This window comes from Dipteris shenzhenensis, chromosome 18 (assembly GCF_047967505.1).
Source record: "Dipteris shenzhenensis isolate YYH24624 ecotype China chromosome 18, Dip_SZ_1.0, whole genome shotgun sequence".
NCBI classification, from domain to species: Eukaryota; Viridiplantae; Streptophyta; class Polypodiopsida; order Gleicheniales; family Dipteridaceae; genus Dipteris; species Dipteris shenzhenensis.
In genome coordinates, this window is record NC_141613.1 from 28425865 (window position 1) to 28497953 (window position 72089).

Consider the following 72089-nt stretch of genomic DNA (forward strand, 5'->3'; position numbering starts at 1 on the left):
AATATATGCTAAACACAAACTCTTATGTGCAAAAAGAAAGAGCTATTTACCATGTTCTATATTCGAAATGCTATATGCTACATTCAAAATTCCTATATGCTATATTCAAATTGGTATCAACATAAACTAGAGACGTTATAAATTTTGAGTGAAAAATATAAAGTGTTAACAACCTTGATATTTTGTTTGCAGATTATTCGAACTAGTGAATTTCAAGTCATTTTTAATGCTCTCATCCACAACGAGAAAATAAAGTAGGTGCTTCTACTTCAACATATAATTTACTTTACAAATATGAAAAGGTCTGTTATTGAAAGGAGAGAATGTGCTTCCTACATTAGCATAGAAACAAGAAAAGACAATTACAACCGAGTTTCTCTTCATGGCTATTCATCAATAAATTTCTAAAAGAATGGAACCAAATCACTTCTCAATATATTTCGAAGATGCAATATTGTGTATATTGTGGTAGAATAGAATTTAACACAGGTTCTTTTACAAAGTTAAAATCAGTAATATCACTACTAGAATCAAGTATAACACCATATGACTTATCTAATACGTTCATAAGTTTGCATGTAGAAAATGGCCTAGGACATAAATAAAAAATGGCTTATAAAGCATGCATAGATAGTCCATTCAAAAAGTTGTACTCGGTTCCCTATGATCCAGACTATTTACAGAATGTATTAGGTGCGGACATATTTCAAATGCAAATGCTTTCTATAATCGATATGTCCCTAAACGTTTTCAAAGGTATTACATCTTTAGCAATAGGTATACTACAAAGGAGATCGATGTTGGATAATCCACTAATATGTTGGAATCACCAACAAAGATTTTGTAGTAACTCAACAAACTTACTATTATCAACAAAACACGTTCTAGCGTTTAGCTCTAGAACAAACCCCGTATTTAAAAAATACTTGACAATGTATGAATGACCGCATCCAAAGTGTTCTTTCTTCAGAAGTTATTTCTAATATTCTTGAAAGACACTCTGCTGACTCACCATTCGATCTTATGAAAAGTGCACATGAGGACAACTACTTGTCATTACTAGAACAAATCAACATGCTACCTACAACTCATCAATTCAAAAAAAAAACATCACATGAAGTCGGGACAATTATACTTCGTGATTCAACAAGAATTATTGAGCGTCAGCTCATAACATCTATGGAAGGTCTATCACAATGTGACGAATTAACATTAGAGTATGCATTATTCCCATTCCTCTATCCTTTCGAATATGGTGCTCATGACGGCAAGATGTTCTTCAACGTATATTTAAAAATGAGAATATCAACATTGTTCTCTGTGTTCACTCTTTACAAACCATACTTGTTATTGATGTACCAAATACGTCAATCTATTTTAATAGCAAACTCTACTCAAACCACAGTATTACAAAGAGATATTGACCAACAAAGACGACAAGATCCAAGAATATTTGAACAAGAGATAATTAGACGTATTCTTAAGTTTCACATACCAAGTTCTATTCCTAGATCTCCTTCATGACACCGTAGAAACTTAAAAGATCTAATGGCAATGGTTGACACATGGGGCCTTCCCAATATATTCCTTACACTTACTGTAGATGAGGTATCAACCACGAGATGGTGTGAAATCGATCAAATAGAAACCATTGCTAAACAATTCAATAAAAACTTCACATGGAGAGATTGTCCAGTTGAATGCGCAATGCTCTTCCATGTTAGACTGCAACAATTCTTAGCAAGATATATTATGTGCGATAAAGGACTAATAGGTAGAGTCAACCATCACATCATAAGATATGAGGTACAAAATCAAGGATCTATGCATGCACACATGATGCTATGGATAGATGAACAAGACATAGATATTGTATTAAATCAGATAGATGCACATATCCCTTATATGAATGATTTTAATAACTGGCCAGAGAATTCAATTCAAAGAAAGTTTAACTATATTGTAAAGAGAAAATAAATCCACACATGTAGGCCAACATGCAATCTATTTGACTCAAGCACAAACCACAAATGCAAATACAGATTTCCATATCCAATACATTTAGATACTAAACCTACTATAGATCCTCTCACACAAAGATGGATCTACTTCCATCCATCACTAGAACATCGTAATGTCGTTCCATACCATGCAGGAATATTACTCTTATGGCAAGCACATATGAATATTCAAAAAATAACAAACACAAGCCTATCATATTACCTTCTAAAATATGCTATGAAGACCGAACCCATGGGACACATGAACTTGAATCTTGGTGATGCAAAACTTCTAGGACTAGATAATCTAGATCCAATTAAATTAAAAATGATATCTGCATACATTCTTTCAAAGCCAACATCTCCAACAGAGGTCGCATCGTCATGCTTACAAATATCTACCATTCAAAGAAGCGAATCTGTGCATTTCATTGACTCCTCTCCCCCATCTATGCGCCAAAAATACCTTCGTGAACATTGTGTTTTTGTAATGCATCCTATAGATACATATTGCAGTTGTCCAAGTGTCATGGAGAACTTGACCTTCTATGAATTCTAGAAAAAATACAATGTCCAAAAGTCAAAGAAAAAAAACAAAGATAACATAACTATCGTAGATTCTTTCGAAAATTACGTATATCCATCAACACAGATTGTACGTTTCACAGATTACCACCCTGCTCATCATTTTGAAGGATTTTTTTACAACCTTCTACTAAAGAACGTAAATTTTAGAAATGAGAATGAGCTCATTTATGAAAACAATCATAGAAATCTTACTTCTTAGAATGCCATATCCGAGACCTCGTAAAAATAGAAGAAGACATCGAATCTCTTATCGATCAATATTGCAAAGTGCACTTGCTAATAGATCAAAATCGCCACCAACTAACAAACATGATACTCCAAAAAAGCCCATTACGTGTTATTCAAAACTCCTTCATGGCTTCAACCAACCTTCATGAAGATACCAATATACATAACATAGCATGCACAAAATTACTTCAAATGATGAACGAGTTCAAGGATTTCGAAAATGCAACTCTTTCTTCTGAACAACAAGAAATTTACGAAAAGATTAATGGATCACCCACAGGACTTCATGTCATTTGTGTTGGTTCATGAAAGACATTTATGATCAAGTACATTACTTATAATTATGTAAAACAAGGAAAATCGATTGTTTTAGCAGCAACAACAAGAGCAGCTGCAATGAGACTAAGTTGATTAGCAACTACTGTCCATCATTAGTTTGCTCTACCAAAGAGACACGATATGTTTCGTGCCTCCTTACCAGTGTCAGACGAACGATACATAGAATTGCAAAATGTAGAAATCATAATAATTGATGAGATCTTAATGATGACATGCCAAACATTAAACATAGTAATCAGACAACTATGCGAAACTTGCAAGCAAACAATCTTGTAGCCTTTTGAAAATAAAAAGATGCTCTTATTCGGAGATATGTCCCAGTTGCCTCCAGTATGTAAATGCAAGGTGCAAGAAAATGAATTCTGTAAAAAATGCTATATTGAAAACTTGGGTTTCTGGACAACTGCAACCTTTTTATTCCTACACACATCAATACGTCACCTAGAAGATCCAATATACATAGAATTCTTAAGCATAATCAGAATAAGACAACCAACGATAGAAGAGATTCAGTATTACGTAGGTAATTTAATCATAAGTGATAGTGAAGCAAACGATTTCATTGACAAGGACACAACTATACTGTGCACCCATCAAAAAGACGCACAATACTCTAATGAGCTCATACTACATAAGAAATTCAAAGAGCATCAAATTAAAAGTGTCACTATGACATCCAATGCAGATTAAATCTTAGAATTAAAAGAATGGATAATGGATCCAGATTTCCACTCCATACAACAAATAGCAATAGGAGCGAAAGTGATGATCACAAAAAATATAGATCTCATAATCGGAGCTACAAATGGCGCTATTGCAAGTGTCATATCACTAGAAATAGATAATAACACAAACAACATTTTAAAAATTCATGCCAAGATCTTATCAACAAATGAAAAAATCACACTAAGATGATCAAAACATAAAGGGAAGGTATTAAACTCAATATGATATCACAAAACAACTTTTCCAATCACACTAGCATATGCAATTACGGGACACAAGTCACAAGGATGCACACTCAAAGGAAAGGCTCTTGTAGTAATACAAAAATCATTTGCACCAGGACTAACATATGTCATGCTTTCACGAGTCACCACTCGAAACAACTTAAGAATCTTAAATAAAATCAATCCATCTGACTTCATTCCAATGCTTACATGAACTTTAAAAAAATAGTAATCAATAGAAAATCCTTTTATTAAACATTCATCAATATAAGAGAAAAGAAACTTTTGATATACAAACTAATATGCAGGATCTATCAAAATTCACATTAGTTTATATTCTAATTTATAATAGATTACTATTTCACAGATCTTTAATCAATTCAAAAGTAAAGCCTGATTGGCTCAACAAGATTAAGAGAAATCAACAAAAAGAACAAAGGGACAAAATTATTTCTTGTATATAGCTCAAATGCGTCTCGCAAACATGGCTAGAAAGGAACCAAATGAATACATTTATGGATGGAGCACACTGCAAGACCTTAGGAATTTCATGGATAACAACTAACATGAAGTACAACAATGAAAGGCAGAACATGGGGACATAGAAATGAGAGCAAACGGTTAGTAACCCAATTTTATTTATAAAAAATGATTAAATTTTAAAATTTAAAAATACAATAAATAACATATACATAATATCAATTCAAACATAATGTAGGTCTAACTAAGTACATAATTCAAAAAATCACAAAAGAGGACGATATTATTACTCCAATGATGTTGAGAACAGAAGCACAAGCTATAATAGATAAGCACTCAGAAGGAATTTCAGCTTATTGCCTGGAACTTCTACACTTTGGCTACAATGTAAGCTTAGCCAAACTCCTCAAAATAGATCGTAAGACTGGAAATGTCATACTAGCGGAGTTCAACAACATGTTCCAAATAGATGATAAAAAAAAAGCAAAAGAGTTGCCATTTACCATAGAAGGTATAACTTCCATTATTGATTTAAATTTTGCAAAAGAAGCATATGGCGAACATTTTGAGTTTTTCCCGACTCCACCAAAGAACAATATATTTCAGTCCCCTATAGGTACAATCTTGACTTCATATCTTAAAATACATACAAACTTCATCTTCTAACACACAAGAAAAACTCATCGTACTTCATTTTGCTATTTCAAATAGGAAATCGCGAAGAAGACAAAGAAAAATGCACAAAAGGCCCATATTACATATATTCTATTCTACGTATTGCTACAGAAAAAAGATATATTGGACAAACTAGAAATCTTGAAAAACGGATAGCATAGCACCAAACCAATCCTCCATTAAAATTGAAACATGATGTTAACAGGTACAAACCGTTCCACTCGAACTTCAAAACAGAAATCCTAGCCACCACAAACTTTAAAAGCAAAGCGGATACACTCGAAGAGAAATACATAAGAGAACTCAACACAACCGACTCGAAATATGGCTACAATAACCTCAGTGGAAATCCAGCATCTACAAAAAAGTTTTACGTTCTCAAAAATAGAGACACAATCTAGTATATTTAAGTAAAAGCCCATTTTCAATACATGTAAAGGACTTCCTATTTCAAACTATAGTTAAATCATACTCTTGAAGGACTCTTAATTCATAACATATATTACTCAATTTTTTTAGTTTTCAAAGCAATACTACTTTTTTCCAATAGACATAAAATAAGTCATGTATGAACTGTTATTGAAGGACTCTTAATTCATAACATATATTACTCAATTTTTTTAGTTTTCAAAGCAATACTACTTTTTTCCAATAGACATAAAATAAGTCATGTATGAACTGTTATTAAAAAAATGCTTATAATTGCATGTTTTTCTTTCTTGCCATGAGGAATTGTGGGACAAAGCTCACGAGTGACCTTGCTAGGGAAACCCTAATTGGATAATAGTCGTGAGATTTCGTGGAGCAAAGCAAGAAGGTGAGATTTCTGAGAAGCTGTGATTTGTGAGGAGGAGGAGGAGGAGGAGGAGCCATGGCGTCTCGAAGGAGGTGCTGCTTCTGTTTGGGAAGTGCATCCAGCATCTTCATCTTGCATCAGCGCCATCTTTCCTCCCCCATCTCCCTCCTTTCCTCCTCTTGGGACCATCTCTCCCACGACTTCTCCCCTTTCCTCCACCGTCTCTTGCCCCTCTCAGGTACCCTTTTTGCTCCATCTCGCACCACCATTCCCTTCTCGCTTTTCATGCTTTCCTAGCCCTCTCTCAATGTTCCATTCTGCTCCTTTGTAGGTGACCTCCACCTTCTCGCTGCAGCCTTTGTCGAGAACTATGTCTTCGGAGCGTATGTGTTTGCAGTTCCGACGTCCTCCCTCCCTTTTGTGTCGGGTTTTGCACTTGCTCCATTAGCCTTGCTTTGTTTTGAAATGATTTTGTCCAGGTCTCTGCCTCATGTGGTTGTCAGAAAAGGCCCTGCACTCTTGATCGGATGCTTGGACGTGGATGGGTTCGATTTCCAAACACTGGTGGAGGTGGAGCTACCGACTGAAGAATTTAGAGGCTTCGAAATTGAAGGTTGGTCCTGCATCAAAATGCATTCGTCTGGCTTGCACTCTGCATTCCTACAACAGCTCATTGAGCTTCTAATCGTGCTTGCCAGTGCGCGATCCTTGATGAGCTAATCCAAATGTAGCAGTTAAAGACCAGCTTCTTCAATGTCACAACTTCACAATCGAATATACCTAGCTTAGCGCGAGCAGCGAACAGCGAATGAATTTTGCTCAACTTCGCTCATGACCTGTATCCGTTTTGTCATTTGGTCCTCTACTCCTTCACATGCGTGACATTCTTATCCTCAGTCGAGTACACTCCACCAGATTTTGAAATACAAGTAGTCAGCTCACGCAAGTTTATACCCAATGCAAAAGTTTGCCAAAAGATGTTTTAATAAAAGTTTACAATGACGCCTCATGTTTTGCAGAATGTTGGTTGACGGATGGCCCTATACTCGTGGCTCAAAGCGGAGAAAAGTTTGTGATAGTTCACACCTTGCTCTGTCAGAAGTCAGACGCTCTCCAATGCACCGAGCAGACTCAAGAGGCGTTTTGGAATGCATCTGTGCTGGACCTTGCTGGTGTCGCGAACGGGAGGGTGAGAGCGCTGCACTGTGGCGATTTAAAGGGTTTTACGGAACCAGAACTGCTACTAAGCATTCAATCTCCATCTGGCTTTGACTTTGGGACACAAAGGTAGCGTTTACACCTTAAGTTTGACCTATACATGAATTCAGGCTCAATATAGCAGTGTTTCGCTACCCTTTATCCAAAATAATACTTTCCAGATCTCCCAACTCCTATTCTGCTTCGATCAAAGTCTCATCGCCAGCGAACATATCATGAGTTTTGATTTCGCCTTTTGAAAAAAACTTAGCTTTTAGATCTTTTCATGTCTTTTGTGGATTTGCCTGTCTACCATATGACGATCACATGTAATATGTGATTTAAAAAAATCCTCAAGTGCGCCACCTGATGCTTGGATAGTAATGAGATCACAGGCATTGTTTCTTAATTTTCATAGACATCTGCGCGTGAATATTAAAAGGCACCAAAGGTATACTTGAAACTTGAGAGCATAATATGCAGAGGTAGGTGGAGCTCCTGCTCATCAGACTGAACCCCCCCCCCCCCTCCTCTTCCGCGCCCAACGAAACCGAATATATATGTGCAGTTATTGGCACTATGCTGCTCCAAATGTTAGGAAGGAAGCACTGGCCATTCTGTCACTCGTTCATTGCCTTTGGGCTCAAGCATGGTTGTTTCGTTTCGAAAAAACTGCTCCAAGTGTTTCCCACCTTGGAGAAATCCCCTCCCGTCTCCTATATCAGGGGCTAATCAAAATTGAGAGGCCTCTTGACATATTCAACAGACATAGTGAGACAGCCATCGGATAGGTATATAGGAAAATGTCGTTACTCATTTTCAGTCAAGTCTCGTTCTTTCTTCTTTATTTTAACATTTTACTTCCCTAGGTTGCTTTGAGCACTGTGGTTGGGACATCTGCAGAAATTCGACCCTAGGCATATCATGGCTCTCAATTGCTAGAAGCAATTGTTTCCAGGAAAAATCGGGACATGACACTGCTTACCCTCTTTGGATTGTCGTTTGAAGGAGGGGGAAAAGTAGGATCAAAGACTAGTCTGGCCCTTCTTGGATTGTCCTCTTGAAGTAGACCACCTATGGTCTTTATTATTTCTTAATTCCTGGAAGTAATTCTAATAAGGTGTAAGTTCTCTTCTAGGGAATGGAGAATGAATGTGATCCAAAACTCTAACGGTACAATGACCACTTCAATATACCCTAGTCAAAGAGTTCCAATTTGGAAAATAAATAAACTTGTAATATGGGGTAATTCTCTTTTAGGAGAATCAATGTGTAACAAAATCTTTTTATAGATGTATCCAGAATTCATATCCAGCATTTGAAGCACTACTACCAGACGCGAGAACAGACATCAAAAGTATCCAAGAGATCCTCAACCATCAAATGTAATAGTTTGTCTTCAGGCACTGTGTGTAGATTCAGTCTCTAACCCACACAAATCATTTGCAAATACTTCTGAAATTCGTTTGGAATATAGTTCTCTCTGAAAGTACTAAGATTTCACCAAGAACTTAAATTTTGAGTCCAATTGCAGTAAGCAGAGGAAATAGGGGTGATTTGGCTTCAAATCATAATTTACACAAGCCACATGCAAGCTATATACCCATCTTCCACCTGAACTTGCACGAACGCTTGAACAACCTTGATTATCTTGATCTTAATCTGGCATTTTGAACAGTCTAATAGAGTAAAGAACTTTAGGGTTGGAATATAAAGACTTCTCTTTTAAGCTTTCTTGCATGAAAAATGAGCATGCTTATTGAAGCTATCGAATAGCATCGAGATCATATCATGCCCTTGTGAGGATTTTGAGAAACCTTGTCACAAATTCATGCTAATGCTGGCACCTGCTAAAGTCAACCTTGCCTTTGTGTTCTATTGTACTTGCTTTCTTGGAGATTGCGTGAGGCTATTAGCAAATAGCTTTTAAGACGAGTTTGAGTAAGAGGACATACCTCCATGGCTTGCAAAAGATGAGTCGTGACATTGATTCATAATCTTCTCTTGCATGCTTCTTGTCACATAGATTCAATCTGGGCTCCAAAAGACAATAATCGTTGTGTCAGAGGCCTTAAATTTTTGACAAGTAAAGAAGCCATTGTAGAACCTCCTTTGCCGCCACCACCTTTGATTGAGCCCAAATGCTAGAGAAATTAGGATTGTCTTTGTATGTGTTTTTGGTTACCTTGAGCTCTTCATGATGGGATGCTGAAATAACATTTGCTTGGAGTGTATATGATATGACATCTGCAACAACGCTATGCTTTAGGAGTATGTTGAATGTAGAATTGAAAGCTGAGAAGAAGTTGGCCCATCACACGTGCTTTTCCAGAATATCAGCTGACACTTTCATGGTTGGTTTGTGCCACAAAATTAGTCTCCAAAAGTTAATGTACACATTCCGAGGGTGTGGATTACCACAAGTAACTATTTCTCATCGCTCAGCTTATTTTTAAAAGTCTCCGACTCTTGTATGCCGCTGCATAAACATCGTGCTGCAAGTTTGCTCCTATGCATCCTTCAACCTCCTTCTATTCTTTGAAAACCATCTTCTCTTTTCCCATATCAAAGGATTTATTTTCTTTGTAAGGTCATGCAAAGGAGATGCTTTACAAACAAAATGATGAGTAAACCTCCTATTAAATGAGCGTAACCAGAACGATTCATGTCAATTATGGCCTTAAGTTTGGCATGTAGAGACAAATTGATCTTTTTTTACTTGCCTTTTAAAATAATATGACGAATGAATCTTATCATGATTTTAAAACTCAACTTCTGCATTTATGAATGGTTTGTTTTCATTCAGCGGTATGAGGACGAGGCAAGCTGGAAGGGGAAAAGGGGGAGATAGAGTAGTAGAAGGATACAGACATATATATATAGATCTATGGAATGTTAAAAAAGCCAATGAGATTCCTTGAAAAAAAAAAGAAGCCTATGAGTCTCAAAATGAGAGTACACTCATGGGTGGAACTAGGGGTGTTTATCAAATCTCCCCTAAGTCGTATTGGGGTTGTTTAACAGGCCTCCCATGAAACTACTGATGAAAAGAAACTAGGAAGAAGCATGACTGAGAAGAAGCTCCGAGTATTAGGAGTGTTGGTGAGATTTGTACATCGTTGTGATTGGAGTGGTTTAAATCTTACATTCACATGATTGGTGGATAGGGATATTGGATTGGATTTGGATTAGGTGATGAGGACTTGGTTACCTGCTTAATGGGTGGTCACCTCCTTTGTATTTGTGGATCACTGTAGCCTTCCATTTGTGAAGGCGATAGCTATTTTTTAATGGAGAAAAACCACTATACAATAAAATGAAATCGTATAGTCTTTACAAGCAGTTGTAGCTTGAATGAAGAGAATGTGGACTACTTGGTGATTAGCATTCTCCTTTAGTACTAGCCTTTGTGACGGCTGAGTCTGCCCTTCGCCTCCGGAGTGCCGACATAGACTCAGTATGAAGACCTTTGTATAAATGGATGCTCAAGTATGTGTGGGTGTGTGGATTTGTTTGTGTGAGAGCGTATGTTTATACTATGGTCTACACCCATTGTTGGGCGTTGATGACGTCAGTGGGGATGTCATAGTAGCTAGTTCCTACTATGGATGATGGAGTTTATGGTTTTCAACCATGAGTGATTATCATGAGATTGAAACTGCACTATGTGTTGTGTTTTTAGAGGATGAATTTGGTCATGTTCTTGGATTCATCTAGATATATGTACATATACAAATCAGCAGTCCCAGAGGTGCTGATCATAGGGAACATAATACAGAAAATTGGCTGAAAGGAAAACCAGCATGCTTCAAGAGATCCCAACTCATTGCTTGGTGAGTCTCTGAAACAGGGCCTACCAACCAGGGAGGAGGGTTATACAACCAGGGAATCGACGTCCCGCGCTCCCATGTGGCACACAAGGTGTAGATGATATCCTGCCAAATGGTTGTTAGAAAATGAAAATCCCACCAGAGGGTATCCCGCAGCGAAGACTGATAGACGAGCCTAGGAATTACACGTGGAAGCCAGCCATAGGCCATCGGCATGCATCTGCTCCAGCCATGGGCCAATTGGCAGAAATCCCGCGGGCAACAGCCAATGCCCATTAAGTGTCTTGGCTCTCATACATTGTGCATCTCGTATGTGCCATTGTGTACCTTTGGTCATGTGTGCCAATCAGGGATTATTTACCCATTGGTCTAACACATGCCTAGGCCCTAGCTCCCGAACCCTATTGCCTAGTGCCTTTAGTAAGGACCCTTTGACCTTTGACCAACATGTATCGTTGTGGCAAGGTCTTTTATGCTTGTAACTATATGGGTACGTAAAGCATACATAAATTCTGAGAAACCAAAACACATCGCAGGCAGCCTTTCATCCCTTTTACATATGTTTCCACCATATTGACATTGCACATCATTTACAGTCACATTGATCACAAGCCTTTATCTGTTGTAAACATGTATGTTGTTAAGATCATTGTTAGTCGATTTATGTGGACGTTATTCCTAGTGTTTATTTGGGGATCAGTATTTAGTTCTATTTGGGAGCTAAATATGAAACGATTTTGATGCAATCTTGTTGTCTAGTTCTAGACACCTTCTAGAAAACTGTATTTTCAAACAAGCGTGGAATCATTTTGTGTGCTACCTTTTTTCATCCTTTTGAGAGGGATTTGGAGGTGGCTGTATTGATTTTTTGATTGTTCATATTTATCAAAGCATTCTGCAAAGATGTTCATAAGAACTTTCAAATCTTGACAATACTTTCTTTGATGTGAATTTTGCAGATTGAGAGCAGGATGGAATTTTGTAAGTTTGCCTCTTGGATCCATAGCGTGTTCAAACAGTGAAAACACTACGCATCACAGCAGTCCCAATTTGAGCTGGCAGCAGATCCCTCTTAAGAATGGATTCACAGTTTGCAATGAATTGTTCCCGCCTGATATATGTCCTGATTTAATCTCTTTTGTGGAGGCTATCCCATTATATCCTGTGACGGCATTTTTTTTACCGCCAAACTCACCATATGAAATTAGAAATAAAGACACTGTCCTCTGTGATATTGCTGCTGGATTTTACAATGGAAAAGTTGTCAAATATAGGCTTGGGAATATTTTAGCAGAAATTGAACTTGAAGATGCTCCAATTTCATTGTGAGATTTGGATTTTTAGCTCTTCCCTTCACATTTGATTTCATTTACAATTCCAGGCTTTAGACTTACTCATCCTTTGTCTGTTGACATATTAGTCCCAAGTCGGGTTTAAAATTCTTAATTACTGGTGGCATTTTTGGTTATTCAAAACCTGACCAACTTTTTTTCGACACCACAGGCAGTTTGCTATAGTTGCAGAACGTCAGGGGGTTCTATTTGCTATTCTGGATGGGAAGCAGAATAAAGTTGTTGCCCTTTGTGCAGACACTTTGAAAGTCCTTCAAAGTAAGATCTGTATCACACTTTAGCGGTTTGACTTGCATTAATCTGGAACCTATGTTGGTTGTAACTGAGCCATGCACATCTCCTCCTTTTCAGCTTGGACAGGATTTCAAGAGGTGTTAGTGGGAGACTTTCAAATGGTTGGGCATGACCAGTTACTTCTATTGGCAGAGAGCGAGCCACCTCTAACCCCTTCAGATGATAGCTATCTTACATCAATGCAACTCACTGATTTGAAGACTTGCTTCTTTTCAGGCCCTCACCAGTCTTGGCAAACTGATTACACAGGTAAGTGATGAATTTGATCGTATTTTCAGAGGCACACTTGTGCATGATTGCATAACAAAAGTTTTTGGGCTCTAGATTGATACTCCTACATGACAGGATTTGGGGTCCGGTTCTTATTTGATAATATGTCAAGTCCATTCATGCAGCTTTGCACTGTAGACTGAAATTGCTTGTTCGCATAACTTTCACTCCAATTGCTATTCAACAGGCATGGGGTGGTAGGCTTCAGAGAACATAGTGTAATTCATATACCTTTGTTGGTCTATTGGTCAATCTATTAAAGAGAAGATGGGGTTTATTTATTGGTTATAGCATTTAAGCCAGTTGTCAAAGATTATTTGTAAAGGTTCTTTACCATTATTTTCCATGTTCTTCACCTTTCTTGCAAGAGCTGTAAGCTGGAACCGGGGCTCTCTGACTTCCTGCTGTAAGAAATATATATGTTCCTGTGGATCTGAGCCCACCCCTACGCTTGCAGTGCAATATGAAGGGGCTGGGTGTTGCTGCGATATCAGCATAGGAGGGCTTGCTGACGGGAGTTGTGGTAAAGGTCTTCGTCTTTGGGAACTCCATGATGGCCTGTGCAAGATTGAGGGCCTCTTTTCTGAGTCTAACACCCCAAGCTCAGCCAGGGGCTCAGCTCAGCCTGGGGCTGGGGTCTGACCTATTGGCTCTCGACCTGAATAAGCTGCTGAATGGTGCCTACCCCTGCAAAACCTGCTTGACGAAAGGGAGAGCTGGGCGCTGAGCAGGAGAGGTGAGAGCTGTAGACAAACTGTGAGGGTGGAGCTACTAAACGAGCATCCACACCAATGCAGAATGCAAAAAGCTAGTGCTAAGTACTACATAGTCATGTTAGAGTGATTGACTACACATTAGTATCATCATCATCATCGTCGTTGTCGTCGTCATCATGATCATGATCATCATCAGGTCATCCACAGAGAGACAGAGAGAGAGAGAGAGAGAGAGCACAGACACACACATATATATGCATGCATGTACATGTGTATGTTTGTATGTATGTATACATACATATATGTACGATCTCTCTCTCTCTCTCTCTCTCTCTCTCTCTCTCTCTCTCTCTCTCTTCCATGTACCCTGGCGCTACCAAGTTGGTCTTATGGTGTTGTAAGTCTCCTGTTTATGCAAAATGCATGTGGCTTTTTTACTTGTTACGAAAGGTGATATCAACTAATTTCTTATCAGTATACCTCTGAAGCATTTACTTTTTTTTCCTCCAGGAGCTGCAAGTGAAGCACACAAAGTTCAGTGTCTTAAGGCTATATCAAATTGCTTACAGTTGCGTGTGGAAGCTGGACTTGCGCAAATAAAAGGATTAGAGGAACAGGTTTGAAATTGTAGTCCTGGTTTCTCATGTAGAATGCTCTCTCATATCACTGATTGATGGGAACTTTTAAATTTATTTATTTATTTGTTTAGTTTTGGGATCTTCTTGCTCATTGCAGAGGGTGACCAAAGCAGAGCTTGTGCAGTCTTCTTGCAAGTTGTTGCAGGTAAGCTCTATAATGGGTGGTGGATTGTTTGAGATGAATCTCTTTTCTGTAAAATTCCATTCGCCTGACATACTCCCCATTTTTCGTATTGTTTTTCTAATCTGAATTTATTTTTCATGCCACTAAAAATTTTGAGTCTTGAAAGTGGACATGTCACTGTTCAGATATTACCTCTGTAAAGTCTTTCTATTTTAAATCAATCTTTCATAAATGCTTCTTTATGGCTGATTGTTGAAAGAAAAAGTGATCACCTTGATTGTGTGAAATTACTCTTTACATGCATGGATGTGGATGATGAATTGAGTACTCGTTGAGCAAGATTATTTATAACCCTGGCAAGAAGTTAATATGATGGTCCGGTTCATGTCATCTGGTTACTGATATGCACTCATGCTAGGCAGTCAAAAGTATATACATTTACCTTTTTGTCCTGACTAGGGCTAAGGAGTATCCTATTGGTAGATGCTGAGAGTATTGCTTCTATACAGGACATGGTTATCAAACATGAATCATCGCTGGTGCCATCTAAAGTTTGTGATATCAATGATAAGTCTGTTATTCTGGGAAAATTTGTGCAAGCGTCAGTAAGGCAACAAGGAACATGTGCGAGAACGTGGTTCCTGCTGGTGGATATCCAGAACACTGCTGGAGAGTAAGGTGTTTGAGAAATGGTTTTGGGTGCTGTTGTTTAGATTCATGTTTTTTAATTTTATCTTTGCCTGCAGTATTGGCTTCTCAGGTACATTGTTTGCTTTTTACAACCAAACCTAGCATTAGGAACTCATATTCTTTTGTAGGCTTGCATGTTGCAAGGCGATGGAAGTATAATTCCAAACGTTGGCCTTTTTGTTTCAGGGATATAGTCCTACACGATGTGAGTCTGTTGTTAACCACCATAAGGGGATCAATGTGTGGGAGCTCTTCTCAGTTGAAGTCATTGTGTGCTGAGGATGGAAGAAAATATTTAGTTGCAGCTGTGTCTCTGATGAACCTCCCTACTTCTTCAGGTCTTCCCACAATTCATATAATGCTGAGTGCAAACATCACTAAAAGTGAATCTGGACATAGCCTCCCTTTGCTGAATGCTGCAAAAATTTGTGAAGCTGGCAAAGGAAAGTTTTGGATGCATACAGAGTGGATTGGACAAGTTGAGATTGATAGTAGACACATAACTGGATGCCTCGAGCCAGCATCTGTGCCACTTGAGTTTAGGGAAGGTGCGTGCCTTCTTGTTTTCTGAGGACACATTCTCCTTGAAGCCATACATGCACACACACACAATTCACATGCGCACACATACACACGTGCTCTTACATTTCTTTCTCGGCAAACGCCCCCCCCCCCCCAAACAACAACCCACCCACCAGCACCCGACCAAAAAAAAGGAGGCACCAAAATAAGCTCTCAAATAAGATATTTTTGCACTTCAATAGGCCACCGTCCAATGGCTTCACCTCCTTCACTATTTTCTTGCTGGAGGCATGTTTGGCCTAGTGTGTGCTATCTGCACTTTTGTTTTGTTATTTGTTCCACTACATGGCTGGCCCAAATTGAAGGTTTGAGCAAAACTGGCCATATCGTCACAATTTGCATGAACTTCTCCTGACAATCTGCATGAACTTATCTTGAAGTTGGTTCTTACCTTGGAAGTGTGTCATAGAGCATCGATCCTTTGCATTCCTTCTAAGAACGGTGAGCCAATCTTTGATTCCCCTTCTCTTAGATGAAATGAACCTGTGATTCCAGAGGTTCAAAAACAGGATGTGTAAAGTGCGGCACCCATCATATGCATTCTGGCTCTTGATTGCATAGCACTCTGAGGTGAGGCAGATTACAACATAGCTTGGACTATTGACTCTCAAATGTAAGGATGTTTTGATAGCCACAAGGTGACAAGAAGAGATCGGCCTACCATCATCTTGAGGCACCTGCCTATACCATCATTGAAAGCGTGATTGAAAATGCACTAGGCATTCCTGGAGGCAATTTACCGTGGACAAAACATATAGGCATAACACAAATATATACGGTATACCTTAGAGCCATGAAGTTTATATCGCATACTGAGCTGTGTGTAAGTGTGAACTCCTGAAAGTCATTGTTAAATTTGGGAAGCATACTTTTTCGACTATAGCCTGTGCAGATTGTGTACGTGTTGTATATATCTTATTGTACAGTCTGTACAAATAGTTATGGCATGGTTTATATGGACATGATTGTTGAGAACTTTGTCATATCCTTGTTGTTTCACATGGTTTGGATTCTTTTTTTGTGTTGTTGGAAAGGTTGTGTGGACGTAGGATCACATGCTGCTCAAGACATTGTTGGGGGCATCATTGGGAGACTGAGGTGAGAATCAAGATAGAGTGAACCGATCGAGAGTCCGGTGATTTGAGGAGCAAGTAGGAGTTCAATAACAACATGGTACAAAGGTTCAGCTTATATAACTGCCTGTGCCAACTAGCCTATTCCCAAATCGTGGGCTAAGTACGAAGCCTTTTCGAGGGTTTGGAGTCAACCTTTATGTTGTCTAGTGGTGCATAAGATATATATGGGCATTATAAACCCTCTCCATGGTGTTTATGGACTAGGCTTTAATTCGTTGCTTAGGTTTCTTTGGCAACAAAGGAAATATTTTGAGTAGCCTTCTCCTTTAGTGCTAGCCTTTGTTATGGCTGAGTCTGCCCTTCACCTCTGGAGTGTTGATAGAAACTCCGTATGAAAGACCTTTTTGTGTGGGTGTGTGGATTTGTATGTGTGAGCACATATGTTTGTACTATGGTCTACTCCTTGTGTTGGGCGCCGATGAAGTCAGTGGGGTGTCATAGTAGCTAGGCCTTGCTATGCGTGATGGAGTTTATGGTTTCATCCTTATGAATGACTATCATGAGATTGAAACTGCACACTGTGTTGTGCTTTTAGAGGATGAGTTTGGGCATGTTCCTGGATTCACATATATATATATGTCTATATCTATATACAGTTGTGGCCTTCTTAGGTTGCTTTGCCCCATTGAGCAACCACGGCAAGGGTCTCTTCAATGTTTACACATCTTCACTCTATAAGGAGGACCTTTTTTAAGGACTTTTATAGGTTGACTTGGCAACAAAGGAAATATTCTTAGTTGCTTTTGCAACAACAGAGGTTTAAGGACCTTTATAGATTGCTTTGGCAACAAAGGAAATATTTTGATTTGTCGCCTTCTTAGGTTGCTTCGCCCCATTGAGCTGAGGGTTCTCTTGAATGTGTACACATCTTCACTTTATAAGGATGACCTTTTAAGGAGAGGTTATTCTTTGGTATTTTTGGCCTTCGAGGCCAAGGCACCAAGCAGGAATTGTTCTCGGCATTTGTATAAATTTCCCTAGGGTTGCTAGTAAACATAAAACTTTTAAATGCCTGCATAGGAAAACATACTGCCTGGAATTAGTCTAGGCCTTGAGGGTTACCCAAGATACAAATCATCATCAAGAGCTGAATTGTTAATAATCAGTGTGATCGGGAAAAGAAAACAAAGAATCAGTGTGATTGGTGGCTTTGGCAAGGTTTCAACGATTGATCCTAGAAGGATTCCTAAGACTACTCTACACTCTTGCCTTGATCTGCTGGTCTTCTTCTCTATCTGTTAGGAGATACGAATGCATGCTCCCTGTCATAACTCTCATGCAAAACTTTAGCTTATGTCTTCGTGAAGCAAGAATTTATGAAGCTCCATGATTATTGGTGTGGATGTCCTTGACACCAAGGCTCTGACATTGGATTTGGAGATACAACACCATAGATGTGCTAGATACCTCATACTCTTGCTAAATATGCCCCATGCATCTTTTATTATTTGGTCTTCATAATGTGCATGGACATGTTTCTTTAAACTGACAAAGCAATTGTGAACATGACAAGCTAAAATATGCCCCTGCATCTTTTATTATGGTCTTCATAATGTGCATGGACGTATTTCTTTAAATTGACAAAGCAATTGTGGACATGTCATCTCAATCATTTACTCCTAATCATGAACTCTCAATGCTTGCAGATGGCTTCTTCTCTTTGACTTTTATAATCCTCCAGATGTTTTTGAATAGGGGCTATCCAAATTGTACTATTCTCAAAGAGCTCCTGATAACGAGCCCAGTACTTGATATCGGGTCGATAAGGGCATGCCTTAGGACTATTTGAAGCTCTTGATAACGAGCCCACTAGGCTTGATATGGGGTCGACTAGGGCATGCCTTAGGACTAGTTGAATGCTTACTGATGGGGGTCATCATTGGGCAAATAGTTAAGGAAGATGACTTACTTTTTGAGTGATTGTTTTGTGACCCGCTATGTAGATGATACATATTGTGAAGAATGGGAGGTGCCCCACTTCAGTGGGGTTGGTTTTGAAGGGCAATATGTGTAGATGGCAACTGGACTTAAAAGTTAAGCGAGGTCCCGGTGCCCTTTGCCCACATGGTTTGGTGACTTTGTTGACGTGCTGCACACTATAGGAGATGATGTACCGACATGGTGCATAGGATGGCTATATTAAAAGGCCAGCTCTTTCTAGGGAACAAGAAAGTAGATATATTGTGTTGAATGACTTCTCTTTGCAACTGAGAAAATTTTGCTTACGTGCAAACTTTCAGGTGCCTGCCTTACACGTTTCAGAGCTTCAGATCTCATGAAGTTCATACGTAATGTACTTTTGTGAATGGCCTCAAATACATGGGACCTGTAAAAGTAAGTTAGAATTTTTGAAGGACAACTTTTGTAAAGAGGCTATGGTTATCTGAAACAACTGAGAGAGGCAGGCAAGATTTTGGGCTAGGAGGATGTTTTTCATTTAGAAGATCACTAGTTGTGTTCTAGCATGGTGAAAGGATCAAGTCTGAAGATTTAGGATCACGCCTTGATTTGGACATAAAATCAAATTCACAGTTACAGGCTGTCTGAGACAATTTTGAGGATCATTGGACAATTGTAACAAAGTGTAAGACAGATCTCACCATGCCACACTAGTCTAGCTGTTGTTTGTGTGACAGGCCACTTCAGTCATGGACACCATGTGCCTGAGTGCATCGCCTTCTTGTGACTGGATTGAGGCCATGGTCCACCTTCAGTGAACTGAATGAGGCCGAAGAAGATCATCCATACCCAATCCCGGATATTCCTTATCCTCCAGTTGAGTCGAGGAATTTGAGTCATTGATTGCTTCCCCTTCAATTTGAGATTGCATGGCTTGTTTACTTGACTCTGGTCACCCTCTTCCCATAGTCCATATATGGAAAATAATGTTCTTCCTTTTCATAAAAGACAAATGTTTATCTGCCTTCTTTTCTCGCAATAAAAAATAATCATTTTCTCATTTTACAAAGATTGTCACAGTTGAGGATGGAATTCTGTGAAAAATATGCTACAGCCCCTTCTGTATGGTTTCTGGATATATTTGGGACAATTATGGTATTCTTTTTTTTTCTTTAATGATGTTGCACTTCTACTGTTAATAATTCTAGTTGAATGAGAAAACAAGTGTAATGTCAATTAGCTAAATTCGTTTCAAAGATTTGAAGCTGAAAACTACATTTTTCCTTAATGTAGTGGCACCGAGTCACACCTTTTCCATTCAGGCAAGCTCAGAGGAGCAGAGTGCAGAAGTTGCGGATGCAGTCAAGGTTATTTTGAAGATGGAAGAGCGCAAAAATTCAGAAAGCATGCAATCCGGGGTAGGCTCTTTGGGTCCAGGATGCTATCACAATTCTTCCTTTTACGCTCCACAGGCATCTTAATTAAATACACTTATGAGGCTGCATCATTTTGTCTTTTGTGCAGCTCAACAACCAGGGCAGAACTCATGAGCTGGTGGCAAATCATGGTCTTCTATGGGCAGACACAACCATCTGGTCAATAGGGCAAATGCATGTGGTTACCTTGAGAGCAGAGGATTCCAATCACTTGTCAGCCCTGAAAGCCTGCCTTGCAGTGAAGTTGGAAAGTGATATCCTTCTTATACTGCGCTCTCTAGGTTCTCTTCATCAGTTTTGTTTACAGCTCTGACCTGTGGAAACTCCTGCCCTTATCCAATTGTTCCACTTGTGAAGAAATGCGGGATAAAGAACAACAGGGAACTGCGCTGAGAGAGAGAGAGAGTTCTACTCCATAAAGTTGCATCTATGCACATACATACAAACTTGAAAGGCCAAACTGCATAATAATGTGTATTCTGTAAGACGTGGGTAGATCAGAAAAGGGAGAGAAGTCTATCAAGGCGGAAGGTGGGAAGGAAAGAGATATGAAGCGGTAAGTGAGGGGGTGAGGAAGAGAGAGAGAGAGAGAGAGAGAGAGAGAGAGAGAGAGTATATTATAGTCTACGAAAGACCGAAAGGTCTATGAGACTAAAGAAACCAGAGTCAGTTAAGGACTGAGAGTCCAGCAAAACCAAAATGGCAGTTAAGGACTGAGAGTCCATTTTAATGTCTCAGAAGACTTATGTATTACATCAGTTATAGACTGAGTGTCTCCACATCTACGTTGGTGTCTTAGCCAATTTAAAATCTTTAATAAGAGCCATGCCTTCATGATATACTGCCCACTTGCCATTCTTTTGAGCTTCTCGTACTGTTTGAAGTTCATTAGCCTTCATCTTAAGTTGCTGAGGGGTAAGATCTTCTGCTATCCATATCTTGGTGCCTTTCAAGGCTTTGGTCTGGCGCAGGATTGCCAACCTATCCTCTCGAGTCTTGAATGTGATGATGGCATGATCTTGTGGTGTGCATTGGAATGCCTCGACTATTGTAGTTTCCCAAATGATCATGGGCATGGCTTTTGCTATATTGTCAAGGCATTGCTCAAACGATAAATAACTTTTAAACCCTCACTTCGCCAATTCTTTGGCAAAACCCCAATCTGCAGATTAAGTGCAAGTTTCTCCCTAGCTTTCTCTTCCTTAAATGCTAAATCCACATGTTTATTGAGTTTTAATTTGACCTCATGCAAAATCACATTATCAAGCTTGGAAATAACATGCGAAGGGGGATCACTCATACATTGGTGTACAGCTTCTTGAATGCGTTCTCGGTTAGATTGTTTCTCTAATTGGGTCTCGAGTGTGGCTAGGCGCTTGAGAACACTATCCATTTGTGTTTTCAACTCATGGTTCTGTCTTTGGAGGTTGTCGATTTGTTCTTGAGGACTCAAATTGTGCTTGAGTTCACCCATTCTCATTCAGAGCTGCGATGGGAGAGGCAATCAATGAACTAACAGCTTGTGCAAAATTGAAAAGATTTGACCTTTGATTTGGTCATGTTGACTAAAAAGAAAGGTATGTCCATCCAAAGCTCAGGGTCCAATTCCGTCAACAGGAAAGGATTCTATCACTTTCTTCCTGTCCCATCAGCATTCTTCCGAGACTAGTGGCGGATCTTTGCCATGCAGCCTAAGCAGCCACAACTCGTTGTTGGCTTTTACCACATTTTGTTGAATCGACCATTGAGCCTGGTTTGTTTTGTTGCAGTGGTGGATAGCTTTTAGGTCGCACACGGTGGCGACAAGGCTGTGTGAGCTAGTGTCTTATGCTTGAAGCAATGGGCGATAGCATCAAGTTTCAAGCTTGCAACGACGGGGTTGTAACGACTGTTCATTGCGGCTAGGGTTCTGTCGAGCCACGTTTAGTCGACTAGTTTGTTGGTGGCGATAGAGGTAAAATGCACGATTGCGTTGAGCTAGTGCTTGCGCTTGACACGACGGGCTACAGTTTCGAGCTTGTCCTGCGCTTGAAACGATAGGCTTCAAGAGGTTGGAATAATGACAGGCAAACGCCAGTTGTCTAGGGTTGAAGATTGCTAGGAATGGCGGTAGATTCAAGTTGCTAGGGTGGAGATGGGTTGTTTGCTCCATGGCTAGCAGGCTAACGCCCTAGGTTGAGCCATGGAGCTCGTCTCAGCCAGGACAGAGAGGGAGAGAGAGAGGGGAGTTGGAGATAGAGAGAGAGAGAGAGAGAGAGAGAGAGAGAGAGAGAGAGAGAGAGAGAGATGTATTAACATTTGCAGGAGGCCTCGTGGGCCTATGAGACAAAGTACAAAACAAAAAGTAACTCATACAAGCCGCTATGGGCTGAAGCAAAGGGCTCACTAAGGCCCTTGCTGAAAGCTAAAGTGATAAACTAGTGAGCAAAATAGATGAGTAGCAAAATAGCAAAATAGTATCAGGTGCTCAGAGCTAACGCTCCTAGTACACGCACATGCTCTAAGTACCGTGGTGGCTCTCTGATGGGATGCGAGGAGCTCTCGTATATGTGTTTGTCGAGCTATGTCTCGAGGTGACGGAGGGCGTGATCTCGATCTGTGTATCCGATGGGCTACGTCAAGGGTGACGCCTCGTCTGTGGCGTTCTCCTTTGAGGAGGACTGAATTAGACCAGACCTCGATCGTGCGTGCTATGGTTACTCTCCGTGCCGCATGTGGAGTGTGTGCCTCTCATTTGGCAGCATCGTGGCGGTGACTCTCACTGCTAATCCATGATGCTCTTATCTCATCAAGCTCCTCTCCCTCAGCCTCCTTGGTAGCTGACTCGGATGCATTAGAAGTCTGTAACACGTGTTTGTGCTCGATCGATCTCGGTGACCTGTGGCATCGCCCACTGTTGCTCTGTGGTCTGTTGCATCAGTATATCTCTGTGTCGTCGCATCTTAATCAGATAGAGCCCAACACAAACCTGGTTGGGAAAATGGATCAGCCATGTCAGCGGACCAAAGCCGTGTCTGTCTTGAAAGAGGCAGTGGTATCGCCCTCGGATCTTATAGTAGACTGGGCAAACACAGATATGTGCTCCTCTGTCTCAACCTCCCCCATTGGGCATGGTCTATAGATCCTCTGCGCTCTGAGTATGCCTGCAGCTCTCCCTGCCTCAATCCTCAGTCGATGTGATGAGACTTGCAATTGTCCGATGGTGATTCTCAGTGCATGTGAGACTCTCCTATCCTCGAGATACTGAGGTCTGATGACGAGACCATACTATGAGACCCCAAGAAGTGGTCATGGTAGAACTGGATCTTGGTGGGGACCTCCTCTCTCCCCCAAGCCCTAGACGTATGAAGTTGGAGGAGGTCTAAGCGTATGATACGGTTGATCTCATCTCGTGGGATCATCTCGGATGGTGCATCCATGTTATACTTAAAGGGGGAAGTGTGTACCATGCTGTATCAACACCGTTCTCTGTCAGATGCCTGGAAGACACCAATGCTAGCCTTGTTAATCTCCAGTGGGGTAAAAAGCCCAGACGCTGTGGAGGAATGCCACTGTTTGAAAGATGGCATCAACTTGGAGAGGGGTCATGGCGAACTCAGCCTCTATAATTTGATGGGGGCTGAGGGCTTACTCCGAATCATCCTAGATCCAATAGTCACCTATAGCCTCTCAAATCTCTTTCACTCTGTTGCTGAAATGTCACTCCTCGAGAAAGGTGCTACATACATGGCAGTCGATCTCACAAGGGTGTCAAAAATCCAACCCTTCGTTGGAGGGTCCTGGAAGTGTACCTAGAAGCATTGCCTCTCTAGTCGGACGAGAGCACCCGGCCCTGTGAGTCGTGCTATGGTTGCATGGGTCATCGTGAAACCTGGCCCAATGAACACTACCCCTATAAGAAATTAGAGAAAGATAATAATTGTACAATAAAACAAATAGTCGCATGATAATAATATCAATTTTTATTAGAGCATGCTCTAAAGAAATTTATCTTTTAGGGGTGTCTTGGATGGTATTTCATGTTGCTATGCATTGGGATGTTGCATTCATGAAACAATCATTTAAGATGACTTTATGGGTTTCTAATATATTTGACTATGTAAAAGCAATATTAATTGATCAACTATGGGGTATGTCCTTCTTGATGATTAACAATGACTTCATGGGTTTCTAATTTATCTGACTTTATGTAAAAGTAATATTAATTGATCAACTATGGGGGTGGGTTTGTCCTTCTTGATGATTAATAGGTCTCTGTGTGTAAATGTTGGAGGTGTGCCACTCACTTCATTATAATCATTTAAGAAAGAACACGATATCCCAGAATTGTAGAATGTGTCGATCGAACGCTGCTCTCGCTTGAACGTAGTTGCTCGATGTTTTGACTTCCCTTGCAATGTCAAAGAAAGAGGAGGAGGGAAAATGGTTTGTGGCTCTCAATTCATCACTGCGTGTGCCTCCATTCAAACAAATCTAGATGAATCCAAATCCATGGGAGAGGATTGGATGTCTTTATTGAATCATCTCTTGCTTGAATGTCAGATGGTAGCAAAGTAGGGTCAATAAGCAAGCTTGGTAGCAGATGCAGAGATTGGTTGGATGAGCTAGAGGGGATTGAGGAGTGAAAGCAGGTAAGAACATGGCACACATTAAAAAGATGTTGGAGTGCTGTGAAAATATTTCATTGGTCCGTCTTTTTTTCATGCTCACAAAAATAGACGAGTCCTCAAAAGCTCTCCAAAGTTGTTCCCAAACGTTGTTGTTGTTGTCAACACAATGTAAATATACTAAGTCAAAGTACAGTCGACCATTTATCTGATCACAATTAAAGAGTTTTCCATCTAGGTTAATTATGGTCAAAAGAGTTCGTTTAATGGTCAAAGAATTGACTACGGTCAAAGATACTTGACTCTGGTCAAGTAAGTCTGATATCAGTTGGAGACTTGGTTTATTACCAAGAGGGTTAACTGCGGTTAACCAGAGAACCACAGAGCTGACTACGTCAGAGAGTGTTGACTTCAGTCAATGAGAGTTGGCATGCGCCAAGGGGGTTAACTATAGTTAATCAAGAGGGTTGGAGAGATGTGCTAGCTTCGGTTGGAGAGACTTGGCCATAATTAAGGTGCCTCGACCATTGGTCAAAGCTCCCTTAATTATGATCAAGAGCGTTGACTCTGGTCAACCAGAGAATATATATATATATATATATATATATATATATTTGTTATGTGTGCGCATGTGTTCAGTGGGGACGCCCACCGTGACTAGGATTAGTCCACAACTTATTATTTGCATGCTAAGCGCTAACAATTAATGGGTGCCATGGTGGTGCTCTTTAATTAATTGTTACAGGTACTATGAGGGGCTGAAGACCCAAGCAATTTGGAGCGTAGCAAGCATTTCGGAGGCCACCTGCGTGACCAAGTGCTACGAAGACCCCAGAAATTGCCCTGAGAGGCATGTAATAGGATTTAGTCTAGATTATTGACAAGTGGCATTTTGCCATTTTGGAATGAGCTTGAAGCTCTTGTAAAATTGATTCACGTTTGAAAATTTGTAACACAAAGCTCTACGCTAAACACTCCTGTATTCATTTTTCTCTCAAGCAATAAAATCCTTCGGGGGGTCCAGCCTGACTGTTGTCCTGGGCCCTAGTACTGTGTAGAGAGACAGAGAGAGAGAGAGAGAGAGAGAATGGCGCAGAAAATCAGAACGAAAAGTTCCAAAGGGTATTAGATTTGGTAATAGTTGCAGAGACAGTTCTGGCCATAAGTTTCCACCTACTGTCAGACTTTTTTCTGTCAGAAAAGCAACAGAAAAAGCAGAGATTTGCACAAGTAAAGAACATGCATGCTTTTGAGCAGTGAAAAAGGGGAAACAGATGCATTGTGAATGTCATTTACAGTAGCCAGAAAAGGGGCACACAGTTTTGAGTTCATGCCTTGAGTTGATAGCTTGTACTGGCACAAGTGTGAATGCAATATACCTCTTGTTGAGGTATTTTTCTCTTTGAAAAGCAAAGGCTGAGTGCATCAGTTGCATGCACAGTGTGTGTGTGAGAGTTTGCAGATCTCAGACAAGTTGCAGAGATGGCTTCACAGCAGCATGCCCAATCATCCCATGAGGGAATGGCAGAGTCTGATCAGGTACAGCAGGCTGACGCTGTACAGATAAATAAGGAGAATGCCTACAGAGAGCTGATTACTCAGTTGGGAGAGGGAACAAGCGACCCCTTGTTTCGCAGGATGGTACAACCTCTTTTTGAGGAAAAGCCAGAGAAGCCTCCCTCTGGAGTAGATCAAGAAGAAGTGGTGGGGCAAAAGAGATCTCTGAGTTCTACTCCTCTTTCCACTAGATGACACATTGGGAAAGAGTAAGAAGTCTCGCCATAAGGACAGCCAAAAGAGGAAAAGAGCGGGTCACCAAGAAGAAAATGGCTAAGCATCATCACAGTTCATCGAGTTCGTCTTCATCTTCTAGCTCTACCTCTTCATCCTCAACATCATCTCCTTCTTCTGGATCTTCAAAGCCAAAGAAGAAGAAGGAGAAGAAGAAGTCTAGCAGGAAGGCAGAGACTAAAGAATTTAAAGACGGTGGGAAGTCAGTAAGATTTGCCGCTTACAATGGCTAGTATGGCCAAGCTAAAAAGGCAATGCAGTTCATAAGGCAGTTTGATGCTGCCTTCAGCCTGAAAAATTTCAGTGAGTCCTCAAAGCTTCGTATGGTTGGTTTGCACCTAACTGGTACTACCAGTGCATGGTGGATAGCTAAAACAAGCAACTATGTAGCCCCTAGGAAATGGAAGGACTTCAAGAAAGCTTTCTATAAAGAGTTTATTCCCAAACAGTTTCGGGATCATGTCCTTCTTGGTTGGGAGAGCAATCATATGGAAGCACAAGATACAATTGAGTCTTACAACCAGAAATTTTGGGACGCATACTTGCAGGTTTCGCCTTTCAAGAAATTTTTTGATAAGATTCAACTCAGGAAGTACCGGGCTGGACTCACTCTAAAGATACATGCCCAAGTGAACACTAAAGATATTAAAGAAATATCAGATCTTATGCATTCAGCGAATGTGATTAGTCTCGTGTACATGCAGGATCCTACTAGCGTGCCTTCACTATAGGCAGGGAAACCGGGGGATAAAAAGCGAGCGACCCCCAAGTTTGAAACAAGAGAGTTTCCCAAGGCTCAGAAGAGGGGATTTCAGCCTCAGAAGCCGAGGGGAAACCAGGTACAAAAGCCCTATAAGGGAAGACAACAATTTATCCCTGAACAGATTGAAACTTTCAGGAAAGAGGGTAAATGCTTCAGATGCAACAAAGAGGGGCATGTGGCTGCCCAGTGCCCAGAAAAGCCTTCAACTCCGAAGGAAAAGAGGTAGAGAAGCCACGGGGACCGCACAAGCCAATGGCAGGAGGAAATCCTGACATACTGGGTCATGTTTCAAACCCAGAGAAACGAGAATTGCTGCTATTATGGGGCAAAGTAAAAACCCAGCAAGCACTGATTTTATTTGATCTAGGGGCTACTGATAACTTTATATCAGAGGATCTAGCCCTGAGGCTGGGAATAAAGACGGAGGAGTTGGGCAGGGCTTTGGATGCCGATCAGATGTTCTGTGGGAACCATGTGCCAGTCACTCCCTTGATAGGGAAGCTCCGTCTTCATGTACAGAGTTGTGGATGAGGAAGACTTCTTCATTTCTCCACTGAAACTTCATGATGTAGTCTTTGGGTATGCCTTGGTTTCATCGCAAGCAGTGAAGTTGACTCTTCCTGATAGAGTGCTCGAGTTTGTACATAAGGGCAAAGTACATCATGTGGTTGCTAGGAATAGAGGGGAAACTATTCCCATTGTATCAAATAGTTCTGTTGGAAAAGAAATAAAGTCTGTTGTTTCAGCTTACATGGTTTTTGTAAAAGAGAGAGATATGGAAATGCATGCTGAAATAAGTGAGGCAGATCAGAATAAATTCTAGTTTCTTGAAAATTTTAAAGATTGTTTTTCTGACGCTTTGCCAGGGGAGTTACCCCCTGAGAGACCTGAGGATCATGGCATAGAACTCATTCTTGGTAGTGAGACACCCAATAGGCCCCCATACAAAGTTAGTGCAACTCAGCGAGAAGAGATTATGACTCAGGTGCAGGACTTGTTGTCCAAAGGGCTGATTCAGCCCAGTTCTTCTCCTTTTTGTTCCCCTGTACTGTACAGAAGAATGATGGCTCATTCCGCATGTGCGTCGATTACCGTGCACTGAACAAAATGACCATCAAGAATAGATTCTCTATTGTGCACGTTGATGATGTGCTGGATCAGTTAAATGGGGCTTCAATTTTCAGCAGGATAGACTTAAAGAGTGGCTATGACCAAGTGAGGATACAGCCTTAAGACAACGCACTACTTTTGGGTTGTATGAATATGTGGCGATGCCTTTTGGATTGACTGATGCCCCATCTACTTTCAATACACATCTTCGGACCCTACAGACAGTTCACTGGTACCTTCTTCGATGACATAATTGAGGGAGCAATATGCTAATGATGCAGATTTTGGTGAGATTTTACACCAAATGCAAGAGGGGCAGTCCACCAGTCACTATTCCTTGAAAGATGGGTATCTAATGAAAGATGACTGCTTATGCATCACCCAAGAGATGAGGAAAAAGAATGCCATATACCTCCCTATGCTGGGCATAGAGGAATTACAGCAACAACTCAAGCACTAGAGAGGTACTTCTTTTGGCTAGGGATACGGAAAGATATACATCAGTTTGTTACTGAATGCCTTACGTGTCAGAAATTGAAGTATGATAGACAGAAGGCACATGGCCTACTAATGCCTCTTCCCATGCCTCAGGCACTGTGGGAAAGTATTGCAATGGACTTCATTTTTGATTTGCCAAGATCAAAGTGAGGAAATGATGGGATTTGGACTATCATTCATAGATTCAGCAAGCAAGCTCATTTCATTCCGGTTCGTAAAACCATGGTATGCCTAAGTCCATTGTCAGTGATTGAGATCCCAGAATGACTAGTCTATTTTGGAGAGCTTAATTTAGCACCATCCCTCATTTGGAGTTGCATGTCTATGCAAGCTATACAATAGATTGGGTGGCCTTCCATTCATTTGCAAAATGCCTACAGAAGGTAGAGACAAGGATGAAAGGCAAAATGGCTCAAAGGCCAAAGGTCTCATCACAAAAGGCAGCATTGTCAAGAACCTAGTGGTTACCATAGTGTTGGGGAGATGCCCTCAACAAGAAATGTATAAAAATAGAGAGAGAAAGAAGGACTTGCAAGATTTGTGCAACCCTTGGTATTTCCAAGAGGAGCTCAATAACCAAGCATTAACTCCCAAACCATGTATTTCTCTATTAACCAAAAGCTGGGTATACAATTATATAGGAGGCTAGATTCTCCAATGTCACTTCAATGTCTCTCAAACATCCACTTGCTCCTTATTAATGCCAATATTACCTCCTATGTGCCATGCCAATATACCACTCTGTATGAAGATACCCCTCCTCTGCACCTAACTCCCCTCTACGGTTGGATGCTTCTAGATCCGGTGGACAATTGGGGATGAACGGATAGTTGGATGGGGTGGACCTACAACAGCGACATGCACATAATATAGAAGCACCCCGATGCATATTTTAAAACACTCATGCATAATAGATGGTGAGAAAAAGGAAAATATGCATACCCAACCATGAAAATGATATCCAATGGGTATGATACGTTACATGGGCCTTAGATTTGGTAAAATTAATTCCCATGCAAGGTATCACATCCATCTCTCTGCAGAACATCTCCAGAGCCTCTAGGTGTTTCTGCAATGCCTTTGCTGAGGATGATATGAGGACTATGTCATCTGCGTACAGGAGCATCTGCACCATTAGGTCAGCCATAAGTGAACCCTCGCCACCTAGACGATCTACAAAGGATGTAATCTCATCGATACAGCCCGAAGAGAGACGGTGAGAGGGGGCCGCCTTGCTTCAGTCCGATAGTGCTCTCAACCCAATCTGATAGACCTCTTGGGGCACGTACTCTCCTCTCCCTCTGACGGATTCATATAGACTCACAACCCCCCAATTCATGATCTCTGGGAGCTACAACTCCTGTAACCTCCTGATCAAGTGGGAACGTGGGATAGTATCAAACGCCTTACGAAAGTCTACAAAGCAAGTGTGGACTTTTCTGGTGACTCGACTTCACCTCCTCAATGATAGCCCTCGAAGTGAAGATGTGGTCCAAGGTGGAGTGCTGTCTCTAAAAACCTCCTCAATGATAGTCCTCGAGGTGAAGATGTGGTCCAAGGTGGAGTGCCGTCTCTAAAAACCTGCCTGCCCAAGAGCCCGCTGCCCATGGCCCTCTGTGTGGTTGTTGATCTCCCTGTCGTACCGATCCATATATCTTAGCCAGAGTGTGGCCAATCATAAGAGTAAGGTAGTTCTCAGTGTCCATGGGATCACCTGCCTTGTGTATCGGTACTATGGTGCTAGTGCTCTATGTAGACGGGAAGCCATAGCATACTGCATGATGGAACATTTGTGCTAGAAGCGAGGTCAAGACCTCCTACCCATGTGCAAAGTGCTCAATGCGTAGTCTCTCATGGTATGGTGATCTCTGGTTATGAAGCCGGAGGAGGGCAGCTCGTACATTCTGTGCAGTAAACAAGTGACACGTAGTGGGTCTGGGCATAGAGGACATATCAAGTGGCATATGACCTAGGACATCATAGAGGGAGCATGCATATGTGCGCCAAACAGCTGGATCTATGATAGGGATGGGCGGCTTCCCCTCCGATAAGAGCCCCTAGGGTCCCCTCCGCGAAAGGATCCGATCAAGTCATCCAACCTGTGTATGAGGAAAGCCTGCTTCTTATGCCTTGTCACTCGGCGTGAGATCCATTGTGTGTCTGGTGAAGTCAAATGTCCCAATGCTCTCGCACGTGTGAGGTGGGCTCTCATCTCTGCACTCGTCGTCAAACCAGGGGTTTTGGGGCATATTCCCGTTTGGGACACGTGCAGATCGAGTCGTGGGAAAGGATCTGGTGGCAGCCTCCTGTATCACTGAGATAAGGATATTTGAGGCATGGGCGAGGTCCATCCCATCTCCAAGTAAGATCTAGAAGCTCCGAGGCCAGGTGGCTCACGTATACTGGGTTAAGAGCACGATCAAAATGGATTTGAACACGAGTGGTAGGGGGGGGGCCCCTTCTCACGACGGTCGAGATACAGAAGGCAAGTTACGAGTGGTCGGCATCGAGTGGAGGAGTAGGCATAGTGAAATCGCGTATCCGTGAGGCAAAATCTAGTGGACCCAATAGGTAGTACACTGTGCTTCTTCCCCCACCATGTGGGAAATAAGTGAGCCCACTAGATGATGGCCATCTCCAAAGACCGTTATATATGATCAAGTCACGGATAGCTCCCAACTCAAGTAGATGTCTCCCTTATGCTGTCACTGGTGCTTGGCATGCGCTGACTGCCTCACTTTTCCATCTTTGCTGCATCCATCTCTGGTACTATGAGGGAATCATCATCAAAATCTAGTAGACCAACGTGTCTATTTCCAGTACGTGCATTGAAGTCACCAAGGAGAGTGTCCCCTTGTCTAGAAAGCTTCGTGATGTCATCATGAATAGTCTCATATGGGCTGTGCCCTTCAATGGGGACTTCTCGTGCATAAGATGATGTATCATACTGCAATGAAAATCGGACGTGCATCTGGTAGCTGAACTCGACCCACATATGTCGTGCATGCTCCTCTCTTCGATTCACAGATATGAGTGGTCTCAGGTGTGCTCTAAAAAGGACAGCCACGCCTCCTGACCCTTGTATCCCATTGTCTCCCCTCATCTCCTTCCTATGGGCTGATTCCCAGATATATCCCATCAGTGTCGGCAGCCCTCTTTCCAGGTTTTCATGGGTCTCGGTGTAGAAGAACATGTCTCTGTTGGTGTATGTTTCCAAGAAACCCCTAGGATCGGACCAAAGGGTACCATTGCAATTCCACACTGCTCCTTTCAGCCCCCTTTGTGCACCCAGCCCATTGGTCCGACACCATCATAATTCCCCATCCTCTTTCTCCCCCCTGTCTATTCTTTCTCCGATGATCACTTTGTCATCTCTGTAAGCAGCCCACTTTCCTGCTTCTCTTGCTGCCATCACTCGTACAATTCCCTCCCTCCTATGTTCCTGTTGTAGGAGAGTGAGGTCGTCATCCAAGAATATCTTTGTCCCTTTCAGAGTTGTCCTCATAGTCATGAGGGTAGATCTATCCATGGCAGTCCGGAGTTTCAGCACTAAAGGTCTTGGTGGCGTCTCCACCTTGCCTACCCTTCAAGCTGTCTCACACGTGAGATTGACGCCATCTTAGTGAACAAAACTTGGGCATCTGCCATTGGAGTATCTCCCACTGTCAAGCTTCTCACCAGCACGTTCAATGCTTTGCTGGCCCTCCTTTTCTCTTCCTCGAGAGTTTCTGAAATGAACTCCTTCTTAGGGGCTGCTGCTCCCTTTTTAACCAATGCTGTCCATTCAAGCATCTCTTCTTTCCTTTTAGTGAACTGTTGTGTAATTTCAGCACGTTTGCCATTCATTGTGGCCTGCATTGCAGCCATCTCCCTCTTGAGAGTTGCATTTTCTGCTCTACGTTCCTCTGTTGCTTTGCAGCCCCCTTCTGAGGTCACTTGCATGTCCCACATTTGCTGTAGTTGAGTCCCTAGTGCATGTACCTTGTCTTGAAGGCTGGTTCTCTTGGTTTCCCATCTTGCTTTCTCTTTTTCCCATTTGTCACGCTTTGCCTTTTCTTTCCTCCATTCCTCCTATATTTTCCCTCCTTGTTTCTTGAATTTTTGAGTGTCTTGTCTACATGAGCCTTCTCAGCCATTAAAGCCACATTTGTGGCCTCCAAACTGTCAGTCCTCTCAATTAGTGCAAGACATGTTTTGTTGAAGCAGGCTAATACATCATTTGTTGTTTTGTGGGCTGTACCTAACGACGTGAGGGCTGCCATGGCACTATCCAGAGCTTGTTTGCCCCATATGTCTTCTACGAAACCTTGTGTTGGCATTGTAGGCATTATGTTTGGTGCCTCAGCTCTTTCTTGCAGTTTCTTGATGGAGTCTCAGTTTAACCCACTTCTTGATAGCTTGTTATCCATTCTTGGGTCCATCATTCAAGGTCTCACTCTTGTTTTGCTGTTCTAAAGGTCCGAGGGTATGCTGGAGTGCCCACCGTGGTTAGGCGTGGGCTGAGGGGCTGCCCACAGCAGCAGGTATTGCGCAGAGACTGTTTCTGGCAGTCCGTCAGATTAGGCGGGGCCTAGACGGTGGCCAAGGCTGTCCCGTGACAGCGCCAACAGCCAAGGCGGGGCCTTAGGGTAGGGCTGAGGCTGTCCCGTGAGAGCGACAGGGACCCTGGTGGCCTTCTTGAGGTACGACATTAACAATGGGGACATGACAGGTCGGGATGGTGACGCGACCAGGCGGGGGGTAATGGCACAACGTGGTGGTCATAGGAAGGGCCTGATGCTAGGCAGGGGGGCTGAGGGGCTGCTGGTGGGGGGGCTGAGAGGCTGGCGGGGGGGACTGAGGGGCGAAGGTCGAGCCCCAATTCTAAGCGTGGAAGGAATGACCCCAAGCATGATGTGTATATCATCCCTCTGTTTGGTGTGCACAGTGCCGTGTCGCTGGCTCTGGATCTCTACCTCGCTGGACTGTGATCTATGCGATCTGGCTCGAAGAACTCCATGATCGCACTCTGAAATGGGTCTACCTGCGTCCCCTGTCCCCGTCCATGTAATATGAGTAGGTGCTCCCGATACCTAACTGCCTCATGGATGAAGGCGGCTAAGCATATCTGATCTGGATAGGAGAGGAAGTGGGAGAGCAGTCCGAAGCTATCTCTAAAGAGATAGTAGTAGCGGCCTTGGATCTCATGGTACACTAGGTACCTGGAGATGAAATGGTCCTCTCTTGTAGAGCACACAAGGTACAAATCCTCCACTCTCATGGTACTCCCTCAGCTCGTCCACTCTCAATCTGGAGTCTATGGGATGAACCCGAAAACTGCCCAATAGAGATCCTCAATGAGTGGGGGAGGTGAATCTGAGTATATCACGGAGGATCAATGAAGTCCTCATTGATATGCGCAGGCAGTGATCTCTGTCGAAGCTGAGCTTTACTGAAAGCTCACTCGGTGCCAAGTAGGTTCTGAATTTGTGTAACTGTAGGATGTCCTTGCCTATGACTTGGTTGAACCTCATGGTACCCGAGCGGGAGAAATGGTGCATCAATGCTATACTGAAAGGAAGTAATCTGTCCATGTGGAGTCCCAACCTCTCGGAACACCTTACATGTGTGTGCATACCAGCATCTCTGGTCACCCTCCGCTGCTAAGGTCATGGAAGAGGATAGTGCTAACCATGGTAGTCTGCGTCACCTTGAAGTGCGATATCCTCTGACCCGATATAGATAAGTGATGACTTGGAATGCTGTATTGAGCTGTAGTGGGAATGACCCAAACTCAAGCTTGGATGATCTGGTGAGCTTGAAGGTGTAGGGATTCCCGAGGGAGTTGTAAGCGAGAGAGAAGAAGGAGTAGATTATGAGTAAGTTTAAAACATACAGTGAGGGAGGGTGGATTCATTTAATCGTCCATAGGCCTCTCAAAAACCTGACAGTACTATAATAAAATAAACATTTACCTTGGTTATTAACGTCAAATGCTGGACAGAATCATTATGTTGGTAGCAACTCACGTTGAGCATTTAAATTGTATCCAAGGTCTAGAATACCTTGAGAAGGACTTCGGACATTCTTATCATGAGGCTTTGTGTTCCCTCTTCTCTATCCTCCTTTTATTGCGAGGCCTGGTGCTTTTTTTTTTTCCCATCCTCCTTTTATGGTGAGGCCCTTTATGTTTTGTCCATCCTACTTGTCGTTAATGGTTGCCCTGCCATGCTTTAGAAACGGTTGCTTGCCTTTCAGCCTTGCTGCTTCACCTTTGTTTGGCATTCCCTTACTGTTTTTGGGTTAAAGCCTTATATATCTGTATAGATTTCATGATTGCTTCAGGACGCATGCTCTAGAAAGAAAAATTCCAAGGTGTGCCAAGGCTTCTTTCATTTCTCTTATATTCTGGAGTCCTCTATTCGGTTGGCTCTGAATAATGTATGGAGTGTTAGCAATTTGCTTTGTTTGTGTATTTCTAACCAGAAAATTTGGTCCTACAACCCTCACATTGACTGCTTTCTGCAGTTTGGTCCTTTTTCAGAGATTTACAACTTCCTTTCAGTTTTTCACAATGTGTGTTTGTGTGCATGCATGAGAGAGAGAGAGAGAGAGAGAGAGAGAGAGAGAGAGAGAGAGGTAACGTTTCCAGTTGGTAGACCTTGACATCATTTTACAGTTTAACTTTCACATTACTGCTTCATACCCAGCCATTTTGAGAGCTGCTGTTCATTTTTCTGATACGTTCAAGAAAGAGTTAGCTCACAGGAAAGCTTTATTAAGCACTCATGATCATCATTCAGTGCCCGAAACCCACCTCAGCACTTCAATACTTGAGGAATGTGAGCTGCAGATGTCAACAGATAGATGTTTCTCTATTCTAATGGCGGGATGTTCTCCATAACAATTTTCAAGTGCAAGGGTGATCACGCATTTGTATCTACTTGCAGTTGGAGTTGATTTGGAATTATTTTCTTGTGCCTGTGGAATGATCCTTTGGTCCCTCAAAGTAAAAGGGTCATGAGGGCAACCGCGAGGGCAAGAAAGGTGTTTCTTTGTAGACTATTGCCTCCGTGAGAGAGCATTGGCGAGTGTTGTAGGAATACCCCAGGTTGATGTAGCAAAAGATGTCTCAAATTTGTATCCATGGCACTCGGTTTGCAAATGTGCTTTTTTGTTCATCTTTGGACAAGGGGGTTTGTTGGTTGCCATGCTTAAGATTTGGGAATGGCAGGTGCAAGTTTGTTGAAATGAAAGAGGAAGGAGATTTTATAGAGTGCTCAAGGGATCATGGTTGTCAACAGGCTCACAAGTGAAGCAATGTATATGGAGCTAACTATAGAGGGAAAATGGGTTGTTTTCAAAATGGGAACACCATCCCTTATTGGGTACAGTAGCAAATGAACCTTTGTTTTATTTTGAGAGCTAGTATATTAACATTTTTGTTTGGTCTTCGGGATGGTTTTCAGCCATAGATGGTGTATACAGCAGATGCTGGCATCTGTTAACATGGAAGTCTAGGTATTTAACCAATAGATTATGTTACTCTGTGTGTGTGTGTGTGTGTCTGTGGCTTGATGGTGTTTACTTAACCTTTTTATAAAGTACCACCTATCAAAATATTTTAGAATTCCTTGGGGTTTACTTGGATACTGATTAGCTGACAGATTTACTTGTGTTGTTACTCTTCCTTCCACAATTTAGCACTTTTGCTGTTTGCAACCCGCCCCTCATTTACAGCTTCTCAAGGCATTTTATATTTTATTGAAGTTGTAACTTTGAAGCGTGGAGCAACACTACTCTTTGAATCCTATTATGATTGTCTTATGATCCACTACAATGGTTGCTTTTGTGTATCGTGTCAGTTTATTAAACATACCATAATGCAGATTTATTGCAAGCAGATTCAATGAGTTGGATTTGTTACATACTGAAGCAGGTATTGAGTATTTGGGAGGAAACAGTAATCAGAGGGGTGCGTGAACTTACCTTTGAAATGAAATAACTTCTGCCTATATGCGAGTTCTTTCTCTTGTATGACGATTATTGTTTCTTAAAGACCATAAAATGATCCAAGCTCCCAAGCAGTGCTTGCCAGGTTTTAAATCCTTGTATCCATGATGACATGCTTACGGATAGCTTTTGTTATGTTATGTTATGTTTTTTTTTTTTTTTTGGGTCGAATTTTTTTTTAAGTTTTTGATAAGGTTTATGAGGAATTCCTATGCTCATTCCGTCAAGTATGACTTCTAAGCTCTTGGATCACACTTAAAAGTGTGATGAATGTCCTCAATCAATTGTTGGCAGTTTCATTGGATTAGTGATTTATTGTTGATGTATTTGAACACACAACAGCTGACGTGGCATTTTGTTACTGTGGTTGGAGAATGATCAGTCTTTGAATCATCTCTCTCTCTCTCTCTCCCCCCTGTGTGTGTGTGTGTATGTGTAGGACACAGATACAAAGACATCACACACACGTGCACATGCAAGGACATGCATGTGCGCACACACCACACGTATGCACACATGCAGAGAGGAGTACAAAGTGGACAAGATAGGTCAAAAGTCTTTCTTTTTCAAATCACTAGGAAGGAAGCAAGGGGATTGCTTCTCTTGATAGAGCAAGCAGCAGAAAACACACATGCACTCGCACATGCGAGCACACTTTTTTGGGCTACAAAGCACTATCTCACCAAGGCATAGTGCCAAAAACCCAAGCCTCATTAATCATGTGTAAATAGAACAAGGCCCAACCGATCTCAAAAATTAAGCAAAGAACTCAATAGTGAGGTGATCCCACCTCGGGGATTTGTCGAGACAATGTTGTTTTCAACTCTTTATTAGTAAATGGCAACTCCAATGCATGTGCCTCGTCTAGGAAGATAATTGGTTGAACATTTCGAAGAAACATGTCCTCGACTTCAACCTCTATAGGCAAAGAAGGGGGAGGGCATGTACAAAAATAAGCAAAAAATGTTGCACAACATCATCAAGCCGTTGCTTATTCTCTATCCACCATGAATTATTCGAGCATAGTATTCGATGCAAAAAAAGCATTTGCCAAGGAATGCACGCTTTTGAAAAAAGACTTGGAAGAGGTAGTTTATATCTTGCGTGGCTTTTTGACGAGGGCATAATTGCTGTTTTCTTAATTTTCATTCATCTTTCTCAGCCAAACAATGGAGAGTAGCTTGATAGCCAAATTGTTCAGTGAGGGACAATGGGTGATGCTACATAACAATAGTAAAATGTTAAATTTGAGTCTTTGCATTTGCCACTTTGCATAGCCAATGTAGCATTTGCCACTTTGCATAGCTCACCAATGTAGCATTTTCCACTTTGCATAGCTTACCAATGTAGCATTTGCCATAATCCTTGATTAAATTTTGCATGCTTGAAGTGAGAATCCCATGCCGAGTCTGTCTCTATAGAGGCATGCAATCCAATTCTATCAATAAGACATGTGACTATAATTACGAAGGCATGGTGCTTAAGGTAAAAATTAATGACCAATAAGAGCCTTTTGCAGGACAGCTACACATCATGCTTTGGGAGGCCAAAATGCAAAGTCACAGATATTGGAAAGTGATTCGATAAATGCAAAGAATAATCCAAGGCTATCTCACAAGTAAAATCATCAAATTGCCTTGCATGGATCATGTACCATCGATCTAATTGAGCCCAATATTGAGTAAATGCATTATGATGGAAGATGTACCTAGTACTAGTAGGTATAAGGAGCTGTCATATGAAATGATCAACTCCATGCCACAATAGACACACAATGAGTTGCAAAACAACCTCAAAGAAGGTAAACATCAAATTCAAGCACTAGAGAAGGAATTCATGGCATCAAGGGAGATACTTGTGAACACCAAAGCAGAACTGGATGCTCAAGAGCAAGAGCTACTCCAATTCCACGTGCTTAATGATCAATTTCTAGGGCATCCAAAAACAGCTCAACAATTCAATAGTCTAAAGCTTATACACACCTCCACATAGGGTAAGTATAAAGACAAGTGCATAGAGTGGAAAATCAAAAGGCAATAATTTCCAAGTTGGAACTTCAACTACTAGGTCAAGCCGATGACGATGCGGAGGGGTCAGCACAAGATCTTTTGCTACAGGGCATCACTACATTATACCAAGAGCTTGTTGTAGTCCTCCAGCAAGGGGATCACCTTGAAGGAAGAATACACATACTATGGAAACACTTGCAAATCAAGATGTTACATGCAATATCTGATCTTGATTGGACCAGAGACCAATAAGCACAAAGACTCTTCAAGATCTATGCCAGTAGATGGATGAAGATGAGAAGGATGCGTTTTGTCTCTCAGTGCATGCAAATTTCATACAATTAAAGGATGATGCAATACTACTATATGAATGCTTGATGGGAAGCCCCTCTCTTCGAGTAGTAGCAGGCTTCCTACCCTTACTACAACAATCACCAGCAACTTCCATGGGATATAACTCCTAGAAAAATCCAACATAAAAGCTATTAATGCCTACCAGAAGTGACAAAGATTTGCCAGAGGAATATGTGGTATACCTTCAATCAAATCTCCCCTATCTTGCCACTCTCTAGTATGATCTTCTCCCATCCCCCCCTAACTCCAGTACTATCCTCTCCACACCTTTCCAGAAATCCATGCTAACCCATATTCCTTGCCATGCCTCTCAACACTATTGCCTAATCCAAGAATCTAACTCCTATCATCCAGTTACACCTAACTTTTTTCCAACACTTGACAATCCATCCCTTGAGGACTATCAAGTTGCTAAATCCATTTGCCCTACTCTCCCTCCACTTTCCACCAAGATTCCTACTTCTACCTTCTTAAATTCACTAATTGCTTCAATCACAAGCTTTTCCCCTATAACCTCTTCCTCTCCACCAAGACCACATATTCCTCCGATTTCCCTTGAATTAAAGCAATTTAAACAAATGAAGTGATCGATGGGATAACCGATGCAATAACAAGAATTGATGATATTACTGCTCATGGCCATGATGCTCACACTGGAGTGGAGGGACGAGATGGAAGAACATCTAACTGTGAAGGAGAAACAATTCAAAACTCGGAATTGGCAAATTGACTTTAATGAACTTTTCTACTAGATTGCCAATCCCAAGATATTATAAAGTGCCCTCAAATAATTCCAAATGCCACTCTGCATTTGAGTTCAAAGATGAAGATTCAACAAAAATGGGTTCAATGGATAATGGACTCACAACTAGGAAACATAAGACACTATTCAAAAAAAGAAAATATGTGTGTCAAGAGGCGACGAATCATGGCACCGATTCTGGAACCCAAGAGACATGTAATGTTATCTGAGGAGAATATAGAAAGGACTCTTATGCAAGTTTGCTGTAGGAAACTTTGCATAAGAAAAGTTGCAAAAGATGATTGTGAAGCCATACACCTCGGTATTTGGAGTAAGACAGGGCCTAATAGCCATAACTATCTATTTCAAGAGTTTTCTTGCTTTCTTCATCTAGGTGAAAAGGACTTGAGGACAAGACACTACAAACCTAGATTGAAACCCATGGTTAATGGGAAATCCATTTGTAATCAAGGATATCAATGGTTAATTGGACTATCACATGGTACATATTGGACCATCTGGGCAGAGGTAAAAGATAAAGTGGTTCATAAAATTCATGGAAATGCCTACAAGCTTAAATGCAAAAGAAGCACTAGAAATGCAAATACAACATTAAAGCAAATCCATGACGGTCATGCATAACCATAGCCTCATCTTCCCCAAACAATGCCAAATGGAAGTGTGGAATGCCAACATCATCTTCCTTTGAGAATGACAAAGAAGGTTGTGCTAGAAACAGTCAATAAAGCTCTACAAGATAGAGAAGAGAGTATGATTTCAAGGGAAACCTTGTATTAAATTGGGCATGGATAGTTATCCCATGTGAAGACACTAGCAAAGCAAAGGATTTCAAAATGCAAGACATGTGATGAATTGAAAAATTCCATTGAACATAGTAAATGTGAGCACAAGCAAGGAAAATATATAAGATGGCAAACAATCCATTTAAGTCATGTGCATGATGCTAGATTTTTGTATGCCTCTTGGAGAGAGGAAGCGATTGTGCATGTCAAAAAGCCCATGTGCGTTACCATTGATGGGATGGATTAGAATACAACAACATTACCATTGATTGCATGGATCGGAATACAACAACATTACCAAGGTATAGATGTATCCCACCAACATTGGAGGGTAAACGTGGACTAAAAACACACTTGTGTGGAGTATTAGTGCATGGATTTCGACTCTTGTGCAATGTATGGATTGATTTTTTTCATGAACATGATAGTAACCAAGTGGAAGCATCCATCATGAAAGAAATACAGAAGGTCAGAGATACACGTGGATGTTTACCTCGCATCTTGCATATACAAGCTGATAACTGTTGGAGAGAAAACAAGAATAGATATATATTTGGTTTATGCTCTATGCTGGTTGGTTTGAAAATATTTGAAGAAGTGGAAGTTGGTTTCCTTCTTGTTGGCCATACACATGAAGACATTGATAAAACATTTAGTGTTATCTCTAGCGAGTTGAAGTTAAGGGATGTTCTTACATTGGAGGATATGACATCTCAAATTGGGAAAAAATTTGGAGACTCTCAAAAGGAGGGATCAAAAGTGGCTATCTTAGAAAGAATGGTTGATTGGAGAGCATTCAAAGAGTCACATTTAAAAATAGGAGATGATGCATTAATAGGGCACACAAGTCCACACTATTTTTGGTTTAGTATGCATAATGATATTCCAGTGATGCAATGGAAGCACTACTCAGTGGATGGCAATAATTTATGGAGGGATCTATATGCTTTATTACAAAGAATAACTCCATTGGAGGAAACTAGATTTGTACTTGCAAAGAACAAAGCATTGGACATAGATGAAATCAAAGGCTTGGAAGCCTTTCTTAAACATCTTCAAAGTATGATGCAAAAATATCCTGAGCATGCAATAGAAAATGGGGAGATCATAATCAAGTCAATTGAGGCACTTGATAAGTTTTTACGAAAACAAGAAAATTTAATGAGCATTGAATACTCTGAATCTTTTTGGCCAGAACAAGCTACGTCACCAAGATCCACATTGGATTCAAATAAGGCAATAGATGAGGAAGAAGTTGAGCAATGCCTTTTATGTCCAAAATATTGTGGTAGGAAGGGGGAAAAACCATAATCAGAGTTTGTACCAGAGGATGAGATTGAAGAGGGTATGTTTGTTTCAATTTGGGCATCTGATGCAGATTCAGAGTTGGATGAACAAGGTGGCCCAATTTGGGTAGCAAAGTTGCTCATATAGCAAGAGATGACAAGGAAATTCCTATAACATTTAAAGCTTTATGGTATGAACCAAATCCTTTGAAAAGTCTCCCCAACAAGTATATAATGAAACAACCTTATGAGGGTTGCTTGCAAAAGAAACGCAAATGGATTCCAAATAAAGAAGGTTTGACAGAGGTGGAAGTGAGTAGCATTATTCATTGCTAGAAATCAAGGACTTGCAGTTATAAAAATAAGCATGGCTATGATGTTGAAAAATGTATCACAATCCTTGATCCTAGCATTGCACATATTAAACATCATTTGGATTTTCTTGACCCATTAGGTGAAAATGCAATATCAAAATCTGATGAGAAGGTTTGACAGAGGTGGAAGTGAGTAGCATTATTCATTGCTAGAAATCAAGGACTTGCAGTTATAAAAATAAGCATGGCTATGATGTTGAAAAAAGGCATAGAATCTTAAAAAACAGTGTATCTTTACACCACATTCACATATATTATTCAATCAAATGGTGTATCTATACACCACCTATATGTTGAATTCAACAAATGCTTTTGATATATTGCATATTGAGTGGAGGTCCACAACATTTTTAGCTTCATTAGCCCTATTTGTATGGGTGTGATCCATTTTGTTGCAAAATTACCCATGATGTATTGAGTAGAGTCACAACTGACAACTTCGATAAATTTTGAGGCTTATTATGCCATTTAAGTGTGGCACTTACACATCTAGTGTTCCAAAATACCCAATTTATGAGTCTATGAAGTGATATTGAGTGGAGGTGACCAGTTCAGAAAAAAGTCCAAATGAAGCGAGAAAGTCCAATTTTTTGAATAGTGTGTTTTATGACAGGATGGGAGTCTTGTTTTGATTATCTTGTTATCACTAATTTTAAGAAGAAAATAATTACATATCAGGTAAAAAGGATTTTCCTAAGTAAGGTTCATTAGCATCTCCTACATCACATCACTTGTAGGTGGATGATAATATGTACTTAGATTAAGGCCATCATGGATACATTCTTCGAGGGCATCACAGGGGGCGGTGGGGCTTCACTTGCAAAAAATGTGAGGATCACATGCCTAGTAAAATATATTTACAAAAGGGTATCATTCAAAAAATTTTGGAAAAATTTTTATATAGAAAAAGATTGTATTTTAATCATACAATACTCATGGTTAGGTCATTTAAAAAATAGACTATGAACATTATAAGGGGACTAAACTACTATCATTTTACAACTGAAAAAACCCATATCATTCATAGATATCACCCCACATGGCATGACAATTCACACCAATTCAAGGAAAATAGGAACCACAAATTGAGATTCAATACCAATAAGCATATCAAAGCAAGTGGGATAGAGAAACAAAATACTAGCAGGAGTAATAAGATAGGCCAGAAGAAGATAAATGTAATATTTGGTATTCACAATGCAATATGGTACTATTAACAAGATTGAGATCATATCAATGAGATATTGACCTTGGGCAACAAGCCATGATTACATAGGGAGAAAGACAAAGTGGATATGAATGGATGATAAGGGATGTACAAGAGTCTAATGAAGGAGGAGTTGGGGCGAGAGGAAGTGAGGGATTATGGGGTGAGGGAGAAATAGTTGAAAGGGACCTCTCCCCTTTATCTTTGGCCAATACACTTGTGCCAACTCAAACAAGTGCCTGTACTTTCCAGTGGTAGTTGAGGTCTTGACATGGCTTGCAATGAGCATGTCGACATGTGGAGAATTGCACATCCTAGAAGGCCATCCACTCACTCCAAATAATTTCAAAAAAAAATTCACATTCGTTCATCAAACATATCCTAGCAAATATCCCTTTTGTGTCCACTTCCATGGCCAGGAGTTAACCTTCCATTATTGAGTCCACCTAAGATTTAACCCATTAAATATTTCATTACATGGACCCCCTTTAAATAAGAAAAATATAATAACTATATTTATCCCTTCTACCACAGAACACACTATAGTGTCATGAATTTTTATGTTTTGACAATGTGCATGATATATAGGGTTTACATATAGTAACTTCCCCAAGGATACATTTTATATATTTGATTTGGATAAGCTAGTAAATCCTAACTTTTGACCTATCAATTTTAGTTCAATCTCCCAGCTTGCTAGATTGGGATGTAATGCCTCTTTTCTAAATCTTAAGGTACATCCTTTGATCACTCAATGCAGAATGATAGAATCCTTGCCTCCACACATTGTATTGAGCCACCCCCCACTCCTCCATGACCTTTTTTCCTTGGTGTTGCATGACATGGAGAGTGGATGGGCCAACACTTGAACAATCACAAACATGGGCACTTGGTGCATGCAAATAGTTCCCCTTAAGATTACATCAAATTTCTAAATAAAACATGAGCCCAATGTCTAGAATATACTATGAATGAAACCTCAAATGGAATTGTAGCCACTTTTTGGTCTCCTTAGAGAGTGTGAGAGACAGAGACATAGAAGGGAGAGAGTGGGCTCTATTGATGATAGTATAATGAATGAGTGGAAGTTTCTAATGATCTTAGATTTTACACATTGCATGTGACCACCCTATCCAAAACCAACGTTCCTTGAGACTACACAATGCATTCAATTAACATGTCCATTATTATGCTATGACTCTCAAAACCACACATACTAGATACAACAAAAGAGAGATCATATGCCCAAGACCATACATGCAAGAGAAAATGGAAGAGAGATCAATATGCCAATCGCTCTATAGAAAAATAAAGGTTTCATAAGTTCCCACAAGGGTTGCACCAACCCTTGCATGCAATTGTGGTTGTTGGATGCACAGAGGAGTTGTGAGTCTTTGCCTTCATGGCCAAGGGGTTTTTTGAGAGGAATTCCACCTTGCTTGGGAAGATTCCTTGCATTCCCTCATCTATGTATTGCAAATTGAGAGGGTATTTGAGAATAAATACCTTCTTCTTCTTTATTTTTTTTTGGGGGAGAGAGAGAGAGAAAGAGAGAAAAGAGACAGAGAGAGAGAGAGACAGAGATTATATTGATCATCATCGGTTAAGTCAGAGCTCGAACTCTCTGATGTTGAAGACTCCTCCTTGACAACTTCCTTTTTGCAACTTCTGATGTTGTAGCACACCTTCTTATCATTTCCCTGCAAAATCAATTCCCCAGTATCCCACTTTTGAATAGCCTTCACCTTGCATAGCCAAGACGTTCCCAAAATCAATGGATAGGCACGTGCAGCTGGCTTGGTAGGGAGCACCTGAAAAGTAGTCGGCACAGAAATTCCACATACATCTACTTCTAGATTCTTCACAACTTCCAAGGTCTTTACCCTAGTGTTGTCAGCCAATTTGATGCGATATGGAGAGGTAGAACTAGAGTATTTTAAATCAGCATCTATCATGGTCTTCTCACTCATGACATTAATCGATGCACCTCCATCAATGTAAACATTAGAAATCACTTGACCATCAATGGTCACATCGACCACAGGTACATCATCACCAACATCTATATCTTCATTTTTAACAATAGGAATGACACTTTTCTTCTTTTTCTTCTTTGACACTCTTGTGCTTGCTAGCTTTCCCCATTCTTTCCATAGTTTTGAATGCCTTGTCCTAAAGGAAAGTTTGACTGGCTAATTCTCCTTCTAGATGCCCTCTTTTTCTTAATACGATGTTCCTCTACTTCTTCCTTGCTTTCTTCTTCTTCTTTTGCTTTACCACGCCCCCGTTTAGCCATCATTACCTCTCTTTACTCATCCCCTGAAGAAGCTTCTAACAAGGATACTTGCTTTTCTTCTTTCTTTCTCAATCTAGGACACTCGCGGCAATACTGACCTTTTTCATTACATTCATAGCAAGTGACCCCACTTTTATCTTGAGGCCTATCGTCACTCTTTGGTGCTCTAGGTTGTCGTGCATTAACTAAATGCAATTTCAAATCAGCAAACTCTGCCATCAATTGGGAGATATTAGGATCTAACTCAGAGGACTTTGGTACCTGAGGAGTGCCCATTACCTCCACCTTAGAAGTTGAAGCTATTGAAGACACAAAAGAGGATTCAATCTTTAGAGAAGCTTCTTTCTTGGTCGCAATGCGAAGTGCCTCCATGTATGTTGTTGGATCTTTACTCATTGCTTTTGAGCAAAGACAAGGCTCCAAAGCCATAACAAATTTGCTTATCTTTAAGTGCTCCATCCCTACAAGACTTTTGAGGGGCTGATAATGTAGAGCCATAGCTCGCAAAGCTGCCCTTTCATACTTTGTCCATAAAGTTTCATATCGGATTGCCAACGTAGAGACCATCTCACCCTCTCCTTGATAGAACCGGTCCAACTGCAACATCAAAGCATTTGGCAACTCCACTGCCCCAAATCTCTGCTTCATTGCAGCCACCACTTGGTCCTAGTCCTCCTTGGTAGAGTCCGGCAAGGCCTCATGCTAACTCAAGGCTACACCTTCAAGAAAATTAGGAAAAATCTCCGCTTGATCGTTCATGGACCATCCAGAAAGCTGGCATCCTTGAACAAAATCCCAAAGATAAGACTTCGGGTCTTCCCCTTGGGTCCCTCAAAACAATGGAATCTTCACCATGATGAAACACAAAAAGGAAACACCAAGATCCAAATAATATCCCAAACAAGATCCCACAGAGCCTTAATATACCAAGACAAACTTATTATGCATAACCACTTGTTGAAAACCCTCGACGATGTGATCCTCAATAAAATCTTTAAAAATAAGTGACCAACCAGCACCATGAATGTGTATACATGCATTCAAGAGTTACCCTTCTCACAATTGGAAGTGCACATAACAGCTTCAAGATATTGTACTCTTCATCATTTGCATAGCAAAAGAAGTTGAAAGCATTGAGAATCACCACTCCATTGTTATAGTCAAAAACTACCCAAAGACAACTCTTCTTCACACGAAGCTGCTAGTGCATGAAACAATCCCCAATCTATCATTGTGCTTGCTGCCAGCATTGTTGATTCACCAACATATTCAAGAGTGCAAACATAAAGGATATGATCATGATGACTGTGTGAATAGCTTGAGCATCACCTTCACAATCTTCTAGTTTAATCTCTTCTAACGGAGTTCTTCCAGGCATCTTCTCTATCACATTAGAAAAAACATGCCTATACTAGGCATAACATGCAATCAAGTACACTCGAGACTGTTAAGGTGGGATGAATCCAACACCAAACATACCCGGCATCTCTACCAAAAGAGGTGACATGAAGTTGGGGGTAATAAACTTCATGCACCTCTTCACTTCCTACTGCTTTTGAGCTGAGTGATAGAGATAGTTATCACTAGGAAAGGGACATTAAAAAGAAGCTTTTATACCAAGAGACCACACCATACTTTCTTCCCTTAGATGAGAATGAAGATGGTAAGATCCCAAATGATGTTGTACTCAAGCATAGGGGGAAGGAAAGGATCAACGGAGGCCATAATCTCAGCAAGCCAGTCTGCGCCAAAGAGAAGAGCGATACGTCGTTGAAAGAAGATCTTGCGGCTCAACACGACATGAACTGATATATATCAAGGAGTTTGAAGGGGATGATTGGGTCGGATGGATAGGTTCTGGGGAAACATTGCACCTCCTCCATAGATACCTTTACAATTACCTCAAAACACTCTCCAAAATATCATAAGACACAAAGACCCATAACTCTCAGCAAAGACATGATATCAAATATTCACTAATTGAGATGTGCATTGAAATGGGCTTCTCTCTAATATAAGTTTCATAAGAAACAGAGAAGCGGTTGGAAAGATATGGGCAGTTTACTGGATGGGGATAAAAACTGTCTGAAAAAGAAATAGTCACACACAGAGAGTCATAGATTTTTGGTTTGACATCTAATACAATAAAAAAAGACATAAGATAATGCTCCTTGAAGAGAGCTTCATAATGATATAAGTTTCATCCAAATGAGACCACCAAGCGAAAAGGTATGAGCAAAATACTGATAGGGGGTCAAACTGTCATGACAAACACCTACTTCTTCTACTAGTGCTGACTTGGGAGAATACTACCTCCATGCTTAGACTTCATCAACAATCCCAGTCCCATAGAGGTCACCTAGGAGGGAAGGAAGAGACACTTTTGTGGCTTGGGAAATAGATAAACCATGTATGCACAAAGAGCAGCCGAATAGATGACACTTCTGAGCACTTTGGAAGAGAAAGCAATGGAAAAAGGGAAGAGACACTCAAGAGAGAGAACCTAAAGTGATCTTCATTACCAATAGGGTGAGACTCCACTCCAATGCAACTCAAAATACTACAAACACAAGGGAGAAGAAGAGGTTTCATATGTACAAGAGGGAGTGGAAGCTCCAAGACTACTCATACAGAGGGAATAAACTAGAGAGAGATGGACTCAAGAGTCTACATAAGAGAATATCTACAAGAGGGAGAGAAGGCTCATGGAAGAGGCTTGAGGAGACTAGAGCTACATCAACATGAGGCCTAATGGTGGAAGAGATGATGAACAAGGGAGAGGAGGGCTCCTTTTATAGAGATTTTGTCACCCTCCTTCACCCATTTATAACTGCTGCCTGTAGATTCCTTTCCCCATCAATCACATAAGCCCGTATGTCACCATCCATGTCCTTTTTGTCTAATCTTGCCATTTGTCCCATCAAAAGATGCTCAAGACTCTTAAAATATTGAGAAAATCAAGAGCCTCCCTACATGGAGCCCATAGGGACCCTCTCTTTCCCATATGTCCACATCCTCCTTATTCCACATAGGAATTCTAGAAGGATTCCTCTTGACTCCACACTCCTCCACATGCCTTCCACACACTTGGCATGTGATCTCTCTTATATTATTGGAACACATGGACATGAGCCCACCTCTTTATATGACTCTCTTTCTATTTTCTAAAAATCCCATAATATTCCATACACTAATAACTCTCACCCCATACCAAGGTATTTATCATTCATACACATGGTATTTACAATGACCCATTCCACTCATCCTCTCAATCCCATACAATATCTTAGAAAATAAAAATAAGTGAGAGCCGCTAGGCTATCACTTGATACTCAAACTCTTATCAAACATAGAAGAAAACAATACCAATGCCAAATAAAAAATATCAATTTTTGCTTGTGCAATCTTATCATAAAAACTCTCCTACAATGATACTTCAGTCAGGTATATTACATTTGACTCAATGATTTGTACTCTAGGACTAGACTGAATTGGGCATTCCCCAATTGTTGGAATTGCAGTATGCATGTCAGTGTGTGGTGGTCATGTACTCTTTTGATTCTTAGGTCATTGTTAATTTCTTTTCTCATCAATAACAATTGTGGAAATGACTTGATTGTACGATTTGCGTGCGGCGGTCTCTGGTCCCGAGTCTGATATAGTTTGAGCTTGCCCTAGGATGACGACTCTTTTCAATTGATAATGAAGTGGAGATTCAAAATTTTTCTATTGGGAATCATGATTTCTAAACTGGAATATTAAAATATGTGATCTTTCACTTAACAGTTATTGGATGAAAGGCAAAGTGCAAATGTCACACGATTTTTGCAAGCAATCAATTAGTGTGTCCCTTTTCATCTAAATATAACTACAGTTCTGTGTGTGTGCACACACGTGCACACGAGAGAGAGAGAGAGAGAGAGCCGGGGGGGAGAGAGAGAGAGAGAGAGAGAGAGAGAGAGAGAGAGAGAGAGAGAGAGAGAGAGAGAGAGAGAGAGAGAGAGAGAGAGAGAGAGGGTGGGGGAGGGAGAGAGAGAGAGGGGGAGAGAGAGAGAGAGAGAGAGAGAGGTAGGGAGGGAGGGAGGGAGAGAGAGAGAGAGAGAGAGAGAGGGGGGGAGGGAGAGAGAGAGAGAGAGAGAGAGAGAGAGAGAGAGAGAGAGAGAGAGAGAGAGAGAGAGAGAGAGAGAGAGAGAGAGAGAGAGGGTACATGCGTGTGTGTGTGCGCATATGTGTGTGTGTGTGTGTGTAGAAGACATTACAACACTCGTTTCCATAGTGAAAAGAAAACATTTTAGAGTAGGAATGAGAAATGTTTTATTGACAAACTTTAAAATAAATAAAAAATCCATTATGAATGAAGGAGCATCACTAGAGGGTGAACATTTTTGAAAAAAGGAAATGTGAGGAGTTGAGCTTTGATAAGTCATTGGCAGCATCATTTTTATTGAAGAGGGGAATTTGCCTACCTGCCACCATCCAACAAGGAAAACATGATGAGAACTAGTTAAACCTCAGTTGGGAAGACAGGTGTCATAAACACCCCTCCCTTGTTATCGGGATCACAATAAAACTAGTTGCTCACACTACAAACTTATAAAGGTAAATTTAGACATTATGCTTTAAGTGTAAAATGAATTAAGGTGGGTTGAAGGGATAGTGAATAAATGGTTATGTAATGAAGAAAACGCTTAATGCATTTGGGATGAGAGTATAGAAGAAGAAAGGGGAGAACTTTAAAAATTAGATTATTAAACATAACATTAAAACTTGGAGCATAAGGAGGGAGAAATTATAAGAAAGAGGAGGGGAAGACTTAAAGGTTTTAGATCTAATGAATAGTTAAAGAAGGTAAGGTTGGGGGTTAGGTTTGAGAAAAATTAATGGGAGAGAAATTTCTAAAATTTTGAGAGCTTGAAAAATAGAGAAGTTAGAACTAAGAGGGAGGTGGGGAGGGGGGTAAATACTAAGGAAAAATATGGGAAAAATAAGTATAGGAGATTGAAAAAGGGGGGGAGGTGAGCTATAGAAAAGTATATGAATTTGGTTTAGAAGGGATAATTTAGAAGGGGCCAGTTTAATGGGGAAGAAGGGGGACGGCAACCGGGGGGGTAGAAGGGGGGTTAAATAAAACTATTTGAGAATGCAAAAATAGATGTAAATATATAGAAAGGGATACATTAGATATATATTTTGAGAAGGGGTGATTTTGATGTAAGTATTAAAAAAAGGGCGGTATTTAAGGCAATGGGTACAAGCAGTACAAATGGGAGGTGAGTAGTCGTAGTGTGAGGTCAAGGGTCGGGTAGTCAAAGAGTCCAAGAGAGTTGAGGGGGGTTGGGTTTAGAGAAAATTAAAGTAAATTAAAGGGGAAGTTTAATTAAAACAAGAGTATGTTAAGTGGGGGGGTTATATAAGTTTTGAACTAATGAAGAAGGTTAAAAAAGGCTAATAAAAGAGGAATAAATAATCAATTTTAGAATAAATAAGAAGAAAGAGCAAATAAAAAGTTCAAAAATTAATATAAAAGGGAATAGGAGGGGGGACGGGTTAATTAAAAGTATGGTGTAATGAAAGGAAGACAAAGTAATGAAAGGAGGACAAAGGAAAGGTTGTGGAGTGCACCTGTGAGTCCATGGCGATGGCGTGAAATGTGGAACGGAAATAGAGTGGTAGAATGTGCAAGAATGTCTTGAAGGTAGCAGCGAAGTACGAGTTAGCTTTGGGCGATGGTACAATGAGCAGGACTTAGCGGTTTGAGCGGCGGATGACAAGGGGAGTAGTGTATTGAAGGCTTTGGATAGTTGGACTAAGTTCTAACTTGGACAAGATGGGCACGACAACCGATGGGTAGTGATGGGCAGCGATGGGCATGTCAGCCAAGGGAGTCTGAGAGCATGCGGGTAGCCGAGGGCAGAGACTCAGCGAGGAAAGTGAAAAATTCATGGTGCAGCAATGAGGAGAGAAGGTGAAGGGAGCCCAGAGAAGTTGGACTCTGGAGTATGGAGAGAGCGTAGGCCTCTGAGAGCAGAGGGCACTGGACACTGGGCAGTGAACTTTGAAGACTGTGAGCATAGAGCTATGGAGGGTAATAAAAGGTAGGCTTAGGGCTAAATATATAGGAGAAGGGAGGGGTAGTCAGGAAGTCATTTGGGAAGGCGGGGGTATTTATGAAAATGCCACATGGTGCATGGAGGGAAAAGGGACGAGGGGGGTAATTATAATGTTAAGGGGAAAAATAACTTTAAAATGGTTACATTGGCGGGATAGAAAGACTTAGAGCAAAATAGGAGGGGGGGGAATTAGGAGAAGGGAAAAATATTTATTATTAGGAAAAGACTAAGTGAAAGAAAATAAAGAGGGGAAATTAAGGAGTAAATTAGAAAAAGTGAAGATAAAAAAACATGTAAGAGGTAAAAAATCTAGGAATAAATTGATATGAAAAACTAGGTAGAAGAAAAATAAACAATTGAAAATAAATAATAAATTAAAATGTGAAAAAATTAAGAAAAAAACCTAAACCAACAGGCAAAAAATTAGGGAAGAATTAGGAAAGTAACAAAAAATTAGGAGAATTTTCAGGGAAATTTTAATTAAGGACAATTAGGCAAAAAGAAAGGGGGTATTAATTAGGAAAAAATAAGGAGTGTAGTAAGCTAGGGAGTGAAAAGGATAGTATGAAAAATTAAGAGAAAAATTAAGAAACACTTAAGGAGAATATACACCGCTAGAGTAGGGGAGACGAGAGAGGATAAATTAAGAAAGGGAGAGGAATATAGGAGAAATTCGGTAAAAGAGGAGGAAGAGGGTAGAGAGAGATTGGGGGAATTTGGAGAGAGGGGAGAGGTAGTTTAAAAAAGGTTTGTCAAGGGATTTATAAAGGAAAGAAGAGTAATTTGCAAGGACAAAAGATAAAATGAGAATAGTATGTGTGTGTGTGTATACACATACCAAATCATTCAAGGTGTATGGTAGTCGCTACCAAACCTATAGAATGAGATGGCACTAAGCTTGAGGCTCTTTGTAGTGTGCTCCATCTTCCTACTAACTTGCCTCACTAACTCCTCTCCCATTTCGAGAATTTCATGGCAAGGATGCTCAAAGTAATATTCCTATAAGTGCTTGCCCAAGAAAGCTTAGAGGAACCAAAATCACTTCCCCAACCTTCATCTCAATACTCGAAAAAGGCATAATCCTGGCTGGTTATGGGAACTGAATGGTCATTCTCAAAATCTACACCATGGATGTAATGCTCATGTTTGGTGGATGAATGAGAATCATGCAGGTAAGGGAAAGCTTGTTGCCTGTTCCATTGTTGAAGGATAGCAATATGGCCCTCTTTTCTCTATGTAATGTGCATTGCATCTTGCTATTTTTTGAATGCAAGTGGCATTTTTGGAAAATGGGGTGGATACAAGAAACATTGAAGATAAATGTTTACGAGAGAGTATCATCTCTACCAATCCCCTGATCAACATATATATTAAGACAGTCCTACACGAGAACAATTTGATAAAAAAGTAACAATGACACACATTAGGAGCTTTTAGATACCAAGCCACCATCCTTGCCACCATCCTCAGTATACACATCTATTTTGGAGACCCTTCTTCATTGTGCATCACATATTTTAGAGGGATTATTCAAGCATTATACCCTCACTTGGCATCTAATGAGTCTTAAACCATTGACCAAGGTGCAAATCTTACTGATGTTTTTGAGCCAAAATATGCAAGCAAATACAAAGAGTTTTGGGAATGCATTAGCAACAGAAGATCAGAAATGCTTGAGGGAGGATAGAGTTGGGCAAGTGGGGTGAGGCACGGGGGACACAAGGGGGAAGAGGGAAGCAAAGAGATTCGTATGGACCTCAACAAAGTCTACTTTTCCAAGCTAGCATTGGAGATTTGTAGCACTTTACAATTGAGCTAGATGTTCAAAACAATGGCTAATGATTCAAAACTTTGAAGCTTGAAAGAACCCGATTCTCTTATGCGATTTCAAGTCTTGTTCTAATGACAAAATCATCTCACATTCCAATTTAGCATTACAAGAGCTTCTTGCTCATACATCTCTTTTGCCATTTTGTTGACTCTGGCATGACAAATTTGCCTCCATTCCATTATGTGAACTCACTTTATAGTAATAGGTGGAAATATTTAGAATAGGTGTTTTGGTGTCAGTGAACTTTACATAAAATTGATGCTTGGATAGAATGCAAGTTTTCAAATAGGTGTTCTAAGTGTAATTTTTGGAATCTCCACTTTGTACATTAGTTTTCTTCTAATCATTACTTTTCTCATCTTACAATATCTCTATGTTGATCAATTTTCATTTTAAGTAATGTGATCAAGTTTTGTGCCTGTCAATGTTGAAGGAGACATTAGACTCTCTGCTTGCAGTCCCTCCCTTTCTCTTTTGTCTAGTTTTCGGAAGTCCACACCCGCCCACATGAGTAGCTGGATAGCACATCCAAAAAGCTTTAAAATTGTCATCGCATCTTGAATTTGTGATCTTCCTAGGGGTCAGAGCCAATGTGATTGAGTATTGCTATCACTTTGAGATTTTGAGCTAGCTTTCATGTCATTGTATAAAACTATTAGCTCAAAAATTCTTGCAAATAGCTGGCTACTTCACTTATAGTCAAGCGCTCCCCCTATCGTTTGAGCACAATAGAGAGCGGAACAAGATAACGCCTAGAAATGATTTGTCTACATATGCTTGGGATTTTGAGCTCCAAATCTAATAAGGATGGACTTCATATGTCCAACATGCTCCATGGCCCATGCCACTATGCCATACACAAAATTATTTATAAGCATTGCTAGATGTCCACTTAACAATTGGAAAAGGAACACTCCCAAACTATACACATCACTCTTTGAAGTGAGGTGACAAGGTTGGATGATTATGGATTCGACTTGTGTGCTCATGTAAAATGAAACATTACTGCGACGAGTTTTGCTTTTGATAGGATGAACACCAAATCCAATAAGGATGGACTTCCCATGCTCAACAAGCTACAAGGTCCATGCAACAATGCCACACACAAATGACCTATCTGCATTGGTAGTTGTCCACTTAGTAGCTGCAAAGGAGCACTCCAAAAATATACACTAAGAATAAGAATTTTGGGAGGTGCATACAGATGCACGTACTCAAGCCCTCTTAAGTTTTATGGAGAAAACTAAATGGCTAAAGAAAGATGGAAAGTTTTTGGGTGACACCCAAAGTCACATGTATGTATGGAATTGAAATAAGTGAGTACAAATACTTGTGAGCACTTCCTTAGGTTTTTCTAAATGCAAATGATCATGAAGATAAATGGATGATTACTTTGGGGCACTTGCAAAATGCCAAGCGATGTGCAAGCTCTCTGTGTGTGCATGTGCGTGTGTGTGGATGTGTGAGTGAAAAAAGCAACGAACAGTAATTCAAATTTTTTAGATTTTATGGAGCATTGAAGTATATCAATAGAGGATTGAGTAAGGGGAGGGGAGGGTAGAGAGAGAGAGAGAGAGAGAGAGAAGGGGAGAAGGGAAGGAGAGTGACTAGAAAAGAAAGTAGTGAACCAATGCATGAGGTGTCCACAATCTATTAGGAGGACACTTTTTAGAAAAACTCTAAGTAGAGGAGAGTCTTTGCAAGGGAGAGCTAATAAAAGACCATAGAATATCATGGAACAACCTTAGTGGTGGAACCTCCATTTAGCACTTTTGTGAATGTATAATATATATGCATGTATGTATGTATGTAGAGAGAGAGAGAGAGAGAGAGAGAGAGAGAGAGAGAGAGAGAGAGAATCAATGTTCTTGAAAAAATTCCATGAATTGGAGGTGTGAAAATTGTCTTTGTTAGAAAATCAATAGTACGAACTTTCTAGGAGAACACCTTTATATCCTTGGAGAAAATGTGATGAATGGGTTTACAAACCATATTTGGGAGTGCAATATGATCTTCAAAAAACCTTTTATAGAAATTCACTACCAAGGCTCTTTAATTGATACATGTTGATGTTTGTGGGTGATTGCAAGGGCATTTGTTTGGAATGTCATCAGTGGACATCCATACTTGCCATCCAATAGCTAATAATTAGACAAGCCTGTTTCGAAGAGAAATTTATTTCCTTGTGTGTGTGCATGTTGGGTTTTGCAAATACATCCATACTTGCCACATCCTTGCCATCCAATAGCTAATAATTAGACTAGCTTAACCAAGGAGATGGTTAACCTTTCATCATTACATCCACTCCTACCTGAAGAAAAATATCTCTTCCAATGTAGTGCAATTATTACTATAGAACTAAACCAAACATAAGATAAGGCATTCTTGAAGAATAGTATGGAGTTGCAAAGAGCTTTTAGCTTTTGAAACCTTTCCACTTGATCATATATTCTAGGTAAATTTGGCACTAGAGGACATGATCCCAAAGTCTCAAGATGAGATAGGGAATATTTATGATGCAAACTTCTTTGGCCAAAGGTGCCAAGTCAATGAGTACATGTTTAGCTTGATAGACATATGGTTTGAGGAGTGATACATGGAAAACATCAAGAGAGCATGAGAAGATAGGAACTTTACCAAAAGCCAACAAAACATCCAATTATAGGCAACACTAAGTCAACATTGACTTGGCATTGACATGTTGGATGGGTGGCAAAATCAAGTCTACAACACAAGCCTAATACAAGCTATAAACAAACGTGTGATAATTACAATGACACCTAAAAACCCTCTCTCTCTCTCTCTCTCTCCCCCCTTCACATACACACACACATTCACATACATTTAAAGAAATCCTCCCCCTCCCCTCCCCAAATGGCAAGGCTTCTCACATTTTGCAAGTGATTCTTCTCTTTCCCCAAGTATTTGGACAATAGAAATACAATTTCTAATAATGTGCCGCCTTGCCCCAAATTATCTAGATAGCTTTACCAACAAAGATTCACTCATTCTCCTCTAGGACTCACAAATCGTATTTATCTCACTCGAAGAGAAATTTCTTTCATTAACTTTTTTTAAAACCATGTTTCGAGATGATTTGCACACTTGCAACGTAACATTTACACATCATCTTCAAATGTGGGCTATTGATTTGAGGAAAAATGCTTATCGGATGCCGTGCCCACACACATAGAGTAGCAGCAAAGAAAGCTGTCATTCAATTGTTGTTCACAATGCAAAGAGTTCAACGGATTTCCAAATCACCTAAGACAATGCTCACCACACTGTACATGATATTTTCCCATCATACAGTTTTCTAACCATACAACACTTGGATTAGAAATACACCCAAAGGTCTCATGCTTTCTACCATGCTTTCTACCATTCCACATGCTATCGGATACACCTGGGTCATTGGGAACAATTTCAGTGGATTTTGGGCAGGTGAAACTTGCTCAGTATAAACAAGTACAAGGTAGATAGACCCCTTTCTTTCCATTGTTGCCAGTGCTTCCCCGGGCCAGGAAGGGAACAAGGCCTCTAAGGCAGCACACACCTTTTTCTCCAAAAGTGAGGGGTGGTGTACCACCACCTGGCAGGTTTCTCGAATAAATTAATTCCCTTGGTTCATGAAGCAAAAAAAGGCCAAAGGCTTCACTTAGCATGCAGGACCAGTGGAAATCCATCATGTCCGCAAAACTTGAACAAAGAAAGCCTAGCTTTATCTGTTGGCATAACAATGCCTGAATCTATTTCTGGTTAAGGGAGCAGAGAAGATCAAATGAGACTGTATTCAACCAAGACAAGGAGATTTCCTTCCAAAGACCCAAACTCGCTGAAAGCTTATTGTGTGAGAAATAACCCAAAACAAATCAATAAGTTTTACAACACAAGTTTCACTATTTATTTGGGTGAGACGGTTACATCAGATTTGGTCTAGATTTCTCTACCTGATTTAATGTTCAACTTTGATGACTTGTTATTTTTTAAAATTCCTTGCACTATCAACTAAATAAATAGAGAAATATCTCATGCCTTTGCCCACCATGCAAGGAGGCAGTGAAATTTCGTTTTCATATATTTTGAAATTACCTCGTTGTACTGCTTGCTAGCTTGAAGGGTATTTTTTTCATATATTTTGGGATTATTTGAATGTATTGCTGGCTTAATAGGTGACTTCCCTCTACAAGGGGAGATTCAGGTCTCCATTTCATATATTTTGGGACTACTTGGTTGTTCTGTTGGTTTGGAGGGTTGCTTTTGAAGAGGTTCGCTCTCAATAACATTTTCATTAAAAACCGGAGAACAAAGTTATTTAGTGATTGTGAGCACCTTACAAATGCACAATACAAACTAGAGCATGTCTCTTGTAGTGGATTTTGGAGAATTAACTTTTACGGCCTCTCTAGGTCAAGATATTTAAACATAACTTATTAGAATCAGAGCTAGAGCATAGCACTTGTACGGTTGGCTTATTGGAGAAAACGTTTTTGGCCTCTAGGTAAAGATACCCATACATGACATAAGACTTGAAATCATAGGCTCACACCGCTTTTTCCCTTTCTTCGACCAGTCCTTCTCAACTCTGGTAGGATGACGTGCTCATAGCTAGTTGCACTATTTTCCTTTTTTCAATATTCATAAATACTTCGAATTCTCATTACAAAACATTTATAGATTTGCTTTGGGCATAGAATGTCAGATTCAATCACTCTTACAATTTCATGTACAGTTTCTAATCACTCCTATTACTTACTCAATAAGATTTTACGCTCTTCGTTTTAAAAGAAAAGGTCGCTATTACTAACGGACGAAAACAAACTACCGTGAGCAAAGTTTCAGAAGCTGCACGAGAGGACCAAAGAAAAATCTCACAGTGTATTGGTGTGCTGAATGTCCGCTTCCAAGGACTTGAGCGACTTCTTAAATGATTTACCTTGGCCCGTGCCGAGCAGGAACATGGTTGCTTTATCTTCTATCGTTGTTACCCCTTAATCCACTCCCTCGATCTACGCAATTCCGGTTACAAATGGGAGGATACTACGACACTTTTGCGCTAAACCATGTGCTTCTGGCCTCGTCTTCCATTGAGAAAGGCGTTCATAAGGTAATCGCAACAGAGAAAGCCTAGCTTTATCTGTTGACATAACAATGCCTGCATCTATTTCTGGTTGAGGGAGAAGAGAAGATCAAATGAGAATGTATTCAACCAAGACAAGGAGATTTCCTAGAGGGAAAGGAAAGAGAAGAGGAAGAAGAGGGAAATGAACATTAAATCAAGTAGAGAAATCTAGACCAAATCTGATGTAACCATATCACCCAAATAAACAGTGAAACTTGTGTTACAAAACTGATTGATTTGTTTTGGGTTATTTCTCACACAATAATCTTTCAGCGAGTTTGGGTCTTTGGAAGGAAATCTCCTTGTCTTGGTTGAATACATTCTCATTTGATCTTCTCTTCTCCCTCAACCAGAAATAGATGCAGGCATTGTTATGTCCTTGCACTATTGGTTAAATAAATGGAGAAACATCTCACACCTTTGCCCACCATGCAAGGAGGCAGTGAAATTTTGTTTTCATATATTTTGAAATTACCTGGTTGTACTGCTTGCTAGCTTGAAGGGTATTTTTTTCATATATTTTGGGATTATTTGATTGTGCTGTTGGCTTAACGGGTGACTTCAGCCAGCAGCTCTGCAAGGGGAGAGTCAGGTCTCCATTTCATATATTTTGGGATTACTTGGTTGTTCTGCTGGTTTGGAGGATTGCTTTTGAAGAGGTTCGCTCTCAATAACATTTTCATTAAAAACCGGAGAACAAAGTTATTTAGTGATTGTGAGCACCTCACAAATGCACAATACAAACTAGAGCATGTCTCTTGTAGTGGATTTCGGAGAATTAACTTTTACGGCCTCTCTAGGTCAAGATATTTAAACATAACTTATTAGAATCAGAGCTAGAGCATAGCACTTGTACGGTTGGCTTATTGGAGAAAACGTTTTTGGCCTCTAGGTAAAGATACCCATACATGACATAAGACTTGAAATCATAGGCTCACACTGCTTTTTCCCTTTCTTCGACCAGTCCTTCTCAACTCTGGTAGGATGACGTGCTCATAGCTAGTTGCACTATTTTCCTTTTTTCAATATTTATAAATACTTTGAATTCTCATTACAAAACATTTATAGATTTGCTTTGGGCATAGAATGTCAGATTCAATCACTCTTACAATTTCATGTACAATTTCTAATCACTCCTATTACTTACTCAATAAGATTTTACGCTCTTCGTTTTAAAAGAAAAGGTTAAATATCAATCTTATTACATTGTAACTAAATTTTTCCTAGAAAAAAATAGGAAAAACATTTTACTGTGACAGAATATGCATAACAGCATGAATAATTCTCTTTTCAACTCCTGGATATTGTCCTACATTGAAACACCGTTACTGGAGTCAAGGAGAGGAGTAACTAAGCTGAAAATAAGCCAAAACGACTGGCACTACAAAAGAAAATTAGTTGAGAGAATTTTTGATTGAAAATTCTTGTGTAAGGGATACCTCCTAATCTTCATCGTCCAAACTAATATAAAAGTTATGGATGCTGCTTACTATGAGGTCTATTGAAGATGATAAAACTATCCTTACTACTACAGGCCTACACGGCCTTGTTTTTTTTGTACTAGCAGAAGATACTATATATAGATCATAATTGCCGCATCAAGCTAGGTCTAGCATGCCCATGGAGCGATCACAATCAATGCAAATGTGCAAATGTGCAAGCTTCAGAAAGCAGCATGTACGCAGTTGGATTTGGAAAATGACAAACATTTCTAACTGAAGTCGTGACCTTAACAAATCGTCTCGACTGAGACTGAAACCTACCCCCACAATAGTTCGTGAATCGATTTATGGACTGTTGCGAGGGTAGGTTTCAGTCTCAGTGGAGATGATTTGTTAAGGTCACACCTTCGGTTGGAAATGTTTGTCATTTTCCAGATCCAACTGCGTACATGCTGCTTTCTGAACCCTGCACATTTGCACATTTGCATTGATTGTGATCACTCCATGGGCATGCTAGACCTAGCTTGATGCGGCAGTTATGATCTATCTATAAGATGCAGGCATTGTTATGTCCTTGCACTATTGGTTAAATAAATGGAGAAACATCTCACACCTTTGCCCACCATGCAAGGAGGCAGTGAAATTTTGTTTTCATATATTTTGAAATTACCTGGTTGTACTGCTTGCTAGCTTGAAGGGTATTTTTTTCATATATTTTGGGATTATTTGATTGTGCTGCTGGCTTAACGGGTGACTTCAGCCAGCAGCTCTGCAAGGGGAGAGTCAGGTCTCCATTTCATATATTTTGGGATTACTTGGTTGTTCTGCTGGTTTGGAGGATTGCTTTTGAAGAGGTTCGCTCTCAATAACATTTTCATTAAAAACCGGAGAACAAAGTTATTTAGTGATTGTGAGCACCTCACAAATGCACAATACAAACTAGAGCATGTCTCTTATAGTGGATTTTGGAGAATAAACTTTTTCGACCTCTCTAAGAATCAGAGCTAGAGCATAGCACTTGTATGGTTGGCTTATTGGAGAAAACGTTTTTGGCCTCTAGGTAAAGATACCCATACATGACATAAGACTTGAAATCATAGGTTCTCATCACTTTTTCCCTTTCTTTGACCAGTCCTTCTCAGCTCTGGTAGGATAACATGCTCCTAGCTAGTTGCACTATTTTCATTTTCTCAATATTCATAAATACTTCAAATTCTCATTACAAAACATTTATAGATTCGCTTTGGGCATAGAATGTCAGATTCAGTCACTATTCTAATCACTCCTATTACTCACTTAATAAGATTTTACGCTCTTCATTTTTAAAAGAAAAGGTTAAATGTCAATCTTATTACATTGTAACTAAATTTTTCCTAGGCGAAAAAATAGGAAAAGCATTTTCACAGTGACAGAATATGCATAGCAACATGAATAATTCTCTTTTCAACTCCTAGCTATTGTCCTACTTTGAAACACCATTACTAGAGTCAAGGAGAGGAGTAACTAAGCAAAAAATAAGCCAAAACGACTCACACTACAAAAGAAAATTAGTTGAGAGAATTTCTAATCGAAAAATTTTGTGTAAGGGATACCTCCTCATCTTCGTCGTCCAAACTAATATAAGAGTTAGGGATGGTGCATAGTATGAGGTCTATTTAAGATGATAAAACTATCCTTACTACTACAGGCTTACAGAGTCTTGTTTTTTCTGTGGTTGAGGGAGAAGAGAAGATCAAATGAGAATGTATTCAACCAAGACAAGGAGATTTCCTTCCAAAGACCCAAACTCGCTGAAAGATTATTGTGTGAGAAATAACCCAAAACAAATCAATCAGTTTTGCAACACAAGTTTCACTATTTATTTGGGTGATATGGTTACATCAGATTTGGTCTAGATTTCTCTACCTGATTTAATGTTCATTTCCCTCTTCTTCCTCTTCTCTTTCCTTTCCCTCTAGGAAATCTCCTTGTCTTGGTTGAATACATTCTCATTTGATCTTCTCTTCTCCCTCAACCAGAAATAGATGCAGGCATTGTTATGTCAACAGATAAAGCTAGGCTTTCTCTGTTGCGATTACCTTATGAACGCCTTTCTCAATGGAAGACGAGGCCAGAAGCACATGGTTTAGCGCAAAAGTGTCGTAGTATCCTCCCATTTGTAACCGGAATTGCGTAGATCGAGGGAGTGGATTAAGGGGTAACAACGATAGAAGATAAAGCAACCATGTTCCTGCTCGGCACGGGCCAAGGTAAATCATTTAAGAAGTCGCTCAAGTCCTTGGAAGCGGACATTCAGCACACCAATACACTGTGAGATTTTTCTTTGGTCCTCTCGTGCAGCTTCTGAAACTTTGCTCACGGTAGTTTGTTTTCGTCCGTTAGTAATAGCGACCGCATGCGGGGATGTATTGTATTTCAAATTTCTGGCGTGATTTCTCCGTTTATCTGTGGTGAAAAGAGTTCAGGAATGATTTTACCTCCTTTTTAAACTGCTGTATGGTTTTGTCGTAGATTTGACAGCAGTTTCAACTATTCATATCTTGCTGCAGGGCATTAGAGTTTCCAAGAGAATACGACAGAGCATGCTTGCAAATGCGACTATCTTGTAGCCCTGCTCTACCATTTTTCTTGTTCTTAGCGCGCTGGACTACTAACTGAAGCCTTGCTGGCACTCTTGGTCTCCTGCGCATATTGATTCTGTTTGTGTGTATCCAGTCAGGGGGGTTGAAATCCAGTTATCATATTACAAAGAATAGTCCCAAGAAAAGAGAAATGTAGTTACAAGTATCAGAAGATATCATTATATGACAAGAAAGCAAGATAATCTAGATCCTATGCATGTAGACAATCATATAATGATCGTGCCTAAGGCAAGCTTATGATAACAACTAGGACTCAATTGAAGAGTGGTTTGGATGTATTTGACATGTAAAGATGTTACAATACAAATTTGATATGCTCAATGCATAGAGCATACCTTGCTTATCATTTTTGCATTTTGGACCTCTCCAAAATTCTCTCTAAATCAAAAGTTATGCTCATTCAAATTTTGAGTCAAAAATCGAAGATGATGTGCTAGTGGACATTCATATGCCGGCTTACAACTATGTTTAACAAGGGGTAACTATGTGATAATTTGTGCATGCTGACATGGTTGTGACATGCATTAGATAAGTGTGTTGATGTGGTAGTTTGGATGTGGTTGCCACATGGTACTTTGCTGACCATTGACTAAACTCAGAGTTTGACCTAACCTAGTTGAACCATGGTTTTCATCCTATCTGCCACATGGCCTTTTCTAAAGTCTAAGACGTTGGAGAGCTATGGCATCATCGACGAAGACAAGAGGAGGGACTCCTCCGAGCATGAAGGGCTTCTGCATGATTTCCATGGTTGCGTCTCTCCGATTTATACTCGTCTTCAGGTCTGTCAGTTCCCAACTTCAATTGACCTAATCGCTCTTGCAAAGAGCCCTCTCTAAGGGCATCTGGATCTGCCTTAGTGTCAAATGTCTCGCTGCGAAGATTTCTTCCTCTCCCTCCTGCTTGCCTACTATACATTTGCTCCCACCTCCCTCCTCTTCCTCTCGGTCCTCCTCCCTTTAGTCCATTCCTCTCCCTCGCCTTTCTTCCCCATTCGATGCCCCCTGGTGACTCAACATGATGAAAAATGGCTCCTTTTTTCTCACTCGTGAAGGAACTCCTACAGAGGATTTATGTCCCACACTCCCATCCTGTCCTCAGAGGCACTAACTAGCATAGTCCAATGCAACTAGAAGCCTCATTAGAACCGAAATGTAAGAGCCCCCCTCCTTCCTGCTATTGTGCCCATACTAGCACCCCTCAGTCTATGACAGTGGGTCTCAGAGCAAGAGGGCCGAGGCTTGATTGGAGCCATTCTTTGGCAAGGAGGAGGCGCTGTAGTAGTCAATCAATGGAGGCTGAGGAAATAGACTAGGAGGATGCGTCAATTTTACGAGCAAAAACTTATGAGTAGGTTTATCCAAGAGTGTTTTCAAGAGATTTAAAATTTTGTATTTCTTTAGGAAACATGAAAAGGATAGGATGAAATATCCCACTAGAACTAGATCCCTTTATCATAAAAATATACAGACTAGCCACTCATTCATTTTTACATAACGTAAATTTCCTTATTCATAGACATCCCTTTGTATCCCTGCTATTACGTTAAAAAAGTGTTGAAAAATAAACATCCCTCATAATCACTTTCGATGTAATAATATTATACATATATAATTACTTGTTAAACACATTTATATCATATGACAATATCTTTCTAGTATTTTTATAGCATAAATAACAAGATATTTATGCACATGTCTCTAAAGATGTTTAAATTACTATAAATAAGTATTAACTTGGGCTTATATATCACTCTCATAAAAGACATGTAATATTTAATACTATCTATGCCATATTTTCCAAAATATAACTCCATAGACGTGCTCGATGTGAAAGTTATGTCACTTTTAAAAGTGTTGTGGGGTTTCGCCAGTGAAACTACCTTGATGCCTTACTTCAATGAGTTTTCTTTGGAGAAACCCTTTCATGAAGATAGGTTGAGAGAGGTTTTTCAATGTCTCCCCCTATGAAGTAAAAGTTGTAAGAAGGATCATAAGGGAATTTTCATAGAGAAGTCTACTCTACATGTGGGTTTCTTCAAAAGCCATCCCATTATGTTACTCACCATTCCCAAAGATTCACGTAAAGATTTGTGTATAAAATAGGCATTGCTATAATACTTTGCATATTTCTAAGTGAAACTATGTTTTCTTCCGATCCATTCTTGCCATATTTTTACATAGTTGGAAGCTTTTTTTTCCTTCGCTCGGATGCTCGAAACATTTTGCTCGGAAAATGCTCGTCCCCGGACTAGGAGATGGATTCACAATCAAGTTTCAGGCATAGTGGAGGTTAGGAGAAATCTCAATGCTGTAGGGGGGTGGAGATTTGTAAGGATGGATCGACAAATAACGCTACCTCCTGAAATTGCATCCACAAAACTTCATGCATGTGATGCAAGGATGCTTTTGTTTGAACAAATGCAAAGGAGGCTAGGTTTAGCGGAGGGTGGACGAGGGAGGGAAGGGGAGTGAGAGGGTTGTCAAGTGAGGAGAGTGGCGGAAGGCAAGGGCTACCTAGGGATAGTTTCATTAATTTTGGAAGATGATAGTTAATTTATGGGCCCTTAACCTATTCTTATACATGGACAAATATTTGTATAGCTGGGGCTGGACTTTGTGTGGACCATTCCCTTGCTCATCTCAGGGTAGCTAGTATTTACTGTTGGCCACAGATTATCCAACCCGGTGGATAGAGGCCAAAGCCATAGTTAACAACAAGGCAAGCACAGTTGCAAAAGTTCTCATTGAACAAACTTGTGCATGCTTTGGCTATCCTTTGGAAATCCTCATTGATGGAGGAAACTCATTTAGAAATGAACTGATTGAAAAAGTGGTGCATAAGCTAAAAGATAAATCATAGCATGTTGGTTGAGAAGATAAACAGATTATTGTGCCTTGGGAAGCTTATAGACACGATAAAAAGGCTTTTGGGATAAGCACTTGGGAGAAGTTTTATAGGCTTATAGAACCTCACACACGATAGCTATTCAATTTGCACCATTCCAATTAGTATATGGTGTAGAAGCCATTTTTACCCATCGAATTGAAAATACATAGTCTTTGCACTGCTAATGCAAAGATAGAAGGATACAAAGATGCCTATGCTGATTTGTGTTTTCTACTTTGCGATTTGTGCGCACATATAGTCATAATTAGCTACATCTGGCTTCTTGGAAGGACTTTGAGCTGCCATTACAAGATTGGATTTGACGTCCATGGGAAAGAGTGAATGGTCACACATTGCAAGTGCTTGGTGGCCAAGTCCAAGGCCTTGTTCAATTTGCGATGCACATATCCTTGCTTTCCCCAAGCTATGAATGTCTGTATATCAAGCGTACAATTGTGTTGGGATTAGTTGGTGCGATGATTCATCAATTAATTGTAACAACTAACACAATTGGTGGCTTGGATGATGGGTTGGATAACGAGGAATAGAGATGATGAAGGTGATTTGGATTGATCCAAGTATCTAATGGCTATCAAAGGCCATGGACCATACTGTAAAGTAATGAATTTTAAGCCGTGGGCTAATTTATTTTATTAATTTTGGATGAGGACATAGTAAGCCTTGTGATATTTTAAGCTCGTGGAGCTATGTTGAGCAATCCCTCTAGTTATGGACAAGGGATGCTTTTGGATGTACTATTATTGGCTCTTAGGCTTTTTGGAATTACAATTATAAATACTCTAGATGGGAAGCAAGAGCCACCATCTAGGGGGGGTAGATTGGACCCCATGCAGTGTCGCTCTCTCTTCCTCTTCTCTCCCACTTGTTTCCTTGTTCTTGGTTTCTATGGTTTTGGTAAATCTTGAATGTGTGAGCATATTTGATTTCAATTTTCGTAACAAAAATTTCTCATTGAATAAATTTTTGCACAGTTTGGTTGTCCTTTGCAAGATGGGGGATGGTTTCTTTATGGGACACTCCATGGTCAAAATTGCAAGATGTTCAGCAATATAAAGAAGAAGGCAAGTTTCCTCAAGGGTTAACTCCATAATAGAAGAAAAGTTAATAAGGAAGGCTTCCCCTATATTGTCATCAATGACATTCTTTATAAAATTAGAAAAAACCAAGGTGTCAAGTGGTCCATCCTATGGAGACTAGAAGAGTCCTCAAAATGTGCCATGAATGCTTTGTTATTTTCAGCCAACAAAGCTAGGAAAATTCTTAATGCAGGTTATTATTAGACATGCCTCCTAAAAAATGTATATGAGTGGTGTCAAAATTGTACAAAGTGCCAAAATTTTAGAAGATGATAGTTAATATATGGGCCCTTAACCTATTCTAATACATGGGCAAATATTTGTATAGGTGGGGCTGGACTTTGTGTGGACGATTCCCTTGCTCATCTCAGGGTAGCTAGTACTTACTGCTGGCCATAGATTATCCAACCCGGTGGGTAGAGGCCAAAGCCACAATTAACAACAAGGCAAGCACAATTGCAAAAGTTCTCATTGAACAAATTTGTGCATGCTTTGGCTATTCTTTGGAAATCCTCATTCATGGAGGAAACTCATTTAGAAATGAATTTGATTGAAAAAGTGGTGCATAAGCTAAAAGATAAATCATAGCATGTTGGTTGAGAAGATAAATAGATTATTGTGCCTTGGGAAGCTTATAGACACCAAGAAAAGGCTTTTGAGATAAGCACTTGGGAGAAGTTTTATGGGCTTATAGAACCACACACAAGATAGCTTTTCAATTTGCACCATTCCGATTAGTATATGGTGTAGAATTTTACCCATCAAATTGAAAATACATAGTCTTTGCACTGCTATTGCAAAGACAGAAGGATACAAAGATGCCTATGCTCAGCACTTGGTACAATTAGAAGCCTTGGATGAATTTCTATTGCATGCTTTACAAAACTTGGAAGCTTCTCAACAATAACGCAAGGCCAAGTTTGACACCAAAGTACTCAAGAAGGGAGATATTGTAGATAGGGATTTGGTCATGAGATTTGATAACCGTTTGGATAAGGAGCTAGGCAAAAAGTTTATTTGTAAATGGGAGGGACCATATCAAGTCAAGAAGAAGTTCACCAATGGACCTATCTACTTGAGAATGTAAATGGCATGGTGATATCTAGATGCACCAATGAGTATCACCTTAAGTTCTATTGTCGACCATCTTGAGGGCCAACAAGACTCTCTATCACAAGAAAGGATCTGCTTGTGGGGGCGGGGGGGGCAGAGGGATGTGACACAAAATTCGATTATCTTTGATTTGGTATTGGTATTGCTTTAATGTATGTTTGATAAGAGTGTGAGGATCAAGCAGTGGCATAGTGACTATCACTTTATTTTCATTTTCTAAGATATTATGAGGGATTGCGAGGATGAGTGCAATGGATCATTGTAAATACCATAACGTCTCCAAGACATGTTGGTGAAAGATATTTGCATGGTTCACTAGAGTTTTCCCCTCAAACAAAAATTTCCATGTCATATTGAGCCACAAGATTTTCTTTCACAATGCATCACCTTTCTCTTCGGTGTAGATCAACTTGGTGAGAGCATTGCCTCCTCTGATTCTTTTCTTCTCCCTATGCTAGACTATAATGTAGCTTGAGGAGATGTTAACGTCTTTGTCCTTATCTAAGAGAAGAACAGAGAGAAGATGTGTAGTTGTTTCCTTTGCATGAAGTGTATGCTTAATCTCTCTTTTCAAGTGATAAGTATCTCTATCACCGAGTTCAAAAGAAGCAAGAAGCTAAGAGTTGCCTGATGTTTCACTACCCCCAACTCCATGTCACAATACTAGCTATGTAAGAAATATCTACCCTTGTGAATGCTCACAAAATCAAGCAACCAAATTAGTTGCAAAAGTTTTATTACAAGTTGAAAGCTAAATGTTGGATTCGATGGGAGTGGTCAAAGGATTACAATCATGTAATCAAAATTTCTTCAAAAATTTCTTAGCGTATCTTCCCTATGCAAACATCATGTTGGTTTGATCTCCCCAAATTTACATTACAAGAAAATAATGGTTTTCCATGTCTTTCATATCAAACTAAAATGTGAGTTGCATTTGGACTTGTAAAATAAGTTGAGCATTGGAACCTTTCATCAACATGGTGGACAACAAGAACAATGTCTTTTGCTCATTTTTAAATGTCTTCTGCTCCTTTTTAAAGGAAAGAAATTTGAGTGTTAGAAATTAATTTAGAGAAAATGGTTATGAATGCAACCACTCAAAGCACGTGATCCTTGTTTCCAACCATATAAAGTTTTATGTAGCTTGCAAACTTCATTCTTATGGACTTTGACAACATACCCTTTATGTTGTGTAATGTAGATTCCTTCATCATTATCGATCAAGAATTTTACATGACTTTGACAAGTCTTCTAGCACATCCCATTAGTTGCAAATGGGTTGGCAAGTTGATGTTACAATTATTAAGTACAAAGCCATACTCAAGCCTGATTATTTTCTAGTGGTTATGCTTGGGACTATAAGAAAAATTCTGCACGAATTGTAAAAATGACAACAATAAATCCTACCATGGTTGCTCTCACTTCAAGAGTATTCTTTCATTGCTACATGTTGCCATTTTGGGACTTGAGTTCTTCCTTTGAGGAATGTCAATAACTTTGACTTTCATGACTTTGGCTTTGAAGGGTTTCAATTCTTTGACTTCCATGAGTTTGCCTTTGAATTTGGTTTTAAAGGAGTTTGTCCATTGTTTTGGCAGGCCTTGTGATTAGCAAGGAACTCAATGGATGTGAGATTTTAGGTGACACATGTCACACGCAAGAAGATGTCGAAGCTCATAAAAGTTATGAGGACATGCATTGGTGCAGGAAGTGATCTACAAGGACATGTAATGCCACATCTTATGGTGAGATAGTTAGACCAGCTCAGTGGAACATCAATCCGATCAATTTTGTGTGTCTGGAGAATGATATGAAAAAGATCAATATCAAGAAGATACATTCTTTTCATGGTGGTGGTGTGGAATATAGAAAGGTACTACGGTTGCCTATCGATATCCAGCCTGAAATAATTTTTGAAAGAATAAAATAGGCTTCAGGATTGTGGCTTCTTCATGTTTTTTTTGGGTAGAGTGCCTTAAGAAGGAGAATTCAAAAGATGGTTCAATAAAATGTATCAGAGCAAGTGTGGCTTGGTTGATTTTTATTTCACTGGCAAGGGGTTCGACTAGGCCCCTATTCAAGCTATTGGAGAGCATGACTAGTTGGTATCTAGTTCAGTCAAGTATAAGGGAAACTTGGTTTACGTTTTCCCTTAGATTGTGGACTTTACTTCTGAGGAGGTTTTGTAGTATGAATGCCTAGTATGGGTTCACTTTCACAATATCAACGAGTTTCTCTTGGTTGAACTAGAAAACATCACTTTTCTACTTGGGAGGGATTGTACATTCCTCTAGTCAAGCTAAGAAGTCCTCCAAAGGTATGTCTACTCTAAGGAGGAAAGAACCTCGTGAAGGACTCAACCTGGTGCTCCCCAATGGCTGGAGCATTTTTATTGAAGTTAGGATTGGGATTTAGCCTGATGCATGCTATGTGTGTAGATCATCTGGCCACATTGCAAGGATTGCCTAGTGTGACATGCATATGTATTTTAGCATATTCCTAGCCTTGATGAAGTCTGCATGGAAGGGAAATAGACTTCTAGTGATGTGTAAGGAAATGGGAGTGACAAAACAAAGGAGATTCATCAAAGAGAATAATAAAGAGCATTTGTCGAAGAATGACAAGCAAGGCAAAATTCCCAGGATGATGCGTTCAAATGGTGTCTAATGACTCTACTAGAATGATTTCTATGAAAAGTGATAAAGATAAGGATGAGGTGACATCATCGAAGGAAGTATGGAAGGAAATAGTGCCCTAGTTGTGCAAGCTCATAAGGAGCCTGAGAAAGCTTCTCATGAAGGTGCTAAAGAAAGCGTTTCTAAGTGTGAGTTTTTGCATGCAACCAAATGAAAAGCTAGGAGGGTGGCTTGTCTAAGTTGTTGCTCTTCTGGTGGTTTCTCTGGCAATTCTTGCTCTTCTTCATCAACCTTATATCTAGCTGGCTGGTTAATCGATGTGTCTATCTCCTATGTATTTGATGTTTTCCTTTCAGATTATTCATAAACAATCTCTAGATATTATGACCTTTTGGTTGATGGGATCATACAACCTGTATTCTTTGCTCTCTTCATTGTAACCAACCATGATGCATTTAGTTGACTTGACATCCATCTTTCTGTGACAATTGTCATCTACATGTGCATATGCGATGTATCCAATATGCGAAGATGCCCAATGCATGGCTTATATCAAGTGAATGTCTCATAAGGTATCATACCCTAAATTGGTTCGATAGGAAGCCGATTAAGCAAGCTTTTTGTGATGATTGTCATGTATGTGGGCATACGCTATGCATCGAAATATGCGTAGATGTCCAATGCATGGCTTATATCCAATGAATGCCTCATAAGGTGTCATGCCCTAAATCAGTTCGGTTGAAAGTGATTAAGTTGTTTGTATTATGAATTGCCTCTGTCCAATACTAATTCAGAAGATGCTTCTCACTAAGCATTGATCTAGCATTGTCTACTAAAGTCCCATTCTTCCTTTCAGCTATTGCATTCTGTTGAGGAGTATCTACACATGTGAATTGCCTACAATGCCATTACTCTTCCAAAAGTTCATGAAGACTGAAGACATGTATTCATCTCCTCTATCTAATCTCATGACTTTGATCTTTTTGCCCATCTGGTTCTCTACCATGACTTTGAATTCTTGAAATTTGGAAAAGACTTTAGATTTCTCTTTCAAAAAATAGAACCAACAATATCTGTTGTAGTCATCAATGAAAGTTAAGTAGTATAGTGAACCATTGATGCTGCGGCTATGTGCATAACCCCATACACCTATAT

The 72089-nt window shown here is 40.2% G+C and overlaps 1 protein-coding gene across 2 annotated transcripts; it reads left to right on the plus strand.

Annotated features, from left to right (window-relative positions):
- The first annotated feature begins 5991 nt into the window (after positions 1-5991).
- On the plus strand, positions 5992-36743 carry LOC147891052 (uncharacterized). 2 transcript variants are annotated; one of them, XM_087389226.1, is made up of 14 exons: positions 5992-6294; positions 6388-6439; positions 6536-6669; positions 7076-7343; positions 12043-12408; positions 12587-12693; positions 12787-12978; positions 14226-14332; positions 14451-14498; positions 14987-15150; positions 15354-15715; positions 20078-20202; positions 20309-20482; positions 35654-36743. In XM_087389226.1, the coding sequence occupies exons 1-14, from the start codon at positions 6132-6134 to the stop codon at positions 35870-35872; spliced, it is 2481 nt and encodes an 826-aa protein (XP_087245352.1). In that variant the 5' UTR covers positions 5992-6131; the 3' UTR covers positions 35873-36743. The 2 variants fall into 2 exon arrangements, with proteins under 2 accessions (XP_087245352.1, XP_087245353.1); XM_087389227.1 differs by lacking the exons at positions 20078-20202; positions 20309-20482; positions 35654-36743 and having other exon boundaries at positions 15354-15372; positions 15506-15668.
- The last annotated feature ends 35346 nt before the right edge of the window (positions 36744-72089 follow it).

Bases quoted from the DNA above. Each gene is read 5' to 3' on its own strand.
- LOC147891052 (XM_087389226.1), top strand. From the start codon at position 6,132: ATGGCGTCTCGAAGGAGGTGCTGCTTCTGTTTGGGAAGTGCATCCAGC. The intron at 6,440-6,535 runs GTATGTGTTTGC...GATTTTGTCCAG, and splicing joins GAGAACTATGTCTTCGGAGC to GTCTCTGCCTCATGTGGTTG. The intron at 12,979-14,225 runs GTAAGTGATGAA...TTTTTCCTCCAG, and splicing joins TTGGCAAACTGATTACACAG to GAGCTGCAAGTGAAGCACAC.